This window comes from Prionailurus viverrinus, chromosome C1 (assembly GCF_022837055.1).
Source record: "Prionailurus viverrinus isolate Anna chromosome C1, UM_Priviv_1.0, whole genome shotgun sequence".
Lineage (NCBI taxonomy): Eukaryota > Metazoa > Chordata > Mammalia > Carnivora > Felidae > Prionailurus > Prionailurus viverrinus.
In genome coordinates, this window is record NC_062568.1 from 137,995,133 (window position 1) to 138,067,221 (window position 72,089).

The 72,089-nt window shown below is 40.1% G+C and overlaps 1 pseudogene; it reads right to left on the minus strand.

Annotated features, from left to right (window-relative positions):
- Window positions 1–20,164: 20,164 nt before the first annotated feature.
- LOC125171721 (GTP-binding nuclear protein Ran-like) lies at window positions 20,165–20,696 on the minus strand (annotated as a pseudogene).
- Between the last annotated feature and the right edge of the window lie 51,393 nt (window positions 20,697–72,089).

Consider the following 72,089-nt stretch of genomic DNA (forward strand, 5'->3'; position numbering starts at 1 on the left):
TTAAAAAGTATAGTTTTTAAAAGTAAATAATTTTTGGAAGTAGGCACTTCATTTCACATTAAGTCACTTTTTATGTATCTTTATATAGAAGGATCCTGTTGTTTCTGGAGCCGTGTAATTATCCTTTTCTATTCACATCAATACCGTAGGAGTTGTGAGCTATGCTGATTCTGTGTGCATGTTTAAGTTTACAGTGATCTGTAGTATGCCATATATTGTAAAATAAGTTACCCTATGTTACTCTTGATCCCCTAGGCTAGTCAATATGTGAACATTTTTTTCCATATTAATTTCTGTTATTTTCTTACTGTATTTTTTCTTTTTTTCAAATTTTTATTTAAAATCTAGTTAGTTAACATATAGTATAATATTGGTTTCAGGAGTAGAACCCAGTGATTCATCACTTACATACAACACCCGGTGCTCATCCCAACAAATGCCCAACACCCATCTAGCCCATCCCCTAGTCCCCTCCCTGTATCAACCCTCAGTTTGTTCTCTATGATAAAGAGTCTCTTATGGTTTGCCTCCGTCTCTTTTTTTTCTTTCCTATATGATCATCTGTTTTGCTTCTTAAGTTCCACGTATGAATGAAATCATATGGTATTTGTCTTTCTCTGACTATTTTACTTAGTATAATACACTATAGCTCCATCCACGTCACTGCAAATGGCAAGATTTCACTCTTTTTTTTTTTTTTTTTTTTTTTTTTTTTTCAACGTTTTTATTTATTTTTGGGACAGAGAGAGACAGAGCATGAATGGGGGAGGGGCAGAGAGAGAGGGAGACACAGAATCGGAAACAGGCTCCAGGCTCCGAGCCATCAGCCCAGAGCCTGACGCGGGGCTCGAACTCACGGACTGCGAGATCGTGACCTGGCTGAAGTCGGACCCTTAACCGACTGCGCCACCCAGGCGCCCCAAGATTTCACTCTTTTTAATGGCTGAGTAATATACTCTGTGTTCTCTTCAGATCATATAAATCTTTCACCCTTTTAAAGGTATTTTTAACAAAATGAATTCTTTGTGATGACTGATCATTTTTCTCAACCTGAGCATCTTTAATTGCCTGCATCTTTCTGTATTGTATTCTACCTTACTTTTCTCTCCACTAACAATACACAGCAACATTGTACCAGAATCTCCTTGAAGTTTGTTCATTGATTTTTTTTGTTATTTTGCTAGAGTGCGTTATTATTGCTTCTTTCAGTGTTTACATGTAAGATATGCTTAACCAACATCAAAACACTGGAGATATTCTATTCGTTCACTTTATCCTTCAACATACATTTGTTTCATGTCTGCCTACTGTACAATAGGTTCTGGAAATGCAAAACCTAAGTAAGACGCTTGAGGTATTCAATCTCTCATTTTTGCCTTTCTTTAGCTGGCTACTTCTTCCTTCAAGTTGAATGCTACAAAGGAGGGATAACATGATGATTGAAAACAGAAAATCAGAGTTGGCATCAAAGAGGTCACTGGAGACCTTTAACAAGAGCATTTTCAATGGGATAGGATGAGGGAGGCAGGATCCAGACAACAGGTGATGCCAATAAGGAATCAGAGCCAATGAGGACAGTGTCTATTTCTGAAGACAGCAAAAAGAAAGGAGCAGATACAGCAACAACATGGAGGGGAAAGATTACCAAATGGAAAAGCTTATTTGGGGTTTGGGAGATATTTGACTATGTTTATAAACTTAAAAGCAAAGAGCCAAATAGTTGGGAGAAACTGAAGATACATGGAAGAATGAAGATTATTTATGTAGAAGACCCTAGAGTCATGTGTGGTGTTTTATGGGCAGAGATTTTTGTTGTGGGAAGGAGAAAGTAATAGGACAACAATTAGAATCAAAAGTGAAGAGGAAGGAAGAATAAGAGAAGTGCCTCTTATTCCCATTGAGAAAAATGGAATAGATTCATGCTCTGAGAGAGAGACAGACAAGCAGAGGCAAACAGTCTGGAGAGAATGACAAAGGTCTGGAACTGTTTCTGTAAGGCTGGTGTGTGGCATGTTCTCTTTTAGCCCCCTAGATCCATTCTCCATACTTCTCCACCCCGCTCTGTGTCCTGAGATGCTGGCAGCTATGTATTGTACCAGCCATTTTCCCTACCCTCTGGCTTTGGCTGGTTTCAACCAGTAGAAGAAAGGAAGGTTTGGGATATTTTTTCCAGGTCTTTCTACCTGGCCATGGGCTGCCAGTGGCTGGTGGCTCCTGCTGGGAGGCCTCCGCTTAGAGTCACAATCTGAGTGGATTCCTTTTCCCCATCAGCTTAGGTATAGTAGTGGCTTTCCCTCCTTTGCTAGCCCCAGGGCACTTCTCCATCCTTTGGGCAGACATTCTTCTCATTAAATGCTCCTAAAATTGGGCTGTGACATTTGTTTCCCATCTGGAATCCTAACTGATACAGAATACAAGAGGAAGCTGAGTGGAGACAAGTAAAAAGTGATCCTTACACACAGGTGAGGGTAGGAGCTATAAGCCTGTGGTACTTATTTACCCTGCTTAACCTAGCTGCCCAGGAGAAGTGGATGGAGAGGATGGTGTGATTCAATGAAGTCTCCTAATGAAAGAGGACATGTGGCAAAAGAAGAGGGAGAGGAATTGAAGGGGCTGGCGAATGGGTCACTGAAATAACTGCCTTAGGCCTAAGAGTCGTGCTTTCCATGTGCATGTCCAGCAAAACACATTTCTAGGTTTCTTAAGTCTCTGGAACAGAATTATGATCTCCCTTGAATTTACCTGTACATTCAGTAAATCTCTAGAAAATAGGAATACACACACACACACACACACACACACACACACACTTTAGGTCACTTCAGATCTGAAAGTGTTATTGGATGCTTATGGACTGAATTGTGTCCCTGAAGCCCTAACCACCAATGTGACTGTATTTGGAGATAGGGCCTTCAAAGAAGTAATTAAGGTTAAATGAAACCATAGCAGTGGGACCCAATCCAGTAGGGCTGCTGTCCTTAGAAGAAGAGACACCAGGAATACATGCACATAGAAAGGCCAAAGGAGGACACAGCAAGAAGGTGGCCATCTGCAAGAGGCCTCACCAGAAACTAACTCTGCTGACACCTTGATCTTGGACTTCTACCCTCCAGAGCTGTGAGAAAAATATTTATGTTGTTTAGGTCCCCTGGTCTGTGGTATTCTGCTATGGCAGCCCAAGCAAACTACCACAAAGATCATCTAAGCCTTCTAACATATAAGGGGAACCACACTTCTTTGGCCATGGAATCCAATGATGCATAAACTCCTTTCCGCCCTCTTGTACTGGCCCCTCTCCTCCTCTTTACTGAATATTATTTACTCTCCAAGGCCAACTCCCATGTCACTTCCTCTAGATAATCTCCCCTGACCAGTCTTATCCTCCCTAACGGAAGCCACTCCTTAGGGATAAGGTCTATCTGGTCTTAGATTATCACTTGTCTTCATTATTCTCTCTCCTAAGGCCAAAGTTTTAACAATTGTATGAACTCACACCAGCTCTTAGCAATGCTGTATGCAGAGCAAGTGCTTAGTAAATGTTTGTTGATTAACTAGTTTCATTTATTTCTACACTTAGGACACATCCTGAGAACAGATGAGAATACAGAGCAAAAAGATCATCATAGCCCTGTTTAGAAGCATAGATAGGACTTCCAAACCTTCACTATATCCACCCCTCACCCCATGATGTTCAATCAAGATCATCCATCCCCGGCTGGCGACACAGCAGATATGACAAGGCTGTTGCCTTTCACCACAGCTAGCCTTACTTAAGCTGCCTAAGAGCAATAACCAGTTTGTTCTCATTCCCAAGGCACATGGCCTTGGAATAACTTGCACAAATCAGACCAATGAATCCTTAAGTCCCTTGCTATGCCATCATTCTAGACATTGTCTAAACAGAGCCCCAGCAAGGTATGTCCTTGTCTGAGATTAGGTCTCAGACCTATTCTAGCTTTTGTACCTCAACAGCAATAGCTGCTTCTCCAAAATGAACTTACCTCATTTAACAGGCTTTCTGTAGCAAACACTGTTAAAACCATTCCCTTTGAACCTTGCATTTTACTTTTAAAATCACTGGTAGAGTTAACTCTCCCTTTCTCCTGAAGACTATATCACCTTTAAAACAAGCTCATCATCCGCTAATCCATTTCCAAACCCAGTTCGGGAATCTGGGTTAAGCACGGTATAACAGAGCGAGACTGTGGCTGGATGGAGCACGAGTTCCTTCTTTATCCTAATTGGCAGAGTCCTCACGAGAGAAGGCAGCGCACCTGGTTCTAACTCTAATTTGTCTTCCTCACATGAATAATTCATACTGTCTCTATGAGACCAGCCACTACAACAGTAGGGGATGGTCCCTATGTGTGAATCACTGGCTGTCCCTGCCCGCCCAGCAAGAAGCATTGGCTTCTGCAAATGTGAGAGTTCTTGCTCAAGGTCAGGTTGATGGCCACTGAATGTTAAGTTAGGGTATTGTCAATTTGGTATTAGTAATTCCCAATTTGGTCTATTTAACTAAGGCTGACCTGCCTTGACATTAACCTTTAAAAGAATGCAAGCTGCTTCCTGGCAAAAGAGCATGTTGGTGAACACATGGTAAGAATGGGTGTATTTGAAGTTTTATAGGCTTGCATGTATCTGAAAATGGAACAGAAACTCAGAGTGATTTTGTGTAAAAACAGAGGGGTGGGGAAAGGGAAAAAAAGAGCTAAGGAGGGAAGGGAAAGAAACAGAAAGTAATGTGATCACGTCACTCCTCTCCTTAAAACTTTCCATATAGCTCTCATTGCTCTTAGGACCAGCTTCAAAACTCTCCACATTGCCTAAGCGACCCTGAAGAATCTGCCTCCTGCCTACCCTTCTAGACTCATTCCACCACCTTGCCCTTTGCTTGCTGTACTCCAGCCACACTGGCATTTTTGAGTCCTTGAACCTGCTCAAGGGCTCCCCATAGATTTTCTTCCCTCCTTACCTCCCCTTGCCCTCATCCCCAAGCCTCCACATGGCTCAACCTTCAGGTTTTGTCCAGGAGGCTGCTTTCGCACAGTGGCAGTGACCTCAGACTGAATTAAGTTCATAGATCCCACCCCACACCATTATATTCCCTGGTGACATAGAAGGTCTGTCATCATATAAGCTGCTTTGTCTTTATGAATTTTACCTCACTTTTAACTAAATAATTCTAGACTAGACTAGGAGCTCCAAAAGTACAGAAACTCCACCTGCAAACTGTATTCCCAGCACTTCCCATAGTACCTGATGCTATATAAAAGGCAGCACAAATGGAGCACCTGGGTGGCTCAGATGGTTCAGCATCCAACTCTTGATTTGGTTCAGGTCATGATCTCACAGTCTGTGGGTTCAAGCCCTACATCGGGCTTTGTGCTAATGGTGCAGACCCTGATTGGGATGCTCTCTCTCCCTCCCTCTCTCTCAAAATAAATAAATAAACATATTTTAAAAACTTTTAAAGGTGGCACAAATGGGGGCGCCTGGGTGGCGCAGTCGGTTAAGCGTCCGACTTCAGCCAGGTCACGATCTCGCGGTCCGTGAGTTCGAGCCCCGCGTCAGGCTCTGGGCTGATGGCTCAGAGCCTGGAGCCTGTTTCCAATTCTGTGTCTCCCTCTCTCTCTGCCCCTCCCCCATTCATGCTCTGTCTCTCTCTGTCCCAAAAATAAATAAACGTTGAAAAAAAATTAAAAAAAAAAAAAGGTGGCACAAATGAAAGAATAAATGAACAAGTGAACACACTTATGAATGGGGCTCTTCATATATGTAACTATACCAAAGTGCAACTGGAAAACTCATAGTCTGTTGGCTTGTCTTGCCAAAGTGGAGGACCGATAGTCTCACCTGAAGGAATAAACAGATGAGAAAATGTGGACATCCCCACCAACATCTTGCTTCTAGGTTTCAAGGTCTGAAGAGCAGTTCATTTAGTTAGGTAGGCTGAAAGGATCAAGAGAAATGAGAACCAAGAAAGTGTATCTGTGCCTGAGGCCACTAAAGAACAAAAAACAGTTAGCCAGCCAGGAGAGGTCTTGTTAGAACATAACTTGGAAATCCCTCTGGCATGCCATACTGAAAAGCCCTCTTGCGATCAAAAGACCTACCAGTTATTCTGTTATTGCCTCACCAAGCCTCAGCTTCTGTGTTAATAGAAATGGGAACGATCGTATTTAGCAGATGCTTGTTCAATTTCTTCATGGCACTTCCCCAGCACAGACTTCTGAACCATTAGGTACAGTAGCCACAGTGCCCAGGACCCATGATGCTTTTAGGGGCTCACCAAAATGGTTTAACTTCTTTTAGGACCAGAAGATAATTAATATAATCTAGCCTGGATTGCATTCATCTTTATATCAAGAGGTCATAAAATATAAATGTTAATATACGTATGAAGAAAGAGGTCTACAAAGGCTTCAGTGTTGAGGGCCCACAAAAGTCATAATGTAGCCTTGTCCCCACCCCCTTTTGGAGATCTTCCTCTCCCCCACATTATCTGCCTGTTTACAGCACTGCATCCTCAGCAACCAGCTTTGACTCTGCTCCTGTAGTTTGATTATACCAAGACCTACACTTGGCCAAGGTGGGCCTGTCAGAGGTGCCTCCACTCAGTGCTCATCCTAGCCATGGTAAACTGGATGGATAAGGGGAGAATATCTGGGGCTGGGCCTCCTGCGTCTGGCCGAGCTAGTCAGGTTCTTCCTTATGAATTTAGATTTGATTCTGAAATCCAGCCAGTCTGACTACTCCTTCTCTGAGAGAAGATGAAAATTTGGGAGCTGTTTCCCAGCATATGGACTTTAAGCAGAGAAAGCCAATCTGAAGGAGAATATGCCCCCCCCCCCCCAAGGAACAGAGGACTAAGATAGTAGGTCCCAGACATATTCTATTCTCAGGCTGGATGCTGTTTCTATGGCTGCTGGCACCCTCTCTCTTGGATTCTCTGAGACCTCAGCAAGGCTGAATAGGATAGTGGTTTAGGATCTAGGGTAAGGAACTAGGCTGCCAACATTCAAAGCCCAGTTACTACCCTCCAGCTCCATGACCCCAAACTAGTATTTAAATTCCCTGTGACTCAATTTCCTCTATCATAATAGGTATGTGTTGTGAGAATTAAGAGAAGTAATCTATTAAAAGTGCTTAGAATACAGAAAAAAATACAAGTCCAGAAACAGACCTGTAAATATGTTGTCAATTGGTTGTTTACAATGGTGCAAAGCAATTCAGTGGAGAAAGACAAGTCTTTATGACAAAGGATGCTGGAATAATTGGAAATCTATAAATCAAAAAATATAATAAATCAGGGGCACCTGGGTGGCTCAGTCAGTTAAGCGTCCAATTTCAGCTCAGGTCATGATCTCACGGTTTGTGGGTTCGAGCCCTGAATCGGGCTTTGTGCTGACAGCTCAACCTGGAGCCTGCTTCAGATTCTGTGTCTCCTTCTCCCTCTACCCCTCCCTCCATTCATGCTCTCTTTCAAAAATAAAATAAACATTAAATAAAATTATATAGAACAAATCAAAAAATGTATCAAAAACTCAAAAAATATATAAATTGACCCTCAATCAATACTTTGCAACATACACAAAAATTAACTTGAAATGCATCGTAAACCTAAATGTACACCCCAAAACTATAAAAGTTCAAGAAGAAACATAGGAGAAAATCTCTAGGACTTTGAGTTAGGTAAAGATTTATTAGATATGACATAAAAACTGCAATCCATAAAAAAATTAATTGGACTCCATCAAAATTTTAAATTTGTTTTTTTTGTTTTTGGTAAGACAACATTAAGAGAAAGGCAAACCACAGGTACAAAGTATCTGCAAAACACACATCAGATAAAAGACTTCAAATATACAAAGAACTCTCAAAACTAAGATAATAACACAAAGAACCCAAGAAAAAGTCCGGCAAAGATGTGAACAGAAACATCACCAAAAGCAGAGATACGTGTGGCAAATAAGCCCAGGAAAAGGTGCTCAACATCTTGACTCATTCGGGAAATACAAATCAAGGCCACGGAGAGGTAGCACTGTCCCACCCTTAGCACTGCTAGGATGAACACTGAGAATACCCACAGCTGGTGAGGAGGGGAGCTACTGGAACTCACTGCTGATGGGAATGTAAACCATACAGGCCTTACAGAAAACAGCTTGGCTACTGCTTCTAAAATCAAATATACACTTAACGATGACTCAACCGTCCCAGGATTAGATATTTTTACTCAAGAGACATGAAAACATGTATGCACTCAAAAGCTATACACAGATATTTATAGCAGTTTTATTCATAATCATCAAAAACTGGAAACAACCCCAATATCTTTCAACCGGTGAATGCATAAGCAAACTGTGGCACATTCATACGACAGAATACTTCTCAGCAATAAAAAGAAACCAACAACTGATGCAGATATAGGCATGAATGAATCTGAAGGAAAAAGCCACATTCAAAAGGCTATGTAGGCTATGAGCCATTGATATTGGGGCTGGGAAAAGGCAAAACTACAGGACAGAAATAGATTAGTAGTTGCCAATGACTAGGGACAGCAAGAAGGTTTGCTACAATGGGGCATGAGGGAACTTTCTGGGGTGACAGAAATGTTCTATATCTTGACTGTAATGGGGGTGACATGACTGTATGAGTTTATACACTACAGTGAATGTTAATGTATATAAGTTCAATAAACCCGATTTTTACATTTTTAGGGGAAAAAAGTAACATCATTGACCTAAGTTGGTCCCAGTGGGTTTCTGTTACTTGTATTCAAGAATCCTAAATGACACAAACACACAGCTCATAGTGTTTTGACTATTTAATGGCACAATGCAGTTTCATCTTAAGATGGGGTTAAATTCTAACATTAACCCGTAAGGCTAACTTTACCTTTAAAAGCCCATTAACTTCCCCATAGAAGACAGTGTACATTTTTTATGTACACAGATTGGTACAAGAATGCATATATATGCCAAGTCTGAGAACCGTGAGCTATTACAAAAGGAAACGTAGATGCAGGTGACTAGACTATTAGCGGTACGTAGATGCAGGTGACTAGACTATTAGCGGTGTTTCCAGTCAAATTATCTTGGTTCAAATCTCAATTCCACCACTTTCTAGCCCTGGACAAGTTACTTAACCTTGCTATACTTCAGGTTTTTCACGTGTACAATGGTGATAACAGCACCTAACTCAGAGGGTTTTAGTGTAAGTTAGTTAAACATATGGAAAGCCCTCAGTCAGGCACAATGGAAAGGCTGTATTTGTGTTAGCTGTCAGTGGGTCAGATAGGCCTACAACACAATCCCTTCAGTCAATGATTATCTAGTAAGCTCCTACTGTGTACAGCATCTATTAAGCATGCTGTGTGACGTGTTGCCTCAGGCTGCCCACCCAGAAAACTGACCCTCTCTGTTTAGCATGTGAATTGAGTTTGATCTAGATTCATTTTGAGAAGGCTATACCCATCCACAAGGGCTTCACCAAGCGTTTTAATATCTAATATTCAAATAAAACCATCCATTTGCCTCCACCAGCACTCTTAAAGCCTGCATGTTTCAACTAGTTGGGAGGATAATCTGGTGACCAGAAAAAAAAAGTCTATGACAAAGCAGCAGTTATTTGGGGAGCCCAGGCCTCACAAAGGGACCACTCTAAGCCCACCGCTACAACTCCTCGTCGCCTCTCCAAAGCTCTTCGTTTCTGTTCTACTTTGTTTCTGTTCTACTGGCCTGGTTTCCCTTCAGTGTAGGTTCTTTAATCTCAGCTCCTTACCTCTTACCTTTTACTTAGGTGTCCACTCAACAAAGCATCCTGCTTGTTAAGACACCTTGAACCTTTGATTTTGCTTCCTGTACCTAAGCTTTTTCTTATGTCTAAATGGCTTAATAGCACCTGTTCTCCGTTTCCCAAAAAAGATGAAATTAGGTAATCAATGTGACAATGCCTTGTCACTCATAGATGAAGAGGAAGAATCACTTTTCATTTTGTTATAGGATGACCTTCCTTTATACAATTGTTTTTCTCAAATGTTTCTTGTGAATCAAATCCACATTTAAAAGTCCTAGGGATAGGGTTCCTGGGTGGTTCAGTCGGTTAAGTGGTTAAGCATCAGACTTCGGCTCAGGTCATGATTTCAAAGTTTGTGAGTTCAAGCCCCACATCAGGCTCTGAGCCTGACAGCTCAGAGTCTAGAGCTTGCTTCGGATCCTGTGTCCCCCTCTCTCAACCCCTTCCTTGCTCATGCACTCTCTCTCTCTCTAAAATAAATAAACATTTTTTAAAATAATTTTTCAAAAAGTCCTTTGGGTGCTCACAGCATGGTAGAGAATTGTGTCAAAAAGCCAAATTTGTTATTTGGCCTAACAAATATGGTAGTCTCCCCACTTTATCCACAGGGATACACTCCAAGACCACCAGTAGATGTCTGAAACCACAGAAAGTACTGAACACAACATATATACTATGTTTTTTTCCTAAGCATGCATAATTATGATAAAGTTTATCTTATAAATTAGGCACAGTAAGAGATTAACAATAACTAAATATAGAACAATTTTAACAACATGCTGTAATAAAAGTTATGAGATTATTGTCTCTCTCAAAATATTGTACTATACTCACCCTTCTTCTTAGGATGATGCAAGACAGTAAAATGCCTGTGTGAGGAGATGAAGTGAAGGATACAGGTATGTGACCTAACATTAGACAACTACTGACCTGACCATAGGTCATAAGGAAGACCATCTGCTTCCAGACCATCATTGACTATAGGTAACTAAAACTGCAGAAAAGGGATGACTACTCCAATTGACACTGATTTTTCTAAGCCTCCATACTGGGTTAATTTAGATGATGGTGATGATAACAACAACAAACATCACGAAAGCTATCTTAATTCATTTAACAATTTATCAATTTTTAAGACACTTTCATGCACCTCTCAGCTGATGCTCATAACTACCCCCAGGAGATCAGGTATTATTATCCCCAGTTGCCAGATCAAGAATCTGAAGCCCAGTTAGGTTAATGATTTGCCCAGGTTATGCAGCTAATGGACACGTGCTGAAGGCTCAGATAGTCTCAAAACTCTTACACTGGACCTGTACAAAACAGACCAAGAACCAAAAGAACCAGGAATCATCTGCAGTCTGCAGAAATGCAAATAACTTCCTTTAAGCATTCATGGCGTCAAACCTTAAAATTCTAAAGCCAATGTCTCCAACACATAAAATTCTAAATAAATAGAGGAGACTGCTGACATCTTCAAAGCAGAAAGACAGTAAATGCAGTACCACCATGACAAAAAATGATTAAATGCTAATCATACCAGCTAAAATATCATCATCAAATTTTGCATTAACAGCCACAATTAAATAGTAGACTTATTAGCAACATTATGTTTAAGTGCGTCCGTCCAGAATCTTTGTATTTTTCCACCAAACATAAAAAAGACTTTAAATCAACTTTAAGGGGATGCAAAGAAAAAAGATAAAACAATGTCACCTGTATACACAGTGTGGGAAGCCTCAAAGACCCTAGAGGAAATAGCTGAGGTCTGCAGTTTCCAAATGTCAATTTGGAGGAGACTATTTTAGACACAGGTAGCCTTCTTGCTAATGAGATTCTAGATAAAACTTTTACATAAATTCAACCTTATCTCTCTCCATCCCTCCCAAATATCTCAGAGGACCTGGAATGCAGGCATAATCCTCTACCAGAAGGAGAATATCCTACTATGAGCTGATACAAGCTCCCCTGAAATCTGAAAGATGCAGGATGGCCATTTCTTTATTGATCAGACCCTTCACTTGTACACGGTTAGCCTTGGATAGATGCCCAGAAGTCTTGGGTGCATGACCAAGAATCTCTTCTCCCTCTGATTTTCCCAGTTTCCACCTTCTCCCAGTATCCAGTGCTATCCAAGTTTGCACCACTTGGACTGGACCACAGAGATCATGATTCTTGCCTCCATTCTGGGGAGGGAGAAGTTAGAGAGGATCCTTCAGTCAAAAACTCCCTAAGTTCTCCTTGGCTTTGTCTGTGATCTTTCAGCATCTTCTACGTAAAATCACTGCAAGGCAAACAACATCTCCTCTTGGCAGTATAGCTGGTTTCTTACAGCCATCTATACTGGCTTACAGTAGGTCATGTATTATTAAACTAAAAGTTCTCTCTCTTACCAGGAGTAAAGTGATAAAATAAAGGGAGACAAGAAAAATTCATCCTCCCACATATGCCTAAAAGCAAGGGTACTCTTCCAAACTAACCTTTTTTCTTTTTTTGTATGATCTAATTCAAATGTTCTACTCCCACCCTGCCTCCATAATAGTCTCTCCCAATGTAAAAGATGATTAAAATAGGCATGTCTTATGATTTTCTTAGTTATAAACAAGTAGGTGATTTTTTAAATTGAGGTATGTAAAATTGATTGTGTCCTCATCAACACCCATTTTATGTTTATTTGCCAAATTCCAATGGCTGATATAAACAACTGTGTGGCCAGAAATGATTAGGGCTTTGTTGAGGTCTGTGGTTGAACTGCTTTATGGTTGGATTGTTCTGAACTTCCATTCGCAATGCAAACCCACAGGAGAATGGGTCACCTTCCAGACTATGCCTTTGCAGAGTTATGTGTAACAGACTTCAACTTTTGGAAACCTGTTGACATCTATTTGAAAAATTCCAGTTCAAAGGATTCTTCAAATTAAATGTACCCATATATGATGTCTTTCTTTAAAGCTCTGGAAGGACAGGGAGCATAATATGTGGATGGGCAACCATTAAGGTTTCTGCATTCATATATGGTCTGCAAGAATGGATTCATCTGTTCATTCATTCATTCAATTATTTGTTGACTGTCAATTATTTGTTGAGGGTGCAAAGTCCTGGGGATACATTAGTGAATAGAACAAGACAGACTGCATACTTGCTCTTAAAGTGTTCCTGCTCTAGTGGAGAGAGAGCTGAAAGTGATAAACTAATTACAAATATTGCTAAGATGTAAAAAAGAAAAAAGGGTACCTGGGTGGCTCAGTCGGTTAAGCGTCTGACTCTTGGTTTTGGCTCAGGTCATGATCTCATGGTTTTGTGAGTTCGAACCCCACATCGGGTTCTGGGCTGGCAGCATGAAGCCTGCTTGGGATTCTCTGTCCCTGTCTCTGTCTCTCTCTGCCCCCCCTCACTTGCACTGTCTCTGTCTCTCTCAAAATAAATAAACTTTAAAAAAAATATGAAAGAAAGGAAGAAATAGGAGACAGAGGTAGAGAATAAGATGGATGCAATACACCTACTTTCAATGAGAAAGGAAAGCTTTCTGAACAGATGACATTTGAGCCCTGAAAAATGAGAGGCTATCATGCATGTAGGACTAGGGAAATATCATTTTCAGGAGAAGGAAACAGCCCAAAATCTGTGATAAAGGAAAGGGCATGGTGTATTCATGGCACTAAAAGGAAACCTTGTGTGGCTGGAGTGAGCTAAGAGAGGTAGGCATGGGCTAGATTATACAAGATGTTGAAGGTCATGATAAGGAATTTTTATTTTATTCTGAGGCAAACTGGAAGCTGCTGGAGATTTAAACAGAAAAGTGACATGACCTCGTCTACGTTTTATATGGTACTGGCTACTATGCAGACAATGGACTGGAGGATGAAATGCATGGCTATGGAGAAACAGGAGACAGTTTTAACAGTCCAAACGGGAGCTTAGGAGAGCATGGCATAAGTACAGAAGTGAGATGGAGAGAAGACAGACTCAACACATCTTTTTGGGTAAAACCAAAAGAACTTGCTGGTAAGTTCAATGTGGAAAATGAGCGCAAGAGAAGAATCAGGGATAATCACAAATTTCTGGCTGGGTGGGTGGTGGCGCCATTCATTAAGATGATGAAAACTGGCCCTGGTTTCTTCTGTTCTAGTGCAAGGCCTGTGATACACATGTGGGGCCCTAAAAGGTTATTTCATTTTCTTTCTAATAGATCTTCCTGTGGGGAGAGCTTTCTGCACTCTTTTGTACTACTAGGGAGCTACACACACACACACACACACACACACACACACACACACACACACACACACAGAGTTAGCCAACACAGTCCAAAGGAGGCCTGAGACCTGTTTCAGCTCCTACCATCAGGTTTCCCAGCCCCAATTAACGTGCAGAATGTTAGCAGGTAAGACCAACTGTAGCTTAGTGATGCTCAAGGGAACAAGAAAACCACATGGTAACATAAAGTCACATTTTTCCTGGGAATTAAGACTTGAGTATCAAACCTTTGGCATGAATTGCATTATTGGATGGACTGAGAATTCACACATATGCATCCACTGGTCACTGGTATCGAGTTCTTTAAAGAAAACCCAAATCAAAGATAGGAAGTTGTTCACTGGACAGAGGAAATGGACTTTCTTGGGAAAGGGCACTGAGAGATGAATTTAGGGTCTTCCCTCTGATAGATGGGCTTCTTCAGCAAAATGTGTTGTCAGAGAGACTCTTCCAGCCAGTTCAACTCAAAGCCAGTAGCTTGAAGACCACAGTTTAAAGACATTCTCACCTTTGTGGAGCCTGAGCACCACTTGAAGGTCATCAGTTCAAGGGGGTTTATGAAGCTGAGGTCTAATCAATTAAAATAGCTTTGGGGAAATTTATTCCATAGAATTCTAGATATCTTTCTTACTGTCTGTGTGGCTCTTGATGCGAACACAACTGGCATGGAATCATTGGCCATGTGTCCTTCCTTCACCAGCGTACACCATCAGTATTTCTGTGCCATGAAAAATGTGCTTATGAGAATTGGTAAGGGAAATCTTGAAAAGATAAAGACATTGCAAAAGAACAATCAGTACCTAAATAAGGAGTAAAAGGGATGGCAGAATTCATCTCACTGCTCTGGATCCAATTCCCAGCTTCCCTGTTACTAATAGAATATACCATCAAGGTAAGACTTTTAGGAAAAATGGGAAGCACTTCAGTAAGAGATAGCTAAAAGGGGAACCAGGCTTTGCTTCACCATTTCCTAATAATTGTATCCTTATGTTTTGAATTTTTTTTCTGATTTTGTTTGTTTAATGAGACTTATCTCTGCATTGATTTTATAGTCCCTCATCATTTCTTTCATTTATTTTTAATGTTTATTTTTGAGAGAGAGAGTACAAGTGGTAAAGGTGCAGAGAAAGGGGGACAGAGGATCCGAAATGTGCCATGTGCTGATAGCAGAGAGCCTGATGCAGGGCTTAAAATCACAAACTGTGAGATCATGACCTGAGCCGAAGTCAAGAGCCAGACACTTAACCAACTGAGCCACCCAAGCACTCCTTTCATTTTTTACTGAGCTCTACCAATTTTTTTTTCTCTATGGTCTTATCTCCTTTTCGATCATTTTGCACATGTGTGTGCTTCCTCCTCCCCAAGAGATGATGCTGCCTATACTATCTTTAAGATTCTTTGTCAAATTCGTAAGAACAATTCGTCTTCTGATTTATGTAAGTTATCTGACTTTCGATTACTCTTTCTTCCTCTATTCTTATGTATATTGTCTAATGTGTTCCTTTCTCAAGATTATTCACCTGTATTGGGGCAGTTCTATCTGAGGCCACCATTTGCTTGAAGACTCAGCCCAGAAATTTAAATGTAGTATATTATCTCAAAAACCTTCTCACCAAATTTGTCCTCCATCCTGAATGCACATTTCTCCTCCTTTCTCTTCAGTTAGGATGTGGATTTGTGTTGCAACCTGGCGAGCACAGTTTCCCCTCCAACCTTCCCATTGCACACCCCATTAGGCATACCTGTGGACCCTCCACAGGGGTCCCCATCAGCTCCAACCCTCCCACTTTTCTCCAGTTGACACCTGGGTCTGCCGAAGGACATGCCCACTTCTCTTCTGGCTGCATTTCTCTAGATCCCAGGAAACCGAATGAAGGATCCTTTGGACCTGAAGACTGTAACATACACTTCCAGAGAAATCTGACTCTGCTAAAATCTGAGGAGATTTCTGGGTTCTCAGTCTCCACCCTTAGTTTTAGTCTCAATTTCTCAGCCCTGGCCAGATTTTGTTCATAGTGAAGTTTCTGTATTTCATCAAAGACAGAGTTTTCCTCTTTTTTTCCATTTTTTCAAGAAAAGTTTTTTTTCAAAAACTTTTTCAAGGTCTCAAGGAGGACTGAAGACTGAAATGCTTTTACTTTGACTTCTTTGACTGAAGGCCCTGTTGTTCACTCCTCGACCCACGGCAAGCTTGCCTCTACTTCAAGTTGCTCAAACTGCTTTCTCAAAGATAACTACTGACTTCCTAATTGCTAAATTAAGTCTTTTTTTCCTGTTATCAGAATTTCTTTATTACTAAAATATATATAATTAACACACAGGTTACATTAGTTTCAAGTGTACAATATGATTCAACAATTCTATATATTACTCAGTGCTCTTTATAAGTGTGCTTTTTTTTAATCTTTTTTACATTTATTTTTGAGAGAGAGAGCACAAGTGGGGAGGGGCAGAGAGAGGAAACGACAGAATCCAAAGGAGGCTCCAGCTGTCAGCACAGAGCCTGACGCGAGGCTCAAACTCACAAACCATGAGATCATGACCTGAGCTGAAGTCAGATGCTCAACCAACTGAGCCACCCAGGCGCCCCGGTAAGTGTGCCTTTTTTAATGTTTATGTATTTATTTTGAGAGAGCGTGCAAGAGTACATGAGCAGGGGAGGGATAGAGAGAGAATCCCAAGCAGGTTCTGCAAGGTCACGAAGGGCTCACTGTCACAAACCTCGAGATTATGACCTGAGCCAAAACCAAGAGTTGGTCACTCAACTGACTGAGCCACCCAGGCACCCCCATAAGTGTGCTTTAATTCCCCTTAATCTATTTCATCCATCCCCCAACACCTCCCTTCTACTAATCATCTCCTTTATTCACCTATTGATGGACACTTGGGCTGCTTCTTTAATTTAGCTATCGTAAATAATGCTGCAATAAACATAGGGATGCATGTATCTTTTAAAAATTTTATTTCTTCTGTTATGCCTAATGCCCATTCTCTTGCTGTTTTTCAATTTTCCTTCAATTATAGCTATTCTCCTGGGATTTCTGTTTAAATGATCTCCCTGGTCCACTCCTCATTCCCCAGGCTTTAACTGCCCACTGTGTGCTTTACTTCCAAATGTCTCTCATCTATCCCAATCCCCTCTTGAAATTTATACCCAATTTCCAAAGCCAGTTTGACACCTACACCTCCACATGCACATGCATCTCCATGTATGTTCTAAACTACTATTTTCTAATCTAGTGATGCTCAGAATTTTAGTGTTATTTGTCTTAAAGAGTCACACATTAGTTTCCTAGGGTTGCAATAATAAGTTACCACAAACTGGACTACTTAAAACAATCAGTTCTTTCACAGTTCTGGAGGCTAGAAGTCCAAAATTAAGGTGTTGGCAAGACCATGCTCCCTCTGAAGGCTTAGGAAAGAATCTTTCATTGCCTCTTCCTAGCTTCTAGTTGTTGCCAGTGATTCTTAGCATCTCTAAGCTTGTAGCTGTGTCACTCCAACCTCTGCCTCTATCATCACACAACTTTCTCCTCTAGGTATGTCTTTTTCCAAGCCTCCCTCTTCTTTCTCTTATAAAGACACCATTCATTGGATTTAGCACCCACCCTCACATAGCAATACCTCATCTTAACTTGATTACATCCGCAAAAGTTTATTTCCAAATAAGGTCACATTCACAGGTACTGGGGGTCAGAACTTAAACATTTCTTTTGGAGGAACACAATTATCCCACTACCTCATGATAAAATACATTTTGAAAATATTGACTTAAGCAAAATCAGACAGATTCCATCACTATAGAACTCCTCAGAGCTTTAATAAGCTAATATGAATTGTAGGGGTTTGGTTTTGTTACCATTATATTAGATTCAGGTGTGCAACATGACTCAGTATTGGTATACACTGCAAAATTATCACAATTAAGTCTAGTCAACAGCCCTCCCCATACATAGTTACAGACTTTTTTCCTTGTGTTGAGAACTTTTAAGATTTACTTTCTTAGGACCTTTCAAATATGCAATACAGTATTATCAACTATAGTCACCATGCTGTACATTACATCCTCAGGACTTATTTATTTTATAAGCTTATTTATTTATTTTGAGAGAGAGACAGACAGGGAGCACAAGAGAAAATCCCAAGTAGGCTCTACACTGACAGTGTGGAGTCTGATGAGGGGCTCAAACTCACGAACCGCGAGATCATGACCTGAGCCAAAGTTGGATGCTTAACCAACTGAGCCACCCACGCACCCACCCCTGGATTTACTTATAACCGAAAGTTTGTACCTTTTCACTTCCTTCACCCATCTTGCCTATCAGACACCCCCACCTTTGGCCACCACCAATTTGTTCCCTATTTCTATGAGCTTGGATTTTTGTTTGTTTTTGGCAGTTTTTTAGATTCTACAGATTCTTTAGATAAGTCTTTCTCTGTCTGACTTATTTAGCATAATGCCCTCAAGTTCCATCTGTCACAAATTGCATAATTTCATTCTTTTTTATGGTTGAATAATATTCTATTGTGTATATATGCCACCTTTTCTCTTCCCTTCTTCCATCAATGAACACTTAAGTTGTCTCCATGTTTTGGCTGTTGTAAATCATGCTTCAATGCACACAGGGGTGCAGCTATCTTTCTGAGTGTTTTTGTTTTCTTCAGATAAATACCCAGAAGCAAAATTGCTGGATCACAGGATAGTTCTATTTTTAATTTTTTGAGGAACGTCATACTGTTTTCCGTAGTAGCTACATCAATATACATTCCCCCCAACAGTGCACAGGATTTCCTTTTCTCTACATTCTCACCAACACTTATTTCTTGTCTTTTTGATAACAGCCATTCTAATAGGTAATATCTTATTGAGGTGATATCTCATTGTGGCTTTAATTTGCATCTCCCTGGTGATTAGTGATACTGAGAATATTTTCATGTATCCATTGGCCGTCAATATGTGCTCTTTAGAAAAATGTCTATCCAGATTCTTTGCACATTTTTGAATCAGACTTTTTTGCTATTAGGTTTAGGTATTTTTGGATATTTTTATCAAAAATTGATATGCAAACACTTTCTCCCATTCACTAGGTGCCTTCCATTTAGTTGATAGTTTCCTTGGCTGTGCAGAAGCTTTTTAGTTTGAAGTAATCCCACCTGCTAATTTTTGCTATCGATGCCCTTATTTTTGTGTCAAATTCAAAAAATCTTGCCAAACCCATGTCAAGATTACCACTTACGTTTTCTTCTAGGAGTTTTATGGTTTCAGGTCTTACATTCAAGTTTTGTATCCATTTTGAATTAACTTTTGTGTAGGGGGTAAGATAGTGGTCCACTTTCATTCTTTTGCATGTGGCTGTCCAGTTTTCTCCTCACTACTTATTTAAGACACTGCCTTTCCCCATTGTATATTCTTGCCTCCTTTGTCATAAATTAATTGAACATATAAGTATGGGTTTATTTCTGGGTTTTCACTTCTGTTTCGTTGATCCATGTATCTGTTCTTAGGCCAATACCATACTGTTTTGATTACTATAACTTTCCAACTGTAGTTTATAATCAGGGAGCATGATGCTTCCAGCTTTGTTCTTCTTTCTCAGGATTGCTTTGGTTATCTGGAGTCCTTTAATGTTCCATACAAATTTTAGAATTGTTTGTTCTATTTCTGTGAAATGCCACTCAAATTTTGATAGAGATTGCACTGAATCTGTAGATTGCTTTGGGTAGTGTGGACATTTTAACAATACTAATTCTTCAAATTCATGAGCACAGAATATCTTTCCATTTATTTATCTTCTTCAATTTCTTTCATTAGTACCTAATAGTCTAATAGTGTCTAATAGGTCTTTCATCTCACTGGTTAAATTATCTCTAATTATTTCAGGGTTTTTTTTTTAGATATTTGAAATACAACTTTATTCTAATTCTAAATTAAAAAATGGAAAGGACAGTGACAAATGAGATTTCACCACTGGATACTGTGATGTGACTACAGCAGTCTTATATTTGAAACTCAGAAAGGAAACAATTGTGTTCCAAAACAGCTAAATATGCAAGTTCAAAAAATGAGGGTATACACTGTCACATTCACTCCGAAGCCCATTCTTCTCCTTCAGCAACCCATAGATGAAGCACATGTTCCACTTGTTAGTTTTCTAACAAGCCACAGGAAGGGCTGGTCAAAATTGTAGTTAATTTTGGCAGAAATGTCATAGTGTTGAAGGTTGGTCTTATGGTGGAAGATTTTGCCGTACCTTTCCTGTCCTTGATGTCCACTTTGTTGCCACACAGCACGATGGGGATGTTTTCACATATTTGTACCAGATCTCTATGCCAGTCAGGCACGTTCTTGTAAGAAACCCTTGATGTTACATCAAACATTATAATGGTACACTGGGCTTGGATGTAATAGTCATCTCTCTAGCCCACCAAATTTCCCCCTGACCAGCCGTATTCCATATATTGAACTTAATAGGTCCTCTATTGTCATGGAACACAAAGGGATGGATCTCAACACCCAATATGGCTGCATATTTCTCAAACTCACCAGTCAGATGACATTTCATGAACATAGTTTTTCCAGTACCACCATCGCCAACCAATACAAGTTTGAACCGGACTTGGGGTTCTCCTTGGACAAGCATCATGCTGTTGCTCCCAGAAGTGTCTCCGGCCCATCTGACCGAGCAGTTTTTCATTATCCTTGATGTAATTATACCTGGGATTGTTTCCTTAATTTTTCTTTCTGATGGTTCATTGTTAGTATGTAGAAATGCAAGCAATTTCTTTATATTGGTTTTGTGTCCTGCAACTTTACCAAATTCATTTATCAGTTTTCACAGTTTTGGGGTGGAGTCTTTAGGGTTTTCTGTATAGAGTATCATGTTATCTGCAAATGGTGAGTTTTACTACTTCTTTCCAGTTTAGATGTCTCTTATTTCTTCTTCTTGCCTAACTTCTCTGGCCAGGACTTCCAATACCATATTAAATAAAAGTGGCAAAAGTGGGCATTCTTGTCCTGATTATGATCTTTGAGGAAAAGCTTTCAGCTTTTCCCCGTTGAGTATGATGCTAGCTGTGGGCTTGTCATCAATGGCCTTCATTATGTTGAGGTACATCTCCTCAATACCTGCTTTGTTGAGAGTTTTTATCATAAATTGCTATTTGTCAAATGCCTTTTCTGCATCCATTCAAATGGTTATATGATTCTTATCTTCATTTTGTTAATGTGGTGTATCATATTGATTTGCAGGTGTCGAACCACTTTTGAATCCCTAGAATATATCCTACTTCATCATTGTGTTTGATCCTTTTAATGTATTGTTGAATTTGGTTTGCTATTATTTTGTTGAGGATTTTCTGCATCTATGTTCATCAGGGATATTGACCTGTAATTTTCTTTTCTTGTGTCTTTGTTTGGTTTTGGTATCAGGATAATGCTTGTCTCATTCCTTCCTCTTCTATTTTTTTAGCCGAGTTTGAGAAGATTGGTATTAATTCATCTTTGAACATATAGAATTCACTAGTGAAGCTGTATGGTCTTAGACTTTTGTTTGTAGAAAGTTCTTAAATTACTGATTCAATCTCCTTACTCTTAATTGACCATTCAGATTTTCTAACTCTTCATGATTCAGACTTGGAAAGTCACATGTTTCTAGGAATTTATCCATTTCTTCTAGGTTGTACAATTTGCTGGCATACAATTATTCATAGTCTCTGATGATCCTTTGTATTTCTGTGGTATCGATTGTAGCATTTTCTCTTTCATTTCTGATCTTATTTCCTCTCTTTTTTTTGGTGAGTCTAGCTAAAGGTTTGTCAATTCTGTTTATCTCTTCAAAGAACAAATTCTTCGGTTCATTGATATTTTCTGTTGTCTTGTTAGTCTCTATTTCATTTATTTCTGCTCTGATCTTTGTTATTCCTTTCTTCTACTAACTTTGGGCTTCGTTTGTTCTTTGTTTTCAAGTTATTATTTAAATTCTAGTTAACATATAGGGTAATATTGCTTTCAGAAGTAGAATGTATAACTTGTAGTTTTTGAATCTCCAAGAATAGTGATCATATGGGTTATCACATAGAGCCTTCCCCCAACTTAAATAACCACAAAGCCCTTTTTGGTATTGAGTCCTTTAGAATGATTGTGTCCCAACAACAGACTTTGTATGTTCTTCTACCAGTGCTTCTCAGATTTTCATGTGCATATGAATGGCATAAGAGTGCTGATTCTGATTCAGTATATCTGGGATAGAAGTCTGAGATTCTGCCTTACTTAGAAGCTTCCTAGAGCTGCCCAGCACAACCAGTCTTCAAACACACTTTCTAAGCAAGCTTCTAAGTCAAAAGCTTTATTTCCACCAATAATGTTTCTCTTTCTCCATTGCCTGACTTGGTCAATCATGTCACTATCCACAGTTACTCAACTGGAAACTTGGACACCAAATTCCCTTCCCTTCACTCCTCCTTCAAATTTAACCCCACCTCAAATCCAACTTATTGCCAAGTTATGTTTGTCTCTTGAATCCAGTCCACCATCTCCATTATGTTTGCCAGGACTTTAGTTTCTTTCCATGGACTATGAGTCGCCTTTTAACACTTCTTCCTGTCTTTAATTGTTTCTGTCCAAATTGTTGCCACACACAGAATTAATCAGGTCAGTCCCTCACTTTAAAATTGACACTGATATCTCACTGCCCACCCAACAAAACCCCAAATGCTCAGCATTGAAATATTCCAGGTCCTGCAAAATCTGATCTCAGGACATTTTGGAGCTTTATTCCCACTTCTAATGCAAGACACAACAAAGGCTGTGGTCATATTAGGTTGCTCACCCTCCCCTGAACACACCATGCATATTCCCATCTCTGGACCTTTCTTCAAACTCCTCCCTCGTCAGTATGGTCTTTCTCCCACCTTCTCCACCTAGAGGAAAACTCTCATGCTTCCTAGTCTAAATATAGTCTCCTTTGCTAAATGTCCCCCAATTATAATTTATTCCTCCTTTATGTTCCCAAAGATTTTTCACTTACAATTTCTTTAATTTGCCTTATAACCATCTATACATGTGTTTTACTGGCTAACTCCTTAAGGGCAATGATCATGCATGGCACATATTACATGTTTATTTATTCCTTTATTCATTCAAGAAATCTCCATATATATGCAATGAATATTAAGCAAATGAGTGTATTGGATGGAGGAGAGTCAAACTTCTATGAATTCTTTACAAAGTATGGTTGAGCCTTAAATAATTTGGAGGTTAGAGGTGCCAACACTCTGCACAGTCAAAAGTCCATATATAACTTTTGACTCCCCCAAAATTTAACTACTAATCACATACTGTTGAAGCCTTACCAATAACACAATCTATTAACACATATTTTGTACATTCTGTTTTATATATGGTATTCTTACAATAAAAAAAGTTAGAGAAAAGAAAATGTTGTTAAGAAAATTGTAAGGAAGGGGCACCTGGATGGCTCAGTCTTTAAGCATCTGACTTCAGCTCGGGTCATGATCTCACAGTTTGGGAGTACAAGTCCCACATCGGGTGAGCTTGAGCCCCGTTTCATGTGAGTATGAGTGCTCGTGCTTTGGGTGAGCCTCACTTTCTCTCTCTCTCTCTCCCTCTCTCTCTCTCTCTCTCTCTGTCCCTGCCCCTCGCTCACTTGCATCTTCTCTCTTTAAAAAAAAAGAGAAAGAAAATTATGAGGAGGAGGAAATACATTTACAGTACTATACTGTATTCATTTAAAAAAAACCCACAAATATACACACATTTCAAACCCATGTTGTCCAAGGGTCACCTGTATAGACGTCAGGCCACCTGAATAAAATGCAGATTACCAGAAGCCAATCCCAGACCTACTGAACCAGAATTTTGAGGAGATGAGACCTTAGAATCTAGATTTGAGCAAGAAATCCAAGTGACTCTTACTCAGGCTAATGTGTGAGAATCACTATAATTTAAAAGTAAATAGGTCAATGGTACCAACTTGTGCTCATAAGGATTTAAAAACATTTGAGATAAAAATTCTCCTGGTCAAAGTGAAAACTCTGTAAAACAACAAAAAAAGTTAAAGCATATTTGGCATCAATAAAGAACAAAATAATATAAATATTTGGTAAGTCTTTTGAACAAAAAACTTGCTGTTGAGTTCATGATAGTTCTTTTTAATATTTTCTGGCCAATGACAACTTAAAGCATGTACGCACTAATTATTTCAGTAAAGCTAAGCTATTCCAGTTGCGACATTTTTCTGAAGCCCAAGAATTGTTTTTAAGTTCTGTCTTTTTTCCTGTGCAGCATTTAAAACCAACGGATTCTTAACTCACAATTGAGATCACCTACTCTTTGTTACCGGGATCGACACAAAACTGAAGGCCATCTTGATGAATATAAGAGCTAAGTGAAAGTTAAATTTGTCACATTCTTTACCATGCTGCACACTTTCAGAGTTTCATTAAAAAAAAAAAAATCCACATAATTAGTTTAGCTTTACCAGGAAAAAAAAATTTTTGAATGACAAGGTCAGGCTCCTGACCTTTTAGTAAATTAGAGAAGATTGCCATAAATTGCACAATATAATGAAACACCAATTTGCATATTTGCTGCTATATTAAAAGGGATCAGTTTTAGCTCACAAAGCAGAACAAACAAAAACATGCATTTTAATAACTCAAATTACTCCCAGGAAGTGACCCTCAGCAGAAAGCCTGATTATCACTACTTAATTAGAAGCCTTGGAAATCTAAATCCTCCTTTAAATCCTATTCTGGGTACAGTGAAAGATGAAGCCATGAGTTTTGTCTAAGATTCAATATTTACTCTTTACTAATATGTTTGCTGGAGAGACTTCCCAAGCATTATAAAGACATGCGAGAAAAAATTTAATATTCAAAGAAAGAGTGCACAAAACCTGTGTTGGCTTGCAGGTGCAAAGCAATTAACAAGCTGGCATTTACAGTACTTTTAATTAATTAATTAAAAATGCAAAGCTGACTTTCATTTCTTCAATTGTTTGAACATTTTATCCATCGATAATAAACCACTACATGCTGCTGGGTGACAACAGCTGGTAAATGAAAAAAGTTAGTCCAGTGTTGAAGTAAGTGAAGAGAGAGCTGGAATTTGCTAGAGCATCCCCATCTCGTCCTCCCGCCCTGCCTGCCCCCTTTAAGGCTATTACGAAACTTAGTGTCAAATGAGAGGGGAAATGGCCTTTTGGCTACTCTGAGTCATGAACTGACAGTGACAATATTTGATGTGGCATGGTCACCTTGAATGGGAATGAAAACCACAAATTACAATTTGTTATAATTACAATTATTCTCACCAGTAAGGACCCGCTGTGCTGTTTCCTTAGGGGAGCAGAGTTGTTTGGAATCGAGACTACGTACTTCCATCTTATTTATAAAGGTTAAAAACATAATTAACAGAGGGAATTTCAATAATTTGCAAAAGAAGTGGGTAATGGCTTCTAATGTAATGCTGCTGTGACTAATTTTACAGCCGGACGCTGCTCGAACAACGACATTACCGTTCCCCATGAACACATTTTTGGTCAGTACATATTTAAAAACAACACCATTAATGTCCTTTAATTAAAACATAAATACTACAGTGCTACCTCGGTAGGCATTCACTCAGCTGGAACTAACTGTATTTGCTTAATCTACAATTTTAGATGTATTAGCAAAAATAAATGTTGGTGAATGTAAGAGCCTGATTACATATCTTGGGTAAATTGGTGATAATGAGTCAAGAGACTTTGTGTTCATTCACATATATTAGAATAAGAATCATTATGAAATTAAAGCTAAGATTAATCCTGCTAATGACACCACAGAGCATCTGGGAATAAGATAACCCAGATGTCAGATTCACTGTGCTACTGTGCTGCTATTTGATAGAGTAACCCTTGAAGTGTTCTTCTAAGGCAGATAGCTGCTACCCCCCCCCCAGTCCCAGCACTTGAAATGCAAATGAGTGACAAGATAGTCTAATAATGAGAGCAGATTCTAGCAGTAAAGAAAATGAATAAATTAAAAAAAAAAAACCCTCTGCACCACTGATAAGAACGAGCAGCAGGCACCCTGATGTCCTCAATTAGGGTGGATGACATCTGCTGAGCATTTCTCTCTAATAAAGCCCTCACTCGGTATTCCAAAGCACACGATTCTAACACTGTTAACATTTTAATGTCCTGGGCGTGCATGGTAACATTAATTACAAGATGATTTGGATGACTTCTGAATCTCTTTTATGTCTTCTGCAGAAGAGAACACAGCGTTGCAGCTTTGATATCATAAATAAAATGGGGACGCCTGCCAAGCATGAAAGGTATCCTGAAGTCACTTGCGTCTGCTGTGTTGTCCTGAACCTCGGTAGCCAGGCAAAGAGAACCCTCTGGGCATTTACAGAGGGTCAGTTAGCTACGCATTTTAGGGGGAGGCTATGTGGCTCTCAAGGATTTTTTTTTCCTTTATGCTAAAGGTGAACATTTTTGTTGCTGTTTTTAATTCCTAATGAGCTTAAAGTCCAATTAATATTTTTCTAAGCACAGTTTGCCTTCCTAATAGCTCTTTTCATGAGCTTTGGCAAATGTCACCAGGGCTTTCTTGTTTGCTGCCTGGAAGATGGGGGGAGTTTCCCCCCTTATTCAACAGACTAACACAAAGCACTGGCACCATAGGGGACCCCAGGTGGAGAGTGAGGCAGGGGGGCATAAGAGAAAAGAAATTTGTTGGTTACCCTACTATGTAACTGGCACTGGATGACCATCATTACCAAGAAAGTACTATTATTGTCTCTATTATACAGAGAGGAAATGGGTGCAGAGAGATAATGTAATTTGTTTGCAACTTACTAAGCATGAAACAAGAAGCAGAATCAGGATTCAAACCTGTGGTGGACTGAGCTCCAAGTCCATGATCCTACTACCCTCTTCACTACACCCATGGCAGTCATTAGGGTTGTTCCCAGATGCTCTGGGTCTCATCCTTTGGGACATATGATAAGGTTAGGTTTCCTTGCTCTTTCATAGCTGTCTAAACTTCTTTGACCACTGATATGTAAACAGAAGCTTTAAGAATCACTGTGTGGTTCACCTGGTCCCCTTTTCCCTATGTGGAGTAATGAATGTCTCTCTGCCTGGATCTGAGGATGACTGGGAGCAGAGCCCACAGCCAACCTACAATGGACATGAAGAGTGAGCAAGAAATAAATCTTTGTTATTTAGGCTTCTGAGATTGTGAAACTATTGGTTACTGCAGCATAACCTGGCCTATCCTGACAAATTTAATACTAAATATGTACAAATCTGTAAAACCCCCAAGTGGCCTTAGGAATGGATGAAGAAGGATGGAAAAAATAAAAGTGAGGAGAGATGTGACTGAAAAGGTGGCTCAAGAACTATAAAACCTGGGAGAAAAAGACTGCAATGTAATTAATCCTAATGGGTGCCACTTAAATCGTATGTGCAAATGGCTCCCCCTAGAGTTTTGCAATGCCCAACCTGTACCATCATGTGCAGGGGCCCTGCCACTTCTAGCCCTGCTACTTTGAGGACATGGTTCCCCACTCTTTTTACAGATTAAGCCAGATTCGCAGGGTGTGCTGGGTATAGAATTCATATTCAGCCAATGAACACATGCCCAGCCCAAAAAGGAGCTTGCTCACTCATAACGTCAAGAACAATTCATCAGCACATTAGGGTACTTGTCCACAGATCAAAATTAATCTTGATGACAGATCACTGCCACCAGATACATATAATAAAAAAATAATAATAATGTTATAGAGTCAGATGTTTTATCCAAATGTGAAGGGAAGAAGAGAAAAGACCCTTCTGGCTTTTCATAATTAACTCACTGTGGTAGTGATTTAACGAAAGCATTGTCTAAGGGGAAGCAAGAAAGTGAGACAGCAATGAGGCAATACCTGTGAGAATCCAGTCCCTTTTCTCTCTTGTATCTCTTTCCTACCTCTGTTTGGACCACTTGAGTGAAATATCCTAATTCTCTATGCCAACTTGCCCTTCTCAAAAGACCAAAACAACAACTCAACAGTAGGATCAAAGTCCCTAGCCACCAATCAAACGTTCTCCAGGGTGGCTCAATGGGTTAAACGTCTGACTCTTGATTTTGATGCTCAGGTCATGATCACACAGTTCATGACATAGAGCCCTGTGTCGAGCTCTATGCTGACATCGTGGAACCTGCTTAGGATTCTCTCACCTCTTTGACTCTCCCCATGCTGGTGCGCATGCGCTCTCTCTCTCTCTCTCTCTCAAAATAAATAAACAGGAAAAAAGAGTTCTCTATAGTATCGCCCAACGTTTCAGAATTAGTCAACTGGATAGCACACTTAAAGAACTAAAGCAAGTAACAGAACTTTCTAGAATAGAGGCAGAATGGATCTCAAGCAGGCAAACCACATACAGCTGCAGGTCCCTTCCCTTGCTACCCTGTGGCACAGTCCAATGGTTGCATTCCCCCAAGGAACATTAGAGAGGATGTTCAATGAGTGAATCAGCCCCCTGTATTTGGTAGTCCCAAGTTCTACCTGTCCAACTCTACTTCCAAGAATGCTGGTTAGTAAGAATGAGAATGTCTAAGAAAGCTCTAACCTTGGTTAAGAGTGGGAGACCCCTCTAAAACCAGGTGCATAGAGCAGCTCAACTTCTAAAGATGTAGGAAGAAGGCACACTTAGATCCACATTCATGCTCCAAACCAGCAATTCCCTAGGGAAAGGGATTCAGTCCCAAAGTTTATGTTCTAAAAAATGAGGTAACTTGATACAAATGTTCATGGAGTCTACTCGCTATAGCACCATGAGTTTTCACTGCCTTGTGCCTCAGCCCAGGCCATCTCCTTCACCAGGAATGCCTTCCACTGGAAATCGGTGAAGACCTACTCATCCTTCAAGATACAACTCAAGTGTGCTCATAAAGCCTTCTCAGACCCACTCAACCAGAGGTGCACACACCCTCCTCCGCTCTGCACCTCTCGCAATTCACAGAACTCACTCTCCTCTTGTAATTACGTCACAAGGCCTCCTCTTCTGGACCACAGGGTCCCGGGAGTAGAGATGGGGTGGTTTCCCCAACCACTAGCAGGATGCCTGCCACATACAAGACACTCCGTACCTACTTCCGTACCTACTTACTGAATAGTGGGAGGCAGACTGAAGAAGGTGTGCCATCTTGGAAGATAAACAATGTCCTATATTTTCTTTTTTTTTTTTTTTATTTTTTTTTCAACGTTTATTTATTTTTGGGACAGAGAGAAACAGAGCATGAACGGGGGAAGGGCAGAGAGAGAGGGAGACACAGAATCGGAAACAGGCTCCAGGCTCTGAGCCATCAGCCCAGAGCCCGACGCGGGGCTCGAACTCATGGACCGCAAGATCGTGACCTGGCTGAAGTCGGACGCTCAACTGACTGCGCCACCCAGGCGCTATATTTTCTCGTTGGGTGCTTAAGGACTGGCTCAACTACTGCTTCTGACAAACATATAATACCTTTTATCTCCCCTTCCTAAGGCTTCAGCATCACCTTTATACCTTCCCAGGTACTGTTTTAGTTTTTTTTTTTAGTAAGATGTCCTTAGATAAGCCTCCCCAGTTAGCATTATTTTGTGCCTGGCTGTTACAAGGTAACAGAAAAATCAGTGAAAACAAAGGCTGAATGGCCTGAGTTCTCATGACTGAGTGGGCTCCTAGGTGTCTTTTACACAGAATAATTTATGGAAACATCCTTTAAGTACCATGCATTTCCATCTGTTTCACCTTCACTCTTGAGGGGAAATGAAATAGGAAGATATTTAGTCTGTTTTCATCCTAATATTTTTAACCTCTTCTTCTCAGTATTTGGAACTCTTGGTATCACATCTTTGAACAGTATCTCCAGGGTAGGAGATGAAAAGCAACAACCAGTGTATTGTCAACTTGGTGCCAGGCAGAGTGATAGGGATTTCAAGGCTCCATGAACTCAGTCTGGTGGGGGAGAGGACATAAAGGCATTTTTCTCCAAACAGATGCTAAATGGAGATACAACCAGTCCCTGGGTGAAAAAATAGAAGGGGAGAGTTGAGGTGACATTGTCACTCAGCCATAAGAGAGGATGAAGAAAGACCAGGAAGATGATAAAGGAAAAAGAAGAACAAGAGAGAAGAAAGGCACTCTAAGTGCCTCCCCACGCCTGGAGCAGTGGTACCAGAGGATGTGGTGTGAGGTGAGGTCTGGGTGAGGTCTGAAGGCAGTACAGAGATCTTGTGTGTCATGCTGAAGGCTTTCACTTTACTGACAATGGGGAGCACCTAAACTTTGAAAGAAGAGGTTGACACAACTCGACCTGCATTTTAAAAGGATATTTTTGAAGGTTACTGGGGAGGGGAGGCAATTGGGAGGTATCATTAGGAAGCTTTTGCAGAAACTCTAATAAATCATTGAGAGTTTTTGTTCCCTCCCCACCCCCCCCCCCACCCCCGCATTCAGAATAAGGACAAACTGATTGTCTAGGTAATGATTTCATTCAACAGAAAAGATAAGTACTGAATTGGATCCAAAATGGCTATAAAAAATTGCATCTTATCCCTTTAGGTTAAAAATGTTGTAAACACAGGGGTGCCTGGGTGGTTCCATCGGTTGAGCGTCAGACTTGGGCTCAGGTCACGATCTCACAGCTCATGAGTTTGAGCCCCGTGTCAGGCTCTGTGCTGACAGCCCAGAGCCTAGAGCCTATTCGGATTCTGGGTCTCCCTCTCTCTCTACCCCTCCTCCGCTCAAGCTCTGTCTTAAAAATAAATAAACATTAAAAAAAATTTTTTTAAACGTTGTAAACACTGGGCCTCTCTTTTAGAACATGCTCAATGCCAGTGGCAGATGAGTCCCCACAGTTAAGCAAGGTAGAGAGAAGTAAACACAAAGTCAGAATGTGGTATACAGATCTTCATAGAGGTTTGTACATGAAAAGTAGTTGAGAAAAGGAAGGACTGGACTACTATGTAGGAAATAGGAAGAATCAGATAGTTTCCCAAAGGCAACCTGAGATGGGTGTGACGCATGGATAGAAGTCCGTCACCCAGATAAAAGGAGAAGACAATCATCCTTTGGGTGGGGAGACACTATGGCAGTGAGTGTCTAATCCAGAGAGATAAAGGCTATCCTTCATGACACCAATCCCCAGGCTCATGAAAAATTTCCACATAAATCAGTATTTCCTTTAATTAGCTTTCATGAACCTGCCATCCATGAATTTATTTTACCTCTTTAAAAAGTTGCTTCTGTTTTCACCTCTTGGGATTATGAGCTCAATGCTTATCATTAGCTGCTGCTCATGTGACTGAAATTTACTTCATTTCAGGGTCAAGGAATATGAAATACTACTACTAGGCCTGCCTTTCCAGGAATTGTTGAGAGTTTCTCTCTCTTCTCTTGATACTCCTCATCCTTCAGTATCAGACAACCTTGACTTTTGTGGTCATATTTATTTATATCTCTGTTTCTTTTCTTATCCCAGATCCAGATTCATTTGGAGTAATAGAAGCTCACGCCATCCACTCTAGTCACCTGGAAATTCTCATTAATGAAACATGAACATCTACCCCCGTATTTCCCCCACACCTCTGCCACTCCACCCCAGTCACTAGATGTTATTCCTTGTTATAATGCCCACTTTAATCTGTATATTAGCTTTTCCATGGTCCTGAAACAACATATCACATACAGATTTAATCCAAGAGTTCTAGAGAAAAAGGGCCCCAAGGACCATATTATATGTGGCATCATAAACCTGGACTTTTAATTATTTGACCTGCTCCCCTTGCACCCAAAATTATTTCCCAATATTTCTCTATTCTTGACAAGCACACTGCACAGTAACTCTTACATAACCACCGTTGGTTCTTTACTGTCTCTCTTCTTTCTTTCCTTGGGTAAGGGAATTCCTTTAATAAAAGTGATGGTCTCAAAGGAAACTTAAATCCCACTGCCTCCCTCCAGTGCTGCACTTAATGCTGTATGTTTAACAACACCTTGGGGATTACACTTAAATCCTGGAAAATCTTTAAGCAGCAACACACTGGCAACGGGAAACTCTCTGTCCCTTGAGATCTCAGGGACAGGGAAGAGCTAGAGAGGTGGGCTGTCTGAGGGAGGGGGGTGTGCACAGGATGAGAAGCTACTTGCAGAATGGAGTGGAGATGACCTGTGGGCTCCCCATCCATGACCGACCGATGGGCCAGCCACCCACCGTCCTCCAAAGGTGTGGGGTCTCAGAATGAAATGAACAAATGTAGTCTAAGACACAAGTGGTCTGCATGACCATCTACTGTCATCCCTGCCTGCAATCAAGATCTGATTTATACCATTCCAAAGCAGAAGTGTTTGCCAATTTTAAAATATCCTTTCCCTAAAGGAGATTCACCGGCACATGGATACACACACACCATCGCTCAGTCCAAGATTTGATAGAACTTCACCACAGCCCTTCACTGCCTCTAACCAAATTCTCTCTAGCTAAAACTAAAATCCACTTCAGATTTGCTCTCCCCTTAGGGTAGAAGGAAACAGCTGATCATTCTTTAGGGGGAAAAATTTTGCACACAATACCTCCTCAGATAAAGTATCTGAATTTTTTTTTCAATGTTTATTTATTTTTGGGACAGAGAGAGACAGAGCATGAACGGGCGAGGGGCAGAGAGAGAGGGAGACACAGAATTGGAAACAGGCTCCAGGCTCTGAGCCATCAGCCCAGAGCCCGACGCAGGGCTCGAACTCACGGACCGCGAGATCGTGACCTGGCTGAAGTCGGACGCTTAACCGACTGCGCCACCCAGGCGCCCTTCTGAATTTTTTTTTAAAGTAAGCCCAGAAACGATCCCAGAAATCATCGTTATAATTACTTCTTAGATTGGGTCTCTCAAAATCAAGATGCAGTCTTTTTTTTATTTTTTTTAATTTTTTTTGAGAGAGAGAGACAGAGACAGAGAGAGACAGCCAGGGAGGGGCAGAGAAAGAGGGCCAGAGAGATCCCTCTGCAGGCTCCGCACCATTGGCACAGAGCCTGACGCGGAACTCGAACTCACAAACCGTGAGATCATTACCTGAGCCAAAACCAAAAGGCAGCTGCTTAACTGACTGAGCTGCCCAAGTGCCCCAAAATCAAGGTGCATTCTTTATCCTACATTTATTGGGCATTGACTCTGCACAAACACAGTGCTGGATAGGGCATCATTAGTATTCCATGCTAAATGACCAGGCTTTTAATAAGGCTTTTAAAAAATCCACAACTCTTAGGGAACCCACGTGGCTCAGTCAGTTAAGCGTCCAACTCTTGGTTTCAGCTCAGATCATGATTTCACAGTTCATGAGTTCGACCACATCAGGTTCTGCACTGACAGTGGATTGGGATTCTCTCTCCCTCTCTCTCTCTCTGCCCCTCCCCCTGCTCATGCACACTCTCTCTCTCTCAAAATAAATAAAACTTGAAAAAAATCCACAATTCTTGTTAACTCCTATTATAGATGCATCACTATTGGCAATGATTCTTTGGACTATGAACAAATATTAAAAAATAAATTAAAGGAAAAGTCTCTTTTTAGAGATTACACTTTTTATAAAACCCTAGTGGGCACCATCTGCGATGCCTGATCATACCAGATAAGGAGGACTTTTGCAATGCAGTGAATGAAAAGAGTCATTTTATTCCTTCATCCAAGCCAGGAAACCACCTGGTAGTCTTTGGACATTCAGACTCTGCTCTGGCAAGAAAGTTCAAGGACATAAACAAGGAATAAACCAAATAAGCATTTGCCTTCAAAAATCCATTTCATGTTTTACCACCTGAAGCATGAGGGCTTAAAGAAAAACAGTTTTGCTGTGAAAGAACAAAAGAACAAACATGTTGGAATGTGGGAGATGAATTCAGTGCACTTAACTACGGTGGCTGGCAAAATGCGCTGTCCCATGGCAACATCGCTGTACTGCCCCACGTGCTGCATGAAAGCAGTACCTCATCACATTTCTTTAGTGTTCTGTGATGCTTTAGAGTTTTCCTGATTTCTTACGCCATGTCAGAGTTTAAGGCTTCCTTCAAAGTTCCCTTTTGAAGTTAGGTCTAGGTAGGTATCTGGCTTTTCTGTCAAGTGCGTAAGAGAAACCCTGTGTGCTGATATTTAGCCTACTTAGGTGTTTAATACCTAAGAAAAGTTGTCCAGCTGAAAAAAAAATCATTGCAAATTATATCAAGCAAACGATATAATGAGGTTTAATATTGCAAAATGTCTGCTTCGGTTTGGGGCAGTTTATAGCACCTTCCCTAATCTCCTTAAAGCCATGAACATGAAAACAAGCCTTGCTACTAACCCCAGATGTTTTGTTCTGCTTGACCTCCCAGGTGGAACTGTGGTAGAATTTGGCTACAGTTCCATCTTCAGGTAAATTATATCACTGTTAGCTTTTTTATTTCAGAAGAATGGTTCGTTTCCAGAAGACATTGCATCTTTCTTGTAGAGGTTCTAAAGCTCATCTGTTCACTAGTAATTTCCACACTGGTGCTGATTGCAAAACCATTTCAGTGTTCCAGCGTCCATTCTCTCAAAGATTATAGAGGACCCATTCTACATCTAGTTGATGAGGGACACAAGGGAACACGAAGATAAATGAGTACTTTCCTCAGGTCGGTCATAGTGCATACCAAATTCCCAAGAAACTGGAGGCTTCCTAGGGCACAAATGTGCACAATGACGGGGCCCACAGACTCGGTTTCCTCAAAAGAAACATCTTTCCATCTTTTTGATCCCAGTGTTTTTGATGACTAAGGCAATTAATGTTTCCAGATGTGGGCCTGTCACTCACCCTCAGAGATATTGTCAAATCCTAGGAATCCAAGGGCTATAAAAAGGTGCAAAAAGAAGGCTAAGTTCTCTGCTGACTTCAGGATTTTCGGCTCATGATGGTCCAGACACACTAAGTTTGATTTTCCTGAAGCATGGCTGTTCCTGCCCCATCCCACCCCAGCATTACTGTTCTAGGTCATGTAATTTTTAAAACCAAAAGCTACTCAAACCAAATGTAGAGAAAACAAATCTCTGGAGAATAATGAGGACCAGAGGGCTCTGATTCTTGACTTGCTTCAAAACTCTGTGTCTCGTGATAACAGCACACTTCCCTTTTCTTTGATATAGGGAAATACCAGTGCTCTTTTCCAAAACCTGTTTTTCAGATGAAAAAAAAAATGTACGGCACTTAGATGGAATGACTGAAGACTTACCCTGCCCCCACTAGCACCACTGCCTGCTGCTATTTAGAGCAGACAGACAAGTACTTTGTCATACTTAGATGTTGCCTTAGAGGACAATTAGTACCGGTTGTTACACATTGCTAAAATGGGGGGGGACAAAATATCTACTCTGACCCTGTGGTTATTATATTTAGCAGCACTGGTCCAGCTCCTCACTGATTCATAGATATTCATCTCGGGCAACAAGGAGCCTCATTCATTTACCTTGGTGCACACTATAGCATTGTTTATCTTGGGGATTAGGACGTACCAGGACACAGGGTTGCTAAAGCTGAGTATGCTGCAGCTATTTGTGTTTTGTTTTTCTTTTGTCAAGTCAGGCATCTAGCTAAATCTATTTCAGCATTTCCCAGTCCGGCCTTATTAGATGGAGTAAAACTCTGGGCCCTTGATCACACATTTGTTTTGACATTGGAACAGACTCAAAACTACCTTCAGTTGAAATAGTTGAAATCTGGACCTTTCTAGAGATACTCTCTTGGCTCATCTTAAAGCAGGGACAGAGCCCTTCTCTCCAGGCAGCCTTCCTTACTCAACTGCCATGAATTACCCTTTCTTAAGTATCTGTTAAGATAGATATAACTGTTTATGTGGGACTATATTCCAGCTGTGCTGCGGGTACTTTTCAAGTACATCCTATCCACAATCCCAGCCCAGCCCAAAAGAATGGTTGGAAGGATTTCCTGGAGGAGAGAGTCAATACATTCCTCTAGGGTCTCCAAATTCCACTTCTGGGTTAAGCCAGGTTACAGAGAGCTGGGTGCTTGGACAAGTGTTTCAACTTTCTGTAGCAAAATGTTTTTTCTATTGCAATTGTCGTTTGGCAGGGTATAACTGACCTATTTTCAGGGACTGGATTTAAGGAGCGTGGATGTTTAAAAGTAAAGATTTGAGAAATATTTAGGTCATAAAATCTCCTGGTCTTGGTGACAAATTGGATGTGGGCTATGGAAGAGACAGAGAAAGGAAAGTAAGATTTTTCACATGGATTTCTAATGAATGATGGTGCATTTAACATTATTGGATTGAGGCTCAAATGAGGGCACTCAGAGTTTGAGGGGCATGTGAGACATTTTACGACTTGTGTCCAGCATACATTTGTATAAATGGCTCAGAAGTCAGAAAAGAGGTCAGTACTACAGCAGGAGAAGAAAATCTGGGCAACATCAAAATGATCTAAAAGAATAGCATACAAAGAAGATCCAAGGAGGCCACTTAAAAATGAAACTTTAGGGGCGCCTGGGTGGCTCCATTGGTTAAGCATCTTACTTAGGCTCAGGTCATGATTTCACAGCTGGTGGGTTCGAGCCCTACATCAGATTCTGTGCTGACAGTTCAGAGCCCGGAGCCTGCTTCAGATTCTCTCTCTCTCTCTCTCTATCTCTCTCTCTCTCTCTCTCTCTCTCTCCCCCTTCCTTGCTCTCTGTCTCTTAAAAATAAACATTTAAATCTGTGTCTCCCTCCCTCTCTGCCCCTCCCCTGCTCATGCTCTGTCTCTCTCAAGAATATTTAAAAAATAAACATTTAAAAATTTAAAAAAAGAATTTTAGCGACATCTAAACCATAACATCGATATTCCCAAATGTGAAATTGTTTGACACCAAATGGCATTAAATTGATAATATGACCATTAAATCTGGAAGAAAAAAAGTCCAGTAATTTCACTGAGTATAGGAATAAGCAAAGACTCATGCATGACAGATTAGTTCTCACTAAATATAGGTATTTTTATTGACTTCTACCTTGACAGGAACATTTCAATGAAGAAGAAAAAATCCAAATTGTTTGATCTAAAGAAAACTATGATTTCAAAGTGGACACCTGCTATTCACAGAAAAGTATCTGCCCAAATACACAATAAATTATTAGTAGTAATTATCTCTTGGGCATGTGTGTTAAAAGAGACTTCAAAAAGAGACTTTTGTTTTCTTGTACATTTCTATAGTATTAGACGTTTCCTCACAATCAAGCATTTTTAAGCAGAAAGGTTAAAAGAAAACCAAGTGGACACTTCAATATATTTCTAAAAATTTTTTTATTCTATCACTGCTGTCTTCTTCAATTCTCAGTACCAATTTAAGGAAAGCTTCTTTCATTTTACCTGTGTCCGCTGGACCAGCAGGTGCCAAAGGAGTCAGGTTTAAGGGGAAAACTGTGACCTCCAGTATAAGAACTAGAACACAGCCTGTCCTTTGGCAGGCCTGCTGCTTCTCTACAGGGGATTGATTACTCAACAGCAACGGAAAGCAGGCTCCTGGTGAATTCTCTAGCTGTCACCCACAAGCAACCCTGGCCCCCAAAGCCTGCTAGCGAGATAGGAATGAAGCTTTTTGTCCATTTCAGCACCCGCTTCCTCTCCACACACACCCCACTCTCCTGAGGTCAGTCTTTTATGCCATGCTCTATACTTGTGGCTCCACAGAGACCATATCTGGGACTGAAAGGTCAGCCCACCTGGATTAAGAGGGCATCTGTCCCTGGCCTTGCAAGGGCTGTTAGTTCCACATTTGCAGATAGAAACTTACCCCCTGTTGCTCACACTGATGAACCTAATGGTTTCCTGGCATGCCAAGGTTCAAGGCCATCTGCTCTGTTGGCAGCATGCCCATGTTGGAGGTGGTGTGCTCTCTTCAACTGGGGTGGGCCATGGATAGCAAGCAAAGAGAGGACTGGAAAGTAAGCCCAGTAAATGCAGTCAGTGACGCCTTATTTGCAAGAAGACCTCCTGGTAGCCAATAAAGCCACACGAAGGACACGTGATGTGCTGCACCACAAGGAAGTAAATCTACTGACACGGTTGACATAGTATCATTGAGGCTGGTTTTATTCTGTATCCCATTTCCTAAGTCGTCATTGAACATGGAATTGTGAGCTTAGAGGAAGTAAAACCTGGCTGGCTGGACTTCTTCTGAGTGACCAAGCACAAGACAAAGGTTAGAGCACCATGTGTGGGGCAACCTTCCTGAGGCATGTAAATCCATTTATTAAGCTGTCACCAGAACTGGATCCTGGCCTCCATTGAGGCACCATGGGTGGGAAATGGGCCTTTCTACACACCTCTTACATATGGCTGCCATACATATATTACATAGGACATACTGACACTAAAACTTATTTGTTGTTTATCAGAAATTCTAATTTAGTTGGTGTCCTGTGTTTTTACCTGCTAACTTTAGTAACCCTACTCTTAGATGAAGCTAAAAAGGCAGGATGGAGACAAGATAGCAAACTCAAAGAGATTTGGAGCAAGCCCAGGACAGTCAGCAGACATAATGTCTTAGAATCAGGGTAACTGAGAGAAATCCCCTTTCATCTGCAAATACCCCCTCACCTATGACTGAAGAGCCTTTGATTGTTGAAGGATTTCAATAGTTGAATCTCGTTTTAAATGATCACAGCATCTCCCAAGCTTTATCTAATATACGTACACACCTCTAGCCATACCATGGTCCCTACTGGTCATTACAATACCACACACAGCCCAGTCACCACAGCTACCTGTATGGTCTAACTTCCTCATTGGTACTTTATGCCAGATAAAGACAGCAAGAAGAAACGAACATTAACATAGGAGCCAGTTTAACCTGGATTTGAATCCCAGATCTGCTAGTTAATAATTCAAGTCCTTCGGGCAAGTTTCTTCATTTATTTATCAACAAATTCTCAGATTTTATTTCCTCATCTTTTTTTTAAATATATTTTTTAATGTTGATTTTTTATTTTTGAGGGCAAGAGAGACAAAGCATGAGCAGGAGAGAGGAAGAGAGAGGGAGACACAAAATCTCAAGCAGACTCTGGGCTCTGAGCTTTGAACTGTCAGCACAAAAGCCTGACGTGGGGCTCGAACCCATAAACCGTGAGATCATGACCTGAGTAGAAGTCAGATGCTTGACCAACTAAGCCACCCAAGCACCCCTATTTCCTCATCTTCAAAGTATGTGTCATAATCCTTTTCCATTGGGTGACTTTCAGAAACAAATATGATAATATACTGAAGTGAATTACCAGACATATAGCAGTTACTTATAAAGAGTAGTTTCTACTACTGTTGTTGTCAGGATATTATTCAAGGCCCAGCCCATAGGCACAGGAAACTAGCAACAGACTGAGACTGGGTTTGAATTCTGACTTTCCCTCTCTCTTTCTGTATCTGTCTCTCATAAGCTTAGGCAAGTTATTCTGCAGATCTGTGCCTCAGCTTACTCATATATAAAATAAGCATATAGGGGCGCCTGGGTGGTGCAGTCGGTTAAGCGTCCGACTTCAGCCAGGTCACGATCTCATGGTCCGTGAGTTCGAGCCCTGCGTCAGGCTCTGGGCTGATGGCTCAGAGCCTGGAGCCTGCTTTCAATTCTGTGTCTCCCTCTCTCTCTGCCCCTCGCCCGTTCATGCTCTGTCTCTCTCTGTCCCAAAAATAAATAAAAAACGTTGAAAAAAATTTTAAATAAAATAAAATAAGCATATATACCATGCCTAGAAAATAGGAAGTGCCACATAAGCACTGGCCATTGTCTTTCAGGAAGCACTCCATGCCTATCCCAGATCAGTATGGCGCAATCCCTTCTGAATTTTTTTTTTAGTTTTTTTTTTTTAACATTTATTTATTTTTGAGAAAGACAGAGACAGTGCGAATGGGGGAGGGGCAGAGAGAGAGGGAGACACAGAATCCGAAGCAGGCTCCAGGCTCTGAGCTGTCAGCACAGAGCCCGATGCGGGGCTTGAACTCATGAACCAAGAGACCATGACATGAGCCAAAGTCGGACACTTAACCAATGGAGCCACCCAGGCGCCCCTCCCTTCTGAGTTTTTTAGCACGTTACTAGTCCCATTTGCATTTGGTTCTTAGGATGGGTGTCATCTCTTGACTATGCTCCTAAGAGGAGCTCAATGAGTGATGATGATGGCAAGGAAAGTAAAGCAAACATCTAAGACACTGATCTAAGTAAGCACACAAGTGAGTATTCCTTAGCTTGCACAGCCCATGAGGTATTTCCAGATTCATTCTCACGTGATGTGGCGAAAAATGACCCCTCGTGTACTGGTGGTGGGAATGCAAACTGGTGCAGCTACTGTGGAAAGCAGTATGTAGATTCATCAAAAAAATTAAAAAATAAAATTACCATATGATCCAGTACTTGCACTACTGGGCTTTTACCCAAAGAATACAAAAAACACTAACTCAAGAAGATACATGCACCCTTACGTTTACTGCAGCATTATTTCAACAGCCAAATTATGGAGGCAGCTCAAGTGACCATTGATAGATGAATGGATAAAGAAGAGATATCTATATTCGATGGAATGTTATTTAGCCATAATAAAAGTGAAATCTTGCCATATGCAATGACATGGATGGAGCTAGAATATATAATGCTAAGTGAAGTAAGTCAGTCAGAGAAAGACAAACAATAATATATGATTTCACTTACGTGTGGAAAAAAATAAAAGAAAAAAAGAGACAAACAAAAACCAGACTCTTAACTATAGAGAGAAAACTGATGGTTACGAGCAGGAGGTGGATGGGTGATGGGTGAACAGGTGAAAGGGATTAAAACTCCACTTATCTCAATGAGCACTGAGTGATGTAGAGAATTGTTGAATCACTATATTGTACACCTGAAACTAACGTAACACTGTATGTTGATTATACTGGAATCTAAAGCATAAAAGATACTTAAGTAAAAAAAAAAGTAATAATTATAGAATTTTAAAAATTAAAAAAAATTTAAGAGTTACCCTCAGGCAACCTGACACTAGAGTCAGTGCTCTAACCTACCCTGTTTGGCCTTCAACAAATTACTTCAATTAGCTGAGCCTGATTCTCTTCAGCTGTACAATAAGGGCGGTAATAGTAACTCCAGACCACAGTGAAGGCGAGCTGAGGGAATTCACGGGCAGCGCTTAGCCCAGCGCCCCAGGCACACTCACCATACCCCAGCGAGTGCCAGGCATCAACAGTAACACGCAGCATCATGGCGGGGAACCCAGCCACACTCCCTCTCACTCCCACGTCTGTGCTCTTGACTTCGGCCAATGGAACACATACCTGAAGACACGTAAGAGAAACAAAGCCTCTAACACTAGGAATCATTCAATAGCAGGAATTTTTAGGTCTTTCCCGGCATTTTTTTTTAACGTTTATTTATTGTTGAGACAGAGAGAGACAGAGCATGAACGGGAGAAGGTCAGAGAGAGAGGGAGACACAGAATCTGAAACAGGCTCCAGGCTCTGAGCTGTCAGCACAGAGCCCGACACGGGGCTTGAACTCACGGACCACAAGATCATGACCTGAGCCGAAGTCAGACGCTTAACTGACTGAGCCTCCCAGGTGTCCCATTTCCTGGCATTTCTTAAAGGAGGCTTCATTATTTTCGTTTCACTGTATGAAGTTTATTTTTTTTAAGTTTTTATTTAGATTCCAGTTAACAGTGTTATATTAATTATAGGTGCACAATATATGATTCAACACTTAAATACATCACCCAGTGCTCATCACAGCAAGGGCACAACTTAATCCCCATCACCTATTTCACCCATCCCCCCACTCACCTCAGGTTACCATCAGTGTGTTCTCTAAAGATTCTGTTTCTTGGTTTGCCTCTCTTTTTCCCCTTTGCTTGTTTTGTTTCTTAAACTCCACATATGAGTAAAAGCATATGGTATTTGTCTTTCGCTGATGGGACTTATTTTGCTTAGCATTATACATTCTAACTCCATCTACGTCATTGTAAATGGCAAGATTTCATTCTTTTAACAGTTGAGTAATATTCCGTTGTGTGAGTATGTGTATATGCGTATACACACACACACACCATTATCCATTTATTAATCGATGGACACATGTACTTTGATGTTTATAGCAGCATTATCTACAACAGCCAGATTGCGGAAATAGCCCCCAGGAGGCTTCATTCTTAACCTACTGCACCTGCAGCACATTCCTCTCCAAGGAGGTTGGGTCCACTCCTCCTGCCTTCCTCCTTCCCCCTGCCCCCTGCCAACATGCTCTCTCCCTGAGGCAGGGGCCTGGCGCTCCCGGGTGGTAGTGCTGCACTTAAAACCACCAGGCCCAGGACCAAGTTCTGGAATCACAACATTCGTGTGTCCTTCCACACAGGGTAGGCTTTCGCTCTGCCTGAGGTCAGGCCAAATTCTGGGCTGGCTTCTGTGGTACTGTCTGGTTCCCAGCATGGACCAGAGTCACTCTGTTGGAAATAACACTTACCTATCCCTCTCCCCAGGTGACAGCTCAGACTTCTCTACCCTACCCCCACCCCTCCCTGTGCTCCTGGGCCATTTACCAACTCTTTTTTTAACCCCAGTTTGTGTTTAAATCTGTGAAAACAGGTTAATAATCATGACTCAGAGCTAGCTTAAAGATCAAAATGAAGGGACATCTCTGAAAATGCCAGGTTCACAGAAGGGATTCAGTATTTATAAACATGTTATTAATATGTTAATTAAGAAAGCACAGTTCTAACAGCTTTACAAGCATAAGCTATTTGATCCTTATAATAACCATACTAAGGTAGGATTGTTTTCATCCTCCTTCTAAAGATAAGGACACTGGGGTATGGAGAGGCTGAATAACCTTCCAAAGGTGACACAGCGAATAAGTGACAGAGCTGAGATTAGAACTCAGGCAGATTTCATACTTTCATTTCATACATTTCATTTCATACTTTCATTCTTTCTTCCCCTCCATTGCTGACTTTTGTCTTACATCCCTTAGGCTAAGTATATTGTCCCAACAGTCTTTCCCATCAGTGACACTTTCTCCCCCTGGTGACAGCCAGGGCAGCTGTAGATGTGAGTCTTGAACAAAGCCCCTCATGATGCTTCTAATTTTCAATGGCCTTTCTTAGAAAAGTATCTATTCCTAAATTACTTTGCCCAACAACTACAATATTCAAGAAATTCATTTTCTACTAAAATAGTCATCAGAAGCCCAATAGAATACCTCAAAGGAGCATTTTTAAAGCTTTTCAATAATTCACCCAAACATAATTGGAAGAAAAGCAAGTGTCTCTTTCAATGTCATAAGCATCCATATATAGGATGATCACTTTCACCTAGAAAAACACAGGGGCACCTGGGTGGGTCAGTTGGTTGGGATCTGACTCTTGATCTCAGCCCAGTTCATGATCCCAGGGTCATGGGTTTGAGCCCCATGTTGAGCTCTGCACGGAGCATGGAGCCTGCATAAGATTCTCTCTCCCTCTCCCCTGCTCATGCACTCTCTCTCTCTCTAAACAACAGTAACAACAAAAAAGAATTTATATCAAGATTTGAAAATACAAATTCAATGGTACAATCATATGTATGTGTTCATGTACCTGTGTATGTTTATGGATGTGAATTTTTGTTGGGACTGTCTCAACAGTTTCTTTGGGTGATATTCAACATACTTAAAAAAAAAAAAACTAAGATATTAAGATAATGTCATTTTCTCCAACATTGGCTTCCATGGCAATGCTCCTATTAACAAATGCCAAGTTGTAGTTTGGTAATTGGCTGTCATATCTAATCTCCATAAAGAGCTGTATATCCCAGATGTCTCCACTGTACATTCAGCTCTATGTTGGAAAATAAAAGAAGAGGTTTTGTCCCAACATTGATAGAATTATGATGAGGACAAAGCAAAGGCTTACTCTCTCATCCTTGAAAATAAGGCTGAGGCTACCTTTTTGGGTCTTAAACCTTACCCAGTAGACTAGCCCCTGGGCATGCTATCTGGGATGTAGAAAATGTGTGATCATTGAGGCCCAGATCAAATGAAGACCATCTTCTAGAAGAGAGATCCTCTACTGGCAGCTCTTGTACTCATCCATAACACTTCCATAGGGCTCACTCTTCAAAATAAAAATCTAACGGGCACCTGGGTGGCTCAGTCAGTTAAACGTCTGACTTCAGCTCAGGTCACGATCTCACAGTCTGTGAGTTCCAGCCCTGCGCCGGGCTCTGTGCTGACAGCTTGGAGCCTGGAGCCTGCTTCAGATTCTGTGTCCCTCTCTCTCTGCCCCTCCCCTGTTCGCGCGCTCTCTCTCTCTCTCTCTCTCTCAACAATAAATACACATGAAAAAAATTTTTTTTAATCTAGGTGAGAAAAGATCAGAGATAAGACCAACTGGGACATAGATGTGATAGGAAAGTTTTTTTTTTTAAAGAGGATTGACAAATTAGTAACTATTTTATTCAGTTATAATAAATAGCTTAATATAATAATTTATGTGCATTTAAAAGGCTAGGCAGTAGAAGCTCTAGGGTAAGCATGACTTCCATAAAGTTATAGTATCTATTATCTGTTATAGTACCTGTCTAAAAACACTTCGTATTTATTAGTGGAATAAATCCCTAAAATTCCTATCTAAAGGCTTATCAAACCAGATTGGGTCCCAGCCCAACAAATTGAATTAGAAAGCCATGTAAGACTGCTGGGTTATTAAAGTGATCTGCATGGATATTCCCAGTTCGCCAGGAAACATTGTTTGGACATTTAGTCAAATGCTGCCCTCTAGTGAGAAAACTCTTTAAAAGGCTCCAAAAGGCCTTGGGATTATAAACACTCAAGGGCTTCAAAGAGACCCAAATGAGATCATCAAGTAGCATCTTCAACTAGTACCACATTTATTCTACACAAAAACAACCCCTTCATTTTTACTTTGTTGTTAATGCCTAGTTTTCTTTCTAAAATTGCATTAGAACTTGTAAAACATTCAAATTATAGCCAGATGTCACATGGTTTTACCACTGTGACATTTAGCTGTTTTAGGTTCTTGTATTTGATTATCTGCTAATAGTAATTTATAGATGGATTTGTTTCTTTTAGCTGGTGGTGCAGCTAAAGAACTTACATAAAATTGAGTGATAATATGGCTTCCCACTCTGTCAATTAAAAAAACACAGAAGAAGTTATGGATATTCCACAGAACGTATTAATAAGCAATTCTTTACTTCTAGGTGTTTATTTTGCTATAAAAGCCAAGAATTATAATGTTCTTAAATAATACAGGAATTGCTATATCCTCAAATAGACAACTAGTCGCTTCTAATTCGGGGAGGGGGGAGGGGAAGAAAAATCTCTTTCAAACTTTTTTATAGAATTTTGTTAATACATTTTATTCATTTAGCGGTAACAGGCATTTAGCATTTTTTAAATTGTATGCTATACTTTGTGTAGAGGGCAAATTTCCTAAGACAGGATATACCTACCAGAAAATGCATTCAGTCATCTTTTGTCTGTTAATGAAATCCTGTGACTCCCTAACTCCGTACCCACACTCTGCTAGTGACATGAGACATAATGATGAAAAAGATGAACTGGTCCTAAAGCATATGACTCCCACAGCAAAGTAAGGGTAACAAATGTGTCATCCGATCATTATGAACTGTTGTTGTAAATGCTTAAAATTGGGATGGACACGGAGCTCTCTGGCCACATGCAGGAGGGAAGGGACACTCGATCCAATATCAGGAAGCCAAAAATGCTCTGCTCTCCAAGGAAGTAAGGGTTGAGTTTTGACAAGGCTCCACGGCCAGCAAGGCAGTGCTAGTAAGACAGCCCAATTTCTTTCTGCAGAAGCAATTCAAAGACTGACTCTATGACAGTTTTGTGATTTCGTCAACGTATATCATTCTCAAATACACAGTGACGAGGGGTGCCTGGGTGGCTCAGTTGGTTAAGCACCAGACTTCAGTTCAGGTCATGATCTCACAGTTCGTGGGTTTGAGCCCTGCATCGGGCTCTGTGCTGACAGCTCAGAGCCTGAAGCCTGCTTCAGATTCTTTGTCTCCCTCTCTCTCTCTGCCCCTTCTCAGAGCTCTGTGTCTCAAAAATAAACGTTAAAATTGTTTTTTAATTTAAAAAAATAAATATGCAGTGATAATAGTCCCTAACTTAGCACTAGCCACACAAATATTTGAATCCAATCTCCCCATAACTGTCAAGGGAAATATTCCTAGTCTAGTCAATTTATCTAACAAAATTTTGTTCTCCTTTCTTAGTTCTAAACACATCCACAGAGTGTCATGCCGCCCTTTTTCTGGAAAAATAAAAATTAAGTTACTTGGAAATTGTATAATCCTTGTGCTCTGGTACAGCTGCTAACACCCTATGTGATCTTGGGCAAGTCCTCCATCTATGATCTAACATCCCTTCAGTTCAAATATCCTGTAAGACCACAAGGAACACTATGTATAAACATTATTCTTTATTTTTAAAGTGTTGTATTCATTGCTGAGTGTGTTTGCCTTTCATCTCTTCATTCCTCAATTAACCACGGTCATCTTGGTAAGTCGGAGAAAATTTCTGGTTTGAGAAATACTCGACTTTGTCCTTTCTACTCAAATACTTTAATTATCGAAAAAGAAAATAGAAACTGCAGTTTGTGGGGAAAGTTTACAAAGTACTGGTCATGGATTAAAAAAAAAAGCAATATATCAAGAACACATCTCTAGAAGAAGAATTAAGTTGGGGGCTTGGTATGTGAGAGACCTTTAACAATTTCTGTGAACTTGAATACACATGCAGAAAACTTTATTTGGATTTTTGACATCTATTAAGATACGTGGTTTTTTAAAGGCCCCTGGGTGGCTCAGTCGGTTAGGTGTCTAACTTCGGGTCAGGTCATGATCTCGCAGTTTTTGAGTGTGAGCCCCACATTGGGCTCTCTGCTGTTAGCACGAAGCCTGCTTCAGATCCTTTATCTCCCTCTCTTTCTCTGCCCCTCCCCAATTCATTCTCTCTCTCCCTCTCTCAACAATAAACATTTTTTCAAATACCTGGTTATTTTAGGGGTGCCTGGGTGGCTCAGTTAAGCATCCCTCTTCAGCTCAGGTCATGATCTTATAGTTCATGAGTTCAAGCCCCACATCAGGCTCTGTGCTGACAGCAAAGAGCCTGGAGCCTGCTTCAGATTCTGTGTCCTCTTCTCCCTCTGCCCCTCCCCAACGTGCTCACACTCTCGCTCTCTGTCGCTCTCAAAAATGAATGAACATTAAAAAATTTTAAGGGGCATCTGGGTGGCTCAGTCAGTCGAGCCTCTGACTTCAGCTCAGGTCATGATCTCATGGTTTGTGGGTTTGAGCCCCATGTCGGACTTTGTACTGACAGTTCAGAGCCTAGATCCTGCTTCAGATTCTGTGTCTGCCTCTCTCTGTCCCTCCTCTGCTCACACCGTCTCTCTCTCAAAAATAAATCAACATTTTGAATTTTTTTTAATTTTTAAAAAATAATAAAAATAAAGAATACCTGGTTTTTAGACAGCTATTTTTTGATGTCTCATTTCATGTCTCAAAATTAACTGAATGTAGAAAAACGTTAAAACAGAGTTAAAATTGATCTATAGATGTGGGTATAGATATGAATATATATCAAAGGGAAACAGAGTATTCTCAACCCAAACTATGTGTGAGCACAACTTTTAAATGGCACTCCATGTTTTAAGGAATGAAAAGCTGTATAAGTAGGGGCAAGGTTTTACACAAAAAATTAAGAAGCCTGGATTCTGTCTGAGAATATAACCAACTCTAGCCAACCAAGTCATCTAACCTGTGTCTGTGTTCAAATTTCCTCACTTGCCCTATCTTACATGTGTCACTGGGTTCACGTAAAGATCCCATGAGCTTATCTTTGTGAATGTACATCGAAAATTACAGCAACAACCTAAATCTACCCCAATAGGGGAAGGATAAACAAAATGTTATATTCATACAATGAAATACACACACAAAAAAATATTACATATATAAGCTAAGTAAAAAATGCTAGATACAGATTGATATACCATTGACTACTTATATTTTTAAAAAGCACTCAAAACAATACTATATGTTGTTTATGGATTATAGATTGTAGATATATATGCATATATATGTATACATATATACACACACACATATATATACATATATATATATATATATACACACACACACACACACTTTTTTTTTTTTTTTAAATCAACAGTGGTTGTCCCTCAATAAGAGGGAAAGAAACAAAACTCAAGGCTAAAGGGGACTATAGCCAATCATATAATTATTTTAAGAGACTGGAAGTAAAAGTGAGAGTTAGCAATCAGCTCTGAGTGCTAGGAATAAGGTTATATTACCCTTATTCTCTGGTATTTCCCTGTATCTTTTAGATTTCTTTTTAAAAAATTTTAAGGTAACAATATAAAACCAATAGCAAGAGTAAAGCACTTTGATAGGTTAAAATAGGGCTAGTTCAATGACCCACAGATCCCTCCCATCTTTGTTTCATGGTCAATATATGGATCAATATAAGAGTCATCTGACTATAAGGTCAACCTACATTTAATAAGTGATGCAAACAAGTGTCTGCATGAATAGATTCTGGGCATAAGGGCAGAGGTGCATTCTTTTAACAGAAAAATTTTGAAATACACAATTTCAATCCCAGGAAACCTGTAGCTTTTCACTTCCTATTCTGTCTTCAAACCTTCAAATAAAATCAAGACTTTCAAAATTAAAAAAAAAAAATGAGGGTAACAACAAAATTCCATCATGGTCTTCATGTTATCAGCTATAGATGTTTTTCCCAACACTCTTGTCCAAAACTTAAAAGAATTGACTGGAATCTCCAATTTCAGATTCCAGATCCATGATTCTATAGAACAAGCTGGAAAATAAGTGATGTGACTTGTTCTACAGAAGTAACTTAAGACACAAACAGATTAGGGGCGCCTGGGCTGTTCAGTCGGTTAAGCATCCGACTTCAGCTCAGGTCATGATCTCACAGTCCAGGAGTTCGAGCCCCACATCAGGTTCTGTGCTGACAGCTCAGAGCCTGGAGCCTGCTTCAGATTCCGTCCTCCTCTCTCTCCGCCTCTCCCCCACTCGTGCTCTGTCTCTTTCTCTTAAAAATAAACATCTAAAAAAGAGAGATAAACAGATTGCTTACAAAAAATGAAACACAGCTGTTAAATATGATTTAAGCTAAGCATTTGAAAATATAATAGGAGAAATGGAATTTTAAGTTTTAAGGATCAAATTTATTCACCTATCAGATTGACACAGATCTAAGTCTGATAAGGCACTGAAGGTGCAGTCAAGTGGTACAGACTGAGGCACTCTCAACCCACACTGTTCAGAGTGTAAATCAGCACAACCTCCACAGAACACCATTCAGCAATATTCATCAAAATTACAAATGTACATTTCCTTTGACCAATTACATATATCTAGAAATCCATCTTACCGATATTTCTTGCATATGTAGGATATGCCATATATACAAGACTATTCTTGCTGCAGTTTTTAACCGCAAAATATTGGAAATAACTTCAATTTTCACCAGTTGAAAACTCTAACTTAACTGTGATACAATCGTAATGGAATATAGTGCTGTCCCTCCTCCCCCCATCAAGGAGGAACTTAGGATAGGATATGGAAACTCTCCAAGATTAATTATTAAGAAGTAACCCAAGTGTGGAGCGATTTGTAAAGAGCACTACCACTTGAATAAAAGGGGAAATACAGTAAGGGGCAGGATATTTCTGAAAGAACAAAAGAGGAAACTGCTAATACTGGCCACTCCTGGGGAAGAGAACCGGAGTGGACATCTGGATCCTAGTGCTGAAAGGCAGGCTTTTTACTATATATTTTGAATTTGAAACCATGCAAATATGAGTGTGCTACTTCAAAAAAAAATGAAGTTAAAATTTTAAGTGATGACTTAATTTTAGCTATAATGGTGGGAGACCTTTGAAAGAGGTCTTAAACTTTAACAGATGGCCCTAATAAAGGTAAAGAGTACCCTTCCTCACCCCAAGAAAAAAGAAAAACATGAAAAGAATTAAATCTCAACGAAGAGCCAGAGAGGAAAACTTCCTCAGAGGACGGACTCATTTTGTCAGTTCTAGCAAATTACCTTGCCTGAAGGTGCCATACAAAAATCAATCCAGATTTTCTTAAAACCATACCCAATTCAAGATGCTCAACCAGCCTCTGCTAAATGAAGCCCCAGTACAAATTTATAACAAAGCTTAAGAATCCAATAGTGTCTTTCCCTATCTGGTTTTCAATTTGATTATGAAACTCAGCAGGTGTAACATAAAGTACAGAAGTTATTTTCTCTTTTGGCAAAGCAAAAATTCATCTTCTTACCTCAAGAATACATCAACATGTGTTATGTAGAACCAACAGCTAAATCTAAACAATGTGAGCCACACTTTCAAGTAGATGAAATCCAGCATATACAAAGCCTAAGCCACATAACTGGTCGTGGGGCAATAGGGATTGGAATTTTCCCTTAAGTAGCCCTGAGCCAAGTTGTTCACCTTAGCCGGTAATTACCGCTAATTTGCATCTGATTACTAGCTTATGCTTTATTTTAGCCCGTTAACGGGAAGGCTATTATGAGGTTAAGAATTTTACAAAAAGACACGAATGTCTCCTTAAACTGGAAACCTCCAAATGGATCTTTCTGTTTTCTGGTATTATATTTGACTACATTTTTCTACAGAGGAATCCACTGCTTTTGCAATGTATTATTCTGCCTTGCCTTTATTTTCAATTTATTCAGACGCACTGTGCCACCCAGCCATACATCGTCACCCGGTACTAGGGATCCAAAAATTACAATCACTGCTTCCTGGCTCCACCTGCTGCAAAGGTTCTCCAGGCTGCTCTGCGCCGGGGCAGCTCAGCCATGCTCTGGGAGGACGTCTGACAAACTAGTGCTGGATCAGGGCACTTGAGTCTTTCTTCTGCTCTGAAGAGCAGTCACTTCCCATTTCCCTTATGAAGAAATTTCTCTTTCTTTCTTTGTGAAATTTCAGGCAGAAAACCCTTCCCAGCAACTCCCTGAGAAGCTTGGTACAGAAAGGAAAGCTTGGTACAGAAAGGAAATGCTCTCCCTATGAATTAATCAGCATTGACCTGACAGAACGAACAGGAAAAAAAAAGAAAAAAGAAAAAAAGAAAAAAGAATTTTATCAACTCACCTCAGTGTCACAGAATTTTTTATTTATTTATATGGAAATTTTTCAATTCCCAATAAAGGACATTTTTCTGTAAGTTACAGAATGTCCTAGAAACAGTGTCAATTTCCCACACAGGAACTCCTTTTAAAGATCTAAAAAGACTTTAAAACCACCTGCCGAAAGGATACCCACACATCTTGAGAGTTACCCACGGAGCTGGCTTTGCAGTAGGCTTTTAGTGCTTTTAGTTAGGATGAAAACACTGCTTCATTTGGGCTGGTTTCTCTATCCCATAGGACTGCAAAAATGACTTTCACAACCAGTGTTCGTCAGAGCTCCCACACCACTGCTTCCTCACTTCCTCGTGCCTCACAATTTCCCTGATTGATGCACCTGGCAGCCTGGAGCTGCCTAGGATAATAACTGTGACGCTCGCTTTTCTTCTCCTCCAGTTGTGGATTCATTAAAGAATGAGCATTGCCTCTTGCTAGAGAATTCGGTAGATCCCACACTGAACGTTCCTGTTCCTTCGTTACAAATGACAAGTAGAAATTACATTTACACACACACACATCCACACCCACTGCCAACTCTGCAAATTTGCCATCAGCCCATGGGTGGCAACCGAGACTGACACCCAGAGGCAGGCTGCTTGCTACACAGGGCAGACGCTACCAAGGTACCATCCGCATTTAGGGAAAGAAATTTCTTCATCACACTTATTGACGGCACTTGTGGCTTTTCTGCTTTGTTTCGGTTTTCTAACCTTCTCCCCAGGAGTCATGTATAGTCTTTTCTTGGGGTTCACCTTTTGAAAGAAGCTGAAGCTCTAGATACAAAATTGTATCCCCACTCTGTGCTCCTTCTTTGCCACTCGCCTGGGTTAAAAATGGCCAAACTGACTTTTAATTTGGTTAAATAGAAAAAAAATAAATAAATAAAATGTCCCCAGGTTAAGACCCTGCATTCCAAGCTCCGGCCCAGAGTGAATTTGTATGGCCAAGTTATAAACCCCTGAAAATAGGAAACTAATGCCATGAGGATTTAAAATAATAGAAAATGTTTCACATAATATAAATCCATAAGCAGTGTATTATATTTAAGTCTTAATATCTACATCCTTGGATTATCTTATATCTTGACAATCACACAAAGTAATCTCGCTCCCTCGCCCCCTTCCTTTGACTCTGGGTTTCATTCCTATGTATTAACAATGCTCGGGGCCATAAAATACTGTATTAATATTAGTTTGTCACAGCAGACTAAATTTAGAACAACTCATTAATATGGGAGAGTTAAAGGCAGTCAGCCAAGAGTACCAAGACTATAAGCTCTTAAGGCTATAAGTTATGCAGATATGCCACTTGAACTGGAGAGGCAGCCATTCTTTTTGTGGCTAATAAGAGATTCTATTAGTTCTAAGCTGATTCTAATTCTAATTAAGAAATGTGGGAAAAGGCAATTTTGCCACTGTAGGTATAGTTGATGTGCAACTGGAATAAGTCTTACATCATCTCGCTTAGCTTTCTGGTCCTATAAGATTAGCAGCACATGCATGGAATGAATATTCTTCCTACCATCCACATTAAAAAAAGAAAGAAAGAAAGAAACACAACTTGGCCACCGTATTTGCCATGGTGTGATCATAATCGATGTTCCTGGAAGAAGTCTCGTAATCAGTGGTTTTTTTCAAAGCAAACCTTTTGTGGCTCAGAATCACCCCAGTTGTACAAAAAGTTTTGACTTTTTACAAATAAAAAACCTTTCAAATGGATACTTCTGGACCTGTTATGCCTTTCTTTGGGCTTGTCAAATATTAATTTTTTTTAAATTTAGTCCCTTGCTAAGCTACAAATATTCATGTTTAACACCAAGTAGCAGTTCAGGGGCTGACAACTTGGTATGTACCTTTTGAATGATGCATAGAAAGCAGCAGTTAGCACAAAGAAAAAGCCACCAGATTGGTCTCAGGGAAACCCAGTGTCTGAATATTTCATGACTCCTCTAGCACTTAAAGAATAAAAAAACTGGCTACTAGTGTTGGGAGACCAACATCAGGAAGGTCAGAGCCTGGAAACATGCAAGAGATTCCAGTCTTGCCCGGGGAAAGTGAAAGGGGATTTAAGCTGCTTAGGAGAATTAGAAGAAAAAAAAAAAAAAAAGACATTTCTTTCGCTTTGTTTTGTTATTTTATAAACACCAGAGTGGCAAAACAAAAGCCATAAAAGAGTATGCGGTCATACCTCTCTAGGGGTCCTTATTTCCACATCTCTAAGGACACCAAAAACTTATCTTCCCTTTTGGGTTATGAGACCTAGTGTTAAACTTTCCCAAATCGTGCCCTTTCTGGCATACTTGCTCACTCTTGTGGGTTCTCCCTCCCAAGGAAACCGATGAAGAGGGAAAGGAAGCAATTCGATTATTTGTTTCCCCGGATGTGCTAGCAAACATCTCCCATAGAGGCGAGGGGCAAAGGGTGGGGGGAAAGATGATATCTTAATTACACAGATGCCCAGTGACCTGGGACTGAAAAATGTTCCCTCTTTGGTGAGCTTCTCTGCAGCTTATGATGATTTATAGGAAACCTAAATTGAATCCAGGAAAACAAATGAGTGACTCTCATGGAAGGAAAAAAAAAAAAAAAAAAAACCTGTACAGTGTTTAAGCAACTGATGACTTCACCTGTCACTGTCTCATTAAGCTCTTAATGAGTTCTTTTCTATTCTTGGTCACATCTGATTTTTTTTTAATATAAGTCCCTTTGAACAGCTGGGAGTAAGAATCGCCTTTGATCACTGAATTCTTCTGAATTTTCAGTCAAAACGAGGCCATTTTCATCCTGACTTGGGGTATTTTTATGGGTTTATTTCCAAGTACATTCCTGGGCATAGCTTTCCAGGCTGAGAAGAGCCTGAACAATTAATGTATACATTTTTACATAAATGTTTATAAATTTAACAAAGGGAGAGAGCTTTGCCACAAGAAGCCTCAGCTCTTTTGAAGGCGGTTTTCTAATGATGACCCTTGGCGTGTTGGACCACATGGGATTCCTCTGAGAAGAGTCAGATGAAAATTAGTCTATTCTCATTTCAAACAGAATTTTGCTGAAGTCCTGATCAGAGCATCAGCATGGAGTCCGGGGAGACAACACTCGCTACTTGATTCACTCCGCAGCCTCCCTCTCCTGGTAATTGTTGCAGGAACACATAGTGACAAGGCTCTAGGATGTGAGCGGTCTGGATGTACTCCGGCTGTTACGCTCTGTTTAAAGATTTAAACCATCAGGGTATGATAAGGCTTTTTGATGTTCATTGAACACGGAGCTTGGGTACAGAAGAAGGGGAAAGGGCTTCACCAGAAGGCAATCATCTTTCAGAGCCACAGTAAGACAGAGAGAGGTGGGGAAATCTCAGCCTCAGCATAGACACGGAACAAAGGGAGATGAAAGGGGCAGGGTGAGGAAGGGGCCAGCTCTGGCTGTGAGGCAGAACTCGCTCCACGCTCCATGAGAGTGCGATGCCTTAAAATTCGGGGGAAACATTTAGTGTTCCTCTTTCATTAAAAACACACTTCTGTTCGTGGGGGAGGGGGGATGCCAGCTGCAAATTTGGGTGGCTTCAGTTGACCCTGGATTTACAACAGCCTCCCCATGGCTTATTTTGAAATTATTTAATGAGTATTTATTTTGAGTCTGATGAATGTCGTTTCCAGCACTGAGCCCTGCAAACCTGGAAGAAGACCTTCCTTAAAAGTACTTTAAGATCCTTGCACAGTGTTTTCTTCCCCCAAAGGTAAAAGCTGATATTTGTCTTGAACGTAAAGATCAGGAATGAAAAGGCAAAGAAAAAAATTAAAGAAAGTGCCCCCTCCAGAATGCAACCTAATTTCTTCATATTTTTCTTCTTTGGCAAAATACCAGCTTTTCCACCCTCTTCACGGTCCTATTATGCCAGGTTAACTGAGCCTGCACTTTGATCATATTAAGTAGACAAGACCCAAACCAACAATTTCCCATCTTTGTCTCCCCGGCCCCTAGCACAGGGCTGTATGTACCAAAGTCTTAAGAAATGTGTGTTGAATTAATGAATGAATTAATGAATGAACAAACGAACCCATGTGTGCAGGCTCCTAGGAATTGACGGGACACATTTCAATTTCTTTTCTGTGCCTCCATTAAAGGTTTCAGACAACTGCTATGTAAAGAAAGCAAAAAGTTCTGTTATCCCTTGTTGCCTCCTGTCCCAGCAAACACCACGGCAAGGCATAGTTGTCAAGAATGGTTGCTTTGGGGGCGCCTGGGTGGCACAGTCGGTTAAGCGTCCGACTTCAGCCAGGTCACGATCTTGCAGTCCGTGAGTTCGAGCCCCGCGTCAGGCTCTGGGCTGATGGCTCAGAGCCTGGAGCCTGTTTCCAATTCTGTGTCTCCCTCTCTCTCTGCCCCTCCCCCATTCATGCTCTGTCTCTCTCTGTCCCAAAAATAAATAAACGTTGAAAAAAAAATTAAAAAAAAAAAAAAAGAATGGTTGCTTTGGATGCAGACATACCTCTTATTCAAGGCAGCTTGGCTACTCACCACTGGATTCTAGGAAACTTCACTTTCCTAAGCCTGCTTTTCCCCATCTGCAGACTAGGAGTATTAAAAAGAGCCCCCTTGTGGAGTGAGAAAATCCATGTAGACACCTAGCACCGTATTTGGCATATGGGAAAACTCTCAAAATATTCAGCTATTGCTTTATTATTGCTATATTAGTATTGCTCTCCAAAACATTTTCAGACATGGTGGCACTGGAAGGGGATTTTAGAAATACATAGTTATCAACACAATTTAAATTCAGGATATTATCATCACATACTCTACTGAAGGGTTGTTTCCGCACTTGTCTCTATAGTGACAGGAATAAAATGTGTTGTAACCTGCTGTTCTCTTCTGGTCTGACAATGTGCTCTTGTTCCCACCTCATGTAAGTATTCCATAAGCAGGGATAGGATCCCCTTCTCTTAGATATCAGCAATGGAACAAGAAGTGGGTTTGACCAACCAATACCAGGAAACCAAAATGGATCCTATCTGTTTGAACCTGGAAAGCAATAAACCAGTCAAAACATGTACAGTACTGAGCCATTTCCTCATATATTTCAGTTCACCACAATATAGAAATCACTGCTTTTGAGTAGGCAGAAGGAGATGAGGCCCCAAACCCAACTCCATCCCATGATGGCTACACCTTACCTAAGCCAAATAAGGGCCATCCCTGATGAGCCATGTCCCAGGAGAAGCTACAAACACCATCACATCTCTGGGAAAGCAGCCCTCCCATGTAATCCTCTCAACAACCCTATGATGAAGGTAGACTTAATAGATGAGAAAATTGAGATGCAGAATGTTAGTATCAAGAGAATGACATTTACTGGCATTTTATTGTATTTCTCTTTTAACATTTTGCTCAGTAATCTACTGGACTGGAGTAGGGCACTCATTATGAGACTGTATGAATCCCTCGGTCCTCTGGATCTCCGTGTCCTCATTGGCATCACTGGGGGGCAGGGAGTAGATGGGCTGGCCCTATGGTCTATGAATACTACTAGGAGGCCTGAGCTCCTTACCTAAGGACACTGGAATCTCTGTAGAAACCACACACCTTACATCATGACCTTCCTCTCTACTTTCCCCTGGCCTTCCAGCCTCCAATACCAAAAATGGGAGCATTCCAGCCATTATCATTACTGAAAGAGTCCATTTTAGCAGAGCTCAAATCTAAGGGAGCACTATGGCCAAATAACCTGCCCCATGATTGAGCAGTATGGGAATTACGGTTTCTTTTTCCTTAGCCCACTAACACAGAGAAAGTCAATCCTCTAAAAACAAATTGATTGATGATATAATTTAATATCTTCATACGATTTCTAGTGGCAGAATCAATCTGCTGCCAGCACAACCATCCAAGGCAAAGGAAAAAGAAAAACTGCACCAGTTGCTTTTCTTTTATCGCACTTCTGGGTGCTCTAAGAGAAAACTCTCTCCAGAAAATCAATAAGGCAGATTTTGATTTCAATAAGGGGACTGTGCCCAGCAGTCCCCCATTACAGAATTAAATCCATATGACAACACAAAACAATGAAGAGACCCAACTAGCAAGGGATCCATTTGCTTTGTTTGACTTTGGCAGCCAGGGAATGAGACCACAAGACTGGCTGTAATTTAATGCAAACCTCGGCCTATCCTGGTTGTGCATATGGCTGACCCTTAGGGCACGACCATCAATTTTCTATTAAAGATCAGAGATTTGACATATCAAAGTCAACATCTAGCTGAATAACTGCAGTAACCTGATAATAATTCTTTTGTGGATTTCACAGTGGCTTTTCAGTAAAGTATCAGAAAGGTAGCCGATTTCAATCCTGACCTGGCAAGATCTGAATATGAAATAAAGGATTTCAGCTTGATCTCCCCATGATGTGAGGATGAATGTTCTGGTAAATGTTAACTTAGTGCTCTGAGTAGCTCAGTAATAGATGGGTTTAGGCAGTAATAGGTTTAAAATGTCAACTTATTGAATAATAATTTCATGTTGTACAAATACTATGTGTAAGAAGGGATTTGTTTTGCAAATTTTGAAATAAATGAATGGATTTATAATGTCCTTGACTGTTTCATTGTTCCGGTCAGAATTTTACAGAAGAATCAAAATTAGTTTTGCTTTCTCTGGTCTTGTTGTTTTCCTGCATTTGTCTCTATTCAGTTTTCACAATTACTGGGTCATTAATGGAGTTTTTCCCTGTTTTGGTCCCCGAAGCCAAGCTGATAACATTATTTTCTAGTAAAAATAAAAACTCAATTATCCATCCCTATAAAATGTTTCATGACACCAACAGCATAAAAACCTTTCACCAACTCAGCTGTAAAACATTCAACTGTTCAAAACATAAGAACCAAATAAAATTCTGTTTCCATAACTGAATTCAGCCCTTCAGTCCAATTATAAGCTGACAGCTCTATAAATCCAGGTGGAACACAAGTGTGGGTAAAACCAAATTGTGATTGGGACACTGAGGACCTGGGGCAAACACCTCCACCACAGCCTGTGGAAAAGGTCCCCAGATTCCACAACTAGCCCCCCGCCCTCCATGCACATACATACCTACATACACATACACACACACTCACTCACTCTCGCTCTCTTCCAACCATGCTATATAGAGTCAACATCTTTGCTCACGGAAATGGGAGATGCCAAGAAATCACCCAGGTAAGTTCTCTGACTACTTCAAGTCCGATTCTTCAGATCCTCAGCTTACCTCATCTTCCCAGAAGACTCAGAAGGAGAAAACAAAAGGAGCCCACTCTTCAGCCCACCAGCCTGGCAACAGGAGGAGCTTTTTAATGCATAAAGGACATAATTTCCACAAACCAAAACACCTGTCAGTAGCTTATAGATGCTCACGCTTGGGTAATATCTACACGAAATGGTCCTGGATGAAACTACTCAACCATTCAGCTCAATGGTTGAACACATCACTCCCTGACCCTGTCCTAGTCTGAGTTGCCCCAGAAGCTGACTATAAACCAAGGATGTGAGTGCTTATAGCTTATTGGAATGTAAAGAAAACATTGGTAAGGAAGTAAGACAGGGAAGCAAAGGGAGCCAATAAACTAGTGCATCCAACTAGTTACCACCTTGGCTAGATCAAACTTAGTTCCTCTGGGGACACTCTGACACAGTGTGGGAACTTAAGTATTTACACACCAACTCCCCTGTCAGTCATTGGTTGAAGCTGCTCCTTCCTTGGTATTTCCAAGGGGCATTCATTCCTTGGTATTTCCAGCCTACACTATATGGTAGGCAGAGGGCTTCAGGGGCCAGCGAAAGCCCTCAGGAAAAAAAATGCAATTGCTGAAAGCTTGAAGTCAGGCACTGAGAACCAAAGCAGAAAGTGAAAGTGATGTGGGCAGGGCATTATTATAGCCTCTGCTATAGACCCTGGCCTTTTATTAACTTTTGAACTTTTATAAAGTTATTTGTAAGTTATGAAAGTAATATGGATCATGGAAAACAAAAACAACATATTTAAACACTGCAGAAAAGCTCAACTATTTCTTTAAGACCCTCTTCCTCTCAGTCACTCAGTCCCATTCTCAGGGATAAGCATTTTTTACAGTTTTTCTATATACAAAACCTATGTATTTAAATACATACACACCCACAAAATTTGAATATCCTTTTTTTTTTTTTGCTACACCAATCAGGTCACAGTGGATATGATTTCCTGTGGTTTGCTTTTGTCAGATAATTTATTATCTTGGACATCACTGAATAAGTAATATGTCTATATTTATTTGTCTCAAACTTCTTTGTGGATACTAAGATCAACATACCTTAATTCATTTAACCTATTCCCATTTGATAAACATTTAGGTATTTGTTCCAACATTTTTGCTATCAAAGACAATGCTGCAACCTTATCTGCAATATATACATATATTAGATCTCTCTATATATGTGTATATATAGGATTATACAATGTTAAACATGATATATACATAATTCCTAGAAGTGAAATTTCTAAAAGAATATATGCATTTTAAAATTTGACAAATTGTGCCAAAGTAACCTCTAAACATTTCAGCAATTTACACTTCTACCAACAGTGCATGAATGCGTGGTTTTTTCCTTCATCTATACCAACACTGAAAATGATCACACTTTTTTTTAAGTGTATTTATTTATTTATTTTGAGACAAGGAGCGGGGGGGGGGGGGGGGAAGAGAGGGAGGATGAAGAGAGAGAGACAGAGAGAGAGAGAATATGAATGAATGAATCCCAAGCAGGCTCCGTGCTGTCAGCACAGAAACACATGCAGGGCTCCATCTCACAAACCATGAGATCATGACCTGAGCCAAAATCAAGTCAGACACTTAACTGACTAAGCCACCCAGGTGCCCTCAACACTTTTTAATCTTTGGCAAATTAATAGGTTAAAAAAGTGTATCACTGTCCTACTTTGTGCTTCTTTGAGCACCTTTGAGTGAGGTTCCTCAACTGTGTTTCTTGGCAACTTCATACATCTTTCTAATGTCGTGGTAGCCTTTTCCTTAATATGTTGAAAGTACTGTTTATAAGAAAATGTATTCCAAGTGTGTGTTTCATTTGTATTGCTGTTTATGGCTTTTTTTGCTGTATAAAAGTATAATATATCTGTGTTTTCAAATTATTTTTATGATTTTGGGGTTTTGTTTCATATTGTAATCTTACTCAAAATTATTTTTTAAAAATTCATCCATTAGTTCTCTAGAACATTTACGGTGTGATTTTTATATTGAAGTTTTTCATCTTTTTTTAATGTTTATTTATTCTGGAGAGAGAGCAAGTGAGCCAGCGCACAAGTGGGGGAGGGGCAGGGAGAGGGAGGGAGAGAGACAGAGAGAGAGACACAGACAGACAGACAGAATCTGAAGCTCCAGGATATGAGCTGTGAATGCAGAGCCCGATGTGAGGCTAGAACTCACCAACCGTCAGATCATGACCTGAGCCAAAGTTGGACACAACCAACTGGGCAACCCAAGCGCCTCATTGATTTTTTTAATATAAGAAATGAAGTAGAAATATGGTTTAAACAATTTTTTTCCAATGGCTACCCAGTGTCTCCAAACCTTTTCATAAATGTATTTTTAGCATTGATTTGAAATATCTCTTTTATCCACAATTACCATATGAATTTAATTTTTTATCTGGAGTATTCGTTTTGTTTTAAATGTTATAGATCTATAATACAGTTTATTATCCGATAAGGCTTGTCCTCTCTAATTCCTAGCATTTCCCCATGTTTTCCCCTCCAAATGACCGTAGTATTTTGTCAAGATCACAAAAAGTTGGTATTTTATTGGAACTACTTGAATATCTAGATTAGCCATGGGAGAATTTTCATGTTTATAACATTCAGTCTTATGAATAACAAAATTTGTTTTTCCATTTATTAGTGTTCTCTCATGTCCCTAGCCAAGTTTGTTTTGTTGAATTGTGATTTTGTACCTCAGAGACAGAAAGGTCCAAGACAGTAATTATTCTCAATTATAGCAAACTATCATCATGTTCTCCCCTTGAGAAAACTTAAAGTTTTCTTCGGATATTTCCTGAACCTTCCTTGTTGAATTCATTTCTATAGCTCAACACATTCACAGCTTTGGTAAGTGAGTTGTTTTATCCCACTCTATTTACCACCCTCTAATTGTTTCTGGACTGTTTATTTTTGTGTATTAACTACAAATGTAGCTACTTACTGAATTCTCTCATTGTGCCTGAAGACTTTCCCACCATGTATTATCTTGGATTTCCAAGATCTGTAACTATATCAAATGTAAATAATGACTTTTGAAGTCTTCTACAAATTTTTTCTTGTCTAATTGCATTTGCTAGTACAATACTTTTAAAATAATGGTAAATAATAACAATGATTATTGGCAATTTTTCTTGTTCCTGACTTTAATAAAAATGCTTCTAATGTTTTATTACTAAGAATGATGCTATTTTAAACTAAACTATACATTTGCATCAAAGTAAGGGAGAATCACTATTACTTGGAATCCATTTACTATATTTTATTGGGGAGAATGTTTTTAATTCACCAGTAAATTTTATGGAATTTTTCCTTTTTTGTGCCTTTTTTGGCAAATCTTAGGATCAACCTATTACTAACAATGATGCTATTTTAAACTAAAACATACATTTGTATCAAATTAAGGGAAACAGCATTATGCTAGCAGGCCTTTTCTGAAAACTAGCAGAAAGGATAGTTCCCATTTTAAGAATTAATCTTCAACCAGCACAGGATTCTCTGGAGGCCACATGATTTCTCTGGACATGACCTCAAGTATGGATATAGCCATAGTTCAATTCTAAAGTATGTACTGAGCACTTATGTCTATGCAAAAACTATGCATAGTCTGCCTCTTAAAATTAGTATTCAAAGCTAAAAAAACTCACATGCTACTCTAACAAAATTTTGAAAGGGATTTTCCTACTGTCTTGAAATTTAAACTGAGGGCCAAAGCAGAACATAACAAATATGCATCCAGCTGATATAAAAACATTTGAAGAATATACATTCTTCAAATACTTACAAGATTTAAAAAATTAAACAATTAAGAAAATAAAAACCCTAGTTCTATAACCCAAATCCAGGCTTACAAGAGAACTCAAGACATTCAAAATGAAGATTGAGCCAATGAAGTAAAAAGCTGTCAACTCTCCTAAGCCAAGTGAGAAAGGAGCTTCAGGAAAATCTCTCGTAGAGAATGAATGTTGTTTTCCAGAGAAGACACTGACACATTAATCTCAAACAGAGATGCTGAGCTGCAGGGACTCTCCAGCGTCCCTGGATCAGAGCTGAGCCTGGGGCAATTCCTGGGAGATGCTGACAGAGTCCCAGGCTGAAGAAAACTTGTGTAGACCACAGTGACAAGAAAATACAGCAGCATGAGTGGTTTATCCTTCCAGAATTAGGTGGAGCAAGGATATTGAGCTTTCCTTTGAACTAAGGGGTCATCTCATTAGCTACGATCTTGAAAGGTTTCTGTACCAAAGGAGGTTACCTGCCAGAGTAGAACACTACCAGCAGAATGAGGCTGGCAATCTACCATCCTAAGCAGGAGCAAAGACTTGTAAGAGCTGCGCTAGAAAATGGATTTTCAACAGCGAGTGTCAGGGAAGTGCCACAGATGCCCACAGGCACCTCCACAGTACCCACAGAAACTTCCCAGAATAAGAATGCCAACTTTCAGCTATCTGTCACATGGAAGGCACCACAGCAAGATTTCATCCATACCCATCAAGTACAGCAGTGCCCTTTCAACTCATCTCATTCTTGCCCTAGCACAGGAGGAACGAGGAACATCAAGAATAGATGAGCAAGGCAGAGTAACAGTGAAAGAACAAAATACCGCACATCTTCTCCACCGGTCTATGGATTTTTTAGTGAGGCTAAGGCTTGATGGGGAGTGGAGGAAGGGAAAAGTTTGGAACTGGAGAAAAGAAGGAAAGAATGAAGCTGTGATTTGAACTAGACTGGCCATTTTAATGCCTTCACAGGAGACAACTCTAAAAAGCCAAAGGTGAGCTTTAGAAGCTGGAAAAACTATGTGATATGCCCAAAATATTGCCAGGTTGTGGAGACCCAACCGTTCATATCTGAAGGCAAAGGTGAGGTACATGACATAGTCAAAATTACCCTTGAACATGTCTCAGGGGAGTTTACATCAGAGACTGACACCCTCATCTTTCATTAATTCCAACAGAGTAAGTATTTCTTCCAGCACTGGAACTGATTGCAGCTATTTCCCCAAGCACAGATGAAGTAGTCGGCTGAGGTTAGCAGCCATGTTGTTGGAAAAATATGTATTTTTAAACACAGGAATCATACCCGGCACAGCAATACACTCACACTCCAAGAGGCACACAGACATTGGGTCTGTGTGAGAGAATGAAAGATAAAAGGTGATGGCCTCCCAAATACGGTATATTCAGGACCACAGACTAATTAAAAGCAATGGTGAGTGGCATCCCTTACTTGCCCTACTTCAATCGATCAACCAATCTCTCACCCCCACCCCAACCCCCACAACTATGTATAGTTAGATACATCTGGATAGGTAAGACTCACATACCATACAATTCCACTTATCTCACTCTGAAAAGACCCAAAGGTTAGTAGCACACCCTTCTCAATGAGTTCCCAGATAATGAGAGAGAAAACTATGTAAACAAATGTATAACAGGTCCTCTAGCAAAAGTAAGCTTAGGATCCAGCAGAGATACAAAGGATACATTCTCGTCTTCACCTTGAGGAAGAGGGACTTCCCAAGGGAAGTAAAGTGGTCTAGCTCAGCCGCACCATCTTTAACAGGCAGTGCCAACCGCCCAGAGCAACAGTCTCTTCCTTCTCAGTTTCAGTTGGGAAACTACCACTTAAAATTGATAGTAAAAATAATACCTTTTATTACAAAAATGTCTATAGCCCTTTCAATGGAATGGATGAGAAAATTCCCAAAGAGGTTGAGTCTTGCACAAAGGTATTAAAGTTGGCAGGTTTAGGAACCCAGCCTAGACCCAGTGTGCTGTCTCTTAATTCCATGCTCCATACCTCACTGCCACTGAAGACGAGAGTCATTTGTAAGATTTTTAAAACTTATTTCTCCTGGAATGACATTGCATTGATAGTATTGACAGTAACTCTAATCAGGTACTGATGTAACTATAAACAGGTTTTTTTTAAAGGGATTTGCAAACATTCATGGGTTGGAAGCACATAAATGATACCAATATAGAAACATAAGCCTGATGTCAAGGACAACCGTGTCTTTGGAAATTTCAGGTCTTTTTCTTCCCCCAGCTTTATTGGGGTATAATTGACAAATTATAAGTTATTTAAGATAATATCTGTAAGATATTTAGAGCATACATGTGCATTGTCAAAGGTTTCCTCTCATGTAGTTAACACTTTTGTTACCTCACATATTTATCTTTGTGCGTCTGTGAGAACATTTAAGCTCTACCCTCCTAGCAAATTTCAATTACATAATACAGTGTTATCAACTATAGCTACCATCTTATACATTAGATCCTCAGACCATATTCATCTTATGACTGAAAATTTGTACCCTTTTACCAACCTCTCCCTATTTCCCCCTACCCCACAGCCTTTGACGACCATTTCAGGTCTTTGTGTATAACTTGATTCTCAGCCCCAGAAACCAAGGTCAGACATACTATGGCAATCTCTTTGCTCTCCTGGAGTTGTTCCACCCACCACCCCAGATACCACTTCTGCCCTCTGACTCCATGTATGCTTTATGGTACACTTGAATAACATGATCCTGGGCTAGCATTCTCTGGTTAGTACAGAGGTAGTGGAGTGTGACAGGGCTCTTGCTTGGAAGCCATGAAACTTCGATTCTAGTACAGGCTCAGCCTTACGTAAGTGATTCATGCAAATTCCTGGGGATTTGGTTTCACCGTCTTTAGAACTGAACTAGTAAGTCCCAACTAAGCTTTATCATGAGGGTCTCCAAAATCCAGCTGCTTCCTTGTCCCACTGTTATCTTCAAGGTCTTTACCTGCCGTCTTCAGGGACACAATCAGGAATCTGACCAGGGCTATGTCAGCCTGAGATCAGCATTTCAATACAGGCCCAGTCAACAGCGCCATGGAGACAGACACTCTTTTCCTCCTCTGCTGGTAATTGGAAGAAAGCACACTAGAAACCCGATTTTCTGACTCTACTTCAATTCCTCTGCCCACCCTTCTCCAAAACCCTTGGCATGGCATGTAAGGGTCCCCACTGATTGACCTCAATTTTCATGTCTTGCTCCCATTCTGCAGAATTTTAAGTTACACTTCTCGGCCTCCATACCTTGTCTCATTCTCTTCTTACCATTCATATGCCTTTTGTACCTCATTGCTTCAGACTGCCCAATGAAACCCTCATTGTTCTCTATAGCTCAACTCCAATGACAGCTCTTTAATAAAACCTTTCCTGATGACAGTCTCAAGGATGGGCTCTCGCTGTTCGTCTTTTACTTCTCTCAAAGCAATTTCCACATCTTGGCTTTTTACTTGACTGTTTCCCACTAAACCAAGGATTGGCAAACTACAGACCAAGAATAAATCCAGGTTGCCACTGTTTGTTTGTTTTTTTAAATAAAGTTCTGTTGGAATACCATGATGCCCAATCATCTATATATTGGCCGTGGCTGCTTTTACTCTACAGCAGAGGCATTGTAACAGAGACCATCAAGCCCCAAAACCTAAGATATTTACTATATGGCCCTTTAGGAAGAAAAATATCAGTCGACCCCTGCACTGGACCATAAGCCCCTTAAGAACAAGGTTATAGTCCCAGCACCTAACAGAATAATTGGCTTATACTAGGCATCTGATAAATGTTGTTTAAATAAATGAGTAGGCTCATGAGTGTTTATGGAGTTAAAATCAGTAACAAAAGACAAAGAAACAGGGAACAGAGAGCATCATAACTTTAAATTTTGGCAAAATAGGCTCTCCAGATTCTCTGTTCTAGTTTCACATCCTATCACTTTTTTGGACAATGAGTAAACACTGGGAATCAACATTAATCTTCTAAGTGTCAAAGCAACTAGAATTTGCTACAGCCTAGTTAGAACAAATTAAGCAACTGTGACACTTACAAAATGCTTTAAAATTACAAAATTACTAAATCCACATCCATTTGCTCTGTAGAATATTTCATTCTCTTTGATTAACAAATCTGACTTAAATGAGGTGCAGACCTTTTCACACAGTATTGTAGAGCCTTCAAAAGTACCACAACTGGTATGAATTGCCTCCAAGCTGAGTATCCATGAGATAATGTAAGTACACTGGCTCAGAGCTTCCAGAAGTAAACACACAGTATCTGGGCCATGGTGATTTTACAGCATATGAAAAAAAAAAAAATCTTAAAATGCAAGCAAATCTGGAAAGTACAGCATCCCAGCTTGTTTATAACAGCAATTTCAGCTAGTACAGATCCACAATTTATTTGCAAACAGATTAATTAATGTTTCAGCAGCTGTTTGCAGCCAGTCTGTGATCTCGCTGAGCACAGATGACACTTTTTTCCTCTTCTATTCCATAGGGGCGATTTTAGCAATGCTTAGATTAGATTTTTACTGTATCAGCCCACATGATAAAATAAGTTGAGTCCTGAAGCAGCCAAGATGGCTTTACAAGATCCCCAGGCCGCCGAGTCTCTGGTGGGTCCCCCATGCCACCTTCCCTGGGCTTCCTTTTAATTACGGCCCCAAAATGCCAGTTTGCAAACAGATCTGCAAGATCAAAACCTGCCATTTTTTAAAATTGTTTTTTTCCTTCTCCTTTTAGGTCCCTCAGGGTTGGTATTCAGCAATGTGTACCACTGGGTGTAATAAAAGCAAATGCTTGAATATTTTTCAGTAACCTGACAGAGAATAAACAAATGGAAGAACAAATGTTGAAGAGCCTACAAGTTAACGCACTGCATAAGCTAGGTGGATCGCTTCTGACAGAGCAAGGCGGCTCTTCTGATTCTATTTCTCTTCTTGAAGAAAAAGAAACAGAGAAGACAAGACAAAATCCCCAAAGCCTCACTAGGCTAAATTTCCTTATTCTCCTTTGAACAGACTACACAGATTTTGTTGACTAATTGAGATCAATCCCAGTTGTAAATCGCCTAGCTATCCTACAGCTTTAATTAAGCTACCAGAGGGAGCTGTTTATCAATTAACACTTGTTACAAATTATTAGTAATTATATGGACTTTGTGTATATACCATAGCCTGCAAGACCAAAATTGCTTCCCAGTTGTTAGGGGAGCAAATTGAATAGCTAATGGGCTATTTGGGTGAAGGCACCAGGCACCGCCATAATTACAGACCTCCTTTCTTGGCACAAAGATTTAAGGTAAGTTCCAGCACCATCAGCGGTATTTGAATACACACCATTGTAAAGGTTTCTCTCACCAGGACTTTGCCAAATCCTGTTAACTAGTGGACTTTCTGATACAGACTTCGGGTCTGTATTTACTTTTTGAGTAACAAACATAATGAAGATAGGAGCATTAGGTAAAAGTTGATAATGTATTCAAGCATTAAAGCTACCTATTGCGGTATGCACTGCATTCTGTGATAATTTTAATTGGCTTAATTGAGATGCGCAAGCCTGATTAATGTTTAATTCCTTTATATTAAAAAAAAAGAGTCAAGTAGTTCGACATTTCTTCAATTATGTTAGATCTTTCCAGACTTCAAAGGAATGTTACATTAGACAGCTAGATACGGGACGAGCTGATTAAAGAATAAAGACTGCTCATTATAATCTAAGAGTACAAAATTGGTTTGTGTAGCCTTTGAAAGTCAAAATTATGAGCTAAAACTTGAGCTACAGTAATTAACCCAATTTATAGTCATTCTTGCTTATCTATTTGCTTATGATTAGTAATTTAAAATGATCCATGGGATTGATTTACAGATCTGAAAGCCATTCAGGGACCCAAAACATGTTGTTCACGATTCTTAAAAATGTTGGACAAATATACTTAGTAGCATTAGTAAACATCTATCAGTCAGTGAAAAACACCAGTATGAAAAGACTTGATGGTCAGCGTCACTATCCTAGACGTATAATGTAATCTACTTGCAAAAAATTTAGCTTAACTTGAACTTTTCTGTGGCTCTCTGGAAAAATGAAGACAATGTAAAAATTGTGGATTTCTTAAGAAGATCAACTCAATTTCTCTAATAAATGCTGTTTTTTTAAAGGTATATAGATGATATTCTAACATGCAGTGGCATTTACTTTAACGATGTATAGCAGGAATACTTGTATGGGAGTCATATTTCTCTCTCCCCCTCTCTCTCATATGCATTTTCCAAAATGTTCTATTTCATTTCTGGAGGTGGGATCACAACAAGCTTTGGGAGAAGTTGGGACAGGCACCCTTACGGAATTAGGAGATAATAGATATGCACATCTACCAGAAATAAACATTCAGGGGTGCCTGGGTGGCTCAGTCAGTTAAGCTCCTGACTTTGGCTCAGGTCACGATCTCGCAGGTTGTGAGTTTGAGCCCATGTCAGGCTCTGTGCTGACAGCTGAGAGCCTAGAGCCTGCTTCAGATTCTGTGTTTCCCTCTCTCTCTCTCCCTCGCTCTCTCTGCCCCTCCCCTGTTCACCCTCTGTCTCTGTCTCTCTCTCTCAAAAGTAAAACATTAAAAAAATTTTTTTGAGAAATAAACATTCAGAGTCATTATCACATTTGCTAAATTTTAACCATCTCTACCACCTTACTGATATAGGGACATGAAAACACAGAACCTTCTATTTGATCAAGGACACACAGAAATTTGAGGCAGAGAAGAAATGGAACTCACAAACTGTTTTTTGGTTTTTTGTTTTGGGTTTGTTTGTTTTGGCTTCTTTTAGCTACAGAAAATACAAACCATTTCATCAGAACTGAGTCCAGGGATTCAGGACAAATCACACTTTCAGTCAGTCATAATATTATGACTCCGTGTATGAGTCAATGAGTGTATAACAGCATTTCCCAACATGGATTTCATGGGACACAAATTTACCTAAATGTTACACGAAAAGGAGATTCTGCACATTAGTATGGGAAACCTTGCACTATATCCTTCTCTTGAAATTGCGATGCCTGTTAGCATATCAAATGCTCTATATATTTCACCAAAGAACATTTTTAATTGAATATCAATATTAGCCAACATTATTGAACCACAGTGGTATAATATGTATCTAAATACAATACTGGTACTTGCTCTTCCCAGAGCAGCATTGACCACATATGCCCAAATAAATAAACTTTCCCCATCCCACCAGCCTCGCTGAGGGAACGATCACATACCACATTACAAAGTAGTAAGGTTTTATTCTCCTATTGTTTCTGGCCACTTGTATTAATCTATATTTGGTATTCTATGTAGCACATGTGCTAGAGTTCACAAATTTAAAATAAATGTGTGAAATGTGTCCAAGAATTGGGGAGGAAAAGGTTAGTCATTTTTTCACTTGGTGAAAATGTGAGTCCTAGACTTTAAGTGCTAACCACATATAAAATAGCAATTCCTGGGGCGCCTGGGTGGCGCAGTCGGTTAAGCGTCCGACTTCAGCCAGGTCACGATCTCGCGGTCCGTGAGTTCGAGCCCCACGTCAGGCTCTGGGCTGATGGCTCAGAGCCTGGAGCCTGTTTCCGATTCTGTGTCTCCCTCTCTCTCTGCCCCTCCCCCGTTCATGCTCTGTCTCTCTCTGTCCCAAAAATAAATAAATGTTGAAAAAAAAAATTTTAAATAGCAATTCCTTTCCCTTTGTCCTGTAAACTAAATAAGCAAAAGCTAACCCCTATGGATCGAAATAGAAAGTATATAGGGGTGTGTATATGTGTGTGTGGATGTGCGTGTACCCTAGTGATATCTTGTGACAGCAACTAGAAGAAAAGAGATCTCAGTGTTGATGAACATCCCTAGCACCCAGATCTTGGTTTCTAAGTGCCATTCCTCACCAAAGGGAATTAGGGCCTAATGAAGAAACAATTCGTTCCAGGGCTGGGATAGGATATGTACAAGGTGAGCCTAGAACATGCTGCTATACCAGAGATTAAAGTACTCAAAGACTAGTGAGGCCATGTCAAAAGGACCCAGAAGCCAGCTTCAAATGGCTCCCTGCTAGCTAAATCTGGGTCATTTTGAACATCAAAGTAAATAATTACAGTAAGATATTAAAACCCATAGAACATAAGAGTATGTGAGACTATACAAGTATCAGTCCATCAGAAGGGAAAGCTTTTCTTTAAAGTAAAATGCCAACTAATAAACACAAAAGGCATAATGAAATTCCGAGTCACCATTTGACAACTACCATGGTAAAAATTATGTCAGGTAACAATCATTAATGAATGCTAAAACTAGTGGGTTCTAACTCAATGAGAAATTAAAATATTTGCATAGTCTCAAAGTATTTCCCCACAAGATACTTATTAACAAAGGAGAAATATTAACTTTAAATATGATGGACAAATCTGACCAAGTGATCAAAACCTACATTACCATTAATGAGACATTACCATTAATGTATCTGACATCAAGTGCCTCCCAATAAAATGCACTAAGAGGGACACAATATTACTTCATTTTCCCACCCAAAATGTATAATCAGAATCTAATCATGAGGCAACGCCAAGCAAACTCAAACTGAGGCTCTTAAAAAATGACTAGCTTGTACTCTTCAAAAATATCAAAGTCATGACAAAGAAAAAATCTATTCCACATTAAAGAAAACTAAAAAGACATGACAACTAAATTCAAGTACTAATCTTGAATTGGATTTTGAACCAGATTTTTTTCTTTTCAACATAAAGGACATTAATAGGATAATTGACAAATTCTGAATAGGGTTTGTTGATTAAATAATACTGTCTCCATGTCAATTTCCTAATTTTGAATTATACAGTAGTTAAGATGGTGTCATTGTTTTTAGGAAACACACACTGAAATACACAGGAGTAAAGTTTTATGTCTGTGACTTACTCTCACAATTCAGAAAAGTGTGTGTGCACGTGCACATATACATACACACACACACACACACACACACACACACACACACACACACACCTACCTGGAAAGAGAATGAAAAAAAACAGACGGTAAAAATGTTAACATTTTAAAAATCTGGATGAAGGATATGTAAGGATATATGGTTTTTGTAATTTTTCCATAAATCTGAACTTATTTCAAAATTAAAAATTAAAGAAAAAAGAAACAAAAGTCATGGCCCTGAGAAGGGAGTGCTGGGAAAGAAGTGCTGAGACCCGAGTGCTTAGCCAGCTACATGCGAGGCTGTCCCGTTGGATTCTCCAGGAATGTGTCGCCTGCTACTTGAAGACTGTCCTATCTGCTGGCCTCTAAAGTCACCTTCCCTTCGGCCCTCCCACCCTCGACCCTGCCAAACTCAGGTCCAAGTGACTGTTACAGGGCCTCAACCCTAAAAATAACTCTGCATTTTCTTCAAAAAATATTTTTAGGTATGTGCATCCAGAGCCACATTGCAGCCCCAAGTGCTATTTCTGGGACAAGGAAAATGGAGTCAGTATAAAACTGCAGGTAGGGGCGCCTGGGTGGCGCAGCCGGTTAAGCGTCCGACTTCAGCCAGGTCATGATCTCGTGGTCCATGAGTTCGAGCCCCGCGTCAGGCTCTGGGCTGATGGCTCAGAGCCTGGAGCCTGT